This window comes from Rhineura floridana, chromosome 6, assembly GCF_030035675.1.
Source record: "Rhineura floridana isolate rRhiFlo1 chromosome 6, rRhiFlo1.hap2, whole genome shotgun sequence".
In the NCBI taxonomy this organism is placed as follows: domain Eukaryota; kingdom Metazoa; phylum Chordata; class Lepidosauria; order Squamata; family Rhineuridae; genus Rhineura; species Rhineura floridana.
In genome coordinates, this window is record NC_084485.1 from 37532995 (window position 1) to 37605083 (window position 72089).

Sequence of the window (72089 nt, forward strand, 5' to 3'; positions counted from 1 at the left end):
TGCCTGTCTGTACCCTTTCAGAAGAGACCAAACAATCCGATCCACTAGGCAGCTGAAATTGCTTACGTCCTTCAATTTGAGTGCAAGTCCCTTGGCCTGTCTCTAGCCCCCCCCCCAAATCTGGCAACACACGGAGAGGAGCGTTCAAAGGGTTAAACACAAACATATGCTAACTCTGCACATCTCCATCTATACTACTCCCCATGATTTCAGTGCAGTTTTACACCTAAGAGAGGTTGCCCTAGCTTGACTTCTAGGCTGCTTGGAGGGGGTGGTGGTGGCCAGATAAGGAGCTGCAAGTCTAATCAGGCTTGGGGAAAAAAGTCCTTGGCAAGCCAATCCACTGACTCTCAGACAGTGGAAGGGGGCTTACGGTGGTCGGGCAGAAATCCAGGCCAATCCTGTAAGCTTGACAAGGCTTACAGAAGGGCGGGGGAGGTGAGCGGCTATGTGCACATATACACATACAAACTGCCACTCGAGCTTCCCGAGGCGGACACCTTCATGCAGAATCAGCAACCCACCCACCCCCTCATCCGGGGCAAAAATAAGCTGTGAATGTGTTCATGAAGTAGAGCGTGACTGACGGAGCAACTCTGACCCTGAATAGTACCGGGGGTAATCCTTGGAAATAACTCCCCTGGAATTTAACAGAAATTCGCGGGGTTTGGGGAGCGGGGTGCTAGCCTGAGGACACTGACATTGCCCGAACAGATCTAAATTCGGAGTTCTGTATTTCCTGATCTAGCTCAGCTTCACCTGCCTCTGACAGATCTGTATCTCCCAGGCGACCTCTGTTCCCAGGGGTGACCTTCGCCTCTGTCAATCGCCGCCACAGCTGATTCGTGCTTTAACCACGTTCGATTCTTCTGTGGACTCGTTGAGTTTAGGCTGATGGTGGAAGTAGCTGGAAGACCACCCAGCAGCGACGGTTCCTGCCTCCCCTTCCTGACACAAACAGATGTGTTGCCACATCATCAGAAACAATGTCAACTTGCATTGACTACATACTTTTTTTAAAAAGAGAAAAATACTCGAGAATTTATTTTGAACTGATTTAGGTACCCTCGGGGTGATCAGAATGGGTCTTCCACTCCCCCTGCTCAGGTTCGTGTGTAAGTGTAGGAGGAAAGGGGGTGACATTGCACTAAGCCAGCCTGACTTCAGCATGCTAACTCAGAAAGTGAGCCGGGCTGAGTTGAATTGGGACTTGCTTCCTAATAAGTGTGCCGGGCTTGTAGCCTTAGGCATGTTGACCAGGAGAGTAAGCTCCATGGAACAGCGTGGGGCTTAACGCGCCAGTAAACTTGGCTGGGAGTGCGGCTCAATTAAAACCCCATTGATTCCAATGGAATATAGACCTCCAGGCAGATGTTTGCAGGATCCGGATGGCAAAACGCCGCCCTTTCAGGGCCTCTGATCTTAAGAGACTGGCAGGTTGCACAGGTACGAAATCCGAACAGTGAGTGTGTTGCTGTTTCTGTTTTTGTTTTTTAAACTCCTTTTAAGAGCACAGCGTGTATATGCTATACACCTTGCAATGCCCTTCCAGAAGAGAGGGAGGGGTCATTCCTACAAGGCATGAGAAAAGGGGTCGGTGGGAATTATTTAAATATGGGAGGACGCACTCAACCACATTACAATACGCGCGCGCACACAAACCCAAACGTTGCTTATGTATTGATCACCTTAACCAGACAGCGATGGATGCAAGCATTCCAGAGAGATCAAGTCCCTACTTGCCTGATAGAGAGGATGGGTGGGAGGAGAAGAGCCTCCTGTTAGCCGCCGCTAGCAGCACGGTGCAAGAGAGACCAGGACTTACAGAAGAGGGGGGTAGGGTTTCATTTCCCCTCGCTCGGGCTGTCGGAAGGCCTGGGAGGAATATCGTTCGTGGGAACTGCCATCGCATATTAATGTCTTCTCATGCATGCATTGAATAAATCACTGCAGCTAATTGAGCAACCATCCCCACCCCCTTGCAACAAAACAGGCCACAGAAAAGTACAAGGGAGCTTCTTTCTAGGCGCCCGGATTCCCATCAAATAACTGTGTCAGTGGGAAGGTTCAAGGGCAAAGGTCCGTTTCTGTAGGAAGCGTCTTTATACATTTTAATTTAGTTTACTTTAAAAATAAAAATCAACCACTGGCTAGGCTTGGGGAAATAAAAAGGCGACTGAGCAGATCTCCCCGAGAAATCTTTCCCGGAGCCACAGCACTCAAGAGCTGGACCCAATGCAGGCTAAGACCCGGTGGTGCCGTCGGAGCCAGACTTGAGGGCAAACGTCCAGGGCCCCACTCAGCAGGATGAGCAGGATGGCCCCCAATCCTAGCAGGGTTAGCTTCCCACATTGTGAAGTAAGTCAAGGAATCCTCATGATCACGCCATCAGAGAAGGAAGGGTGGCAGAAGATCATTACATTCAGCATCTGAAATTATGTAACTGTACCGCTGCTAAGAACATAGGAAGCCGCATTAGATATGAAGCCAGACCGCTGGCTCATCGATATCGAGTTTGTGATTACACTGACTGGCGGCTGCTCTCCTGGGTTTCAGGAAGGCGTCTTTTCCGGCCCACCCTGGAAACACCGAGGATCGAACCTGGGACCTTCCGCGTGCAAAGCACGCTCACCTACCTACCCCTGAGCTGCGGCCCTGCTAAGATGGCCTTGGCTTTTTGCAGGGAGACACAAGTTGGGCCTTTGGCAGTGGACGCAAGTTGTCTACTTGCTGAACAGCGACGAGAAAAGCCGGACCCAGGAGGAAGCAGCCTCATCTTGCAGCGTTGCGGTCATAGTGTAGGTCCTGGTAGTGCCGCCTCTGCAAAAGAGAGCGTTTCTTAGGCTCCATCCATTGAAGTTCCAAGGATGTCAGGACACATTGATGGGCATATAACAGTGCCGTGTGTGTGTGGGGGGGAGAGACGTGCAGGCACGCACACACACCGACTGCAATCCTCTGCAGCCTTGCTCGGGAATAAAGCTTACTTCTGAGTAAACATGCATAGTAATGCACTGACACACACATATTCTGGTACTGGGGGCCGTTTCAAAACATGCGCTCCAACAAGGCTGTTCCGAGCTCAGAGGGGAAATGAAACTTCACTGAAAACGACCGAGTTTCTTGGGGATTTTTCCACCTTAGCTGCTCTACAAATTCGATCACATTTGTTGCTTTAAAACCGCGTGTGTGTGTGTGGACACGTACGTACACACGCACACACAGAGCGTGATTGGGGAAATTACCCTAAAAAGAAATTTAATTTTTTTTAAATTAACATTTTATGCAGACGGCTTTAGCAGGACAGAAGTAGGAGGCCCAACACAGCCAAGGTGAAATGTGCATGCTTGTGTGTTTATGTTACTGGATAGAAAATACAAATGACTAGAAGTAATGGGGGGGGAGAGAGAGAGCGCTTGTAGGATGGATGCTTGACTACAGGAACTGGATGAAACAGGCAAAGATGCCTAAGTATAGGCTGCAAGTCCTGCCTTGGACTAATGGGACTTACACTAATGGCCCGTTGAATTCAATAGGACTTACTTACTTACTTAGGACTTACTTCTGAGTAGGCATGGTTAGGGTGGGGCTGTAAGTATGCATGCACGATTGCAGCCTAAGAATCATAGTGATACAGCTACAGCATGGAAAGAGACAGACAGATTCATATAAATATGAAGCTGACACAAGATAGGCAGACGCCACTGTGTGCGGATAGGCATAGAGGGTAACTCCGAATACAGACACGACTGGGGTGGGAAAGAGACATTTAAATAAAACTAGGATGGCTGGAAACCATCCAATCCAATCTGAGCGCTCTCTCTGTCTGCCTCTCCCCCTTTCTCCCCCACCCAGATTTTTCTTCTCGTGTTTTTTTTCCCTCTCCGAGGTGTCTACACAGAAGCAGATGAATTCACCACTGGAGCAAAGCGCCCGGTCGCCCCTTCTCACCCCCTTTAGAAAAAATGCATAGATTTCCTGCATCAGCCTAAATTCGGCCTGTTATCTCGCTGCCTGTCGCAAGCCGAGCGTCTCTAGCTGGCTTGTCTTTTTACTCAGCCTTCTCCCCAGTGTTCTCTCTCTTCAACGGCGAGATGGTTAGCTGGTACCTCTTCAGCAGGCAGGCCTAATGAAATCCCGGTTAATTTTCTTCGAGTATCTCTCGACACAGAAGGACTGTTGATCCAAGCATCGGATGGAAAGAGGACAGCGCAATGCAAGCTCCATCGCTCTCTCTCTCACACACATACACCCTGTTTTACGGTTAGGTTTGCTGGGTCCCGTTAGCAGTAGAACACGAACAGCACGATCCTTATACATGTTTACTCAGAAGTAAGTATGCATACTTCTCCGGAACATCCCTTCCCCCCCCCTCTGTGTGTGTGTGTGTGTGTGTGTGTGTGTGTGTGTGTGTGTGTGAGAGAGAGAGAGAGAGAGAGAGAGAGAGAGAGAGATTTATGTTCATCCACCCATCCAAGGGCTGTCCTTAAATCTGGGTTGGGACCAGTGTTTGATCTATCTCAATGTATACTTATTTATGATACGTTCCGGGCTCAGCTCAAGCTTTCAACACCCTCTGCTGAAACTCCACGTATGTGGTGGAAGCTATCGATGGTTACTCAGAACTGAGGGAAAGGCACTCTCTGCACATGCTCAAGAACACCCCGTTTTTCACTGCACTAAGACACGACCTGGTTTTCCTTCAGAATAGGCAATATCTGAAAAGAAGACTCTAGGAGTCTAGAGGTGCTGGTTCCCAGCAGCTTCTTAGCGTCAGCACCCCCGCCCCATATTTTAAAACAGCTCTCCTCTGAACTGCTGAACGAGAACTGTTGCTCCGACCCATCGGGTCTCTTCTTAAGCTCTTCTTAGCCTCTCATTCCCTGCACAGCTTGACCCGCACGCGCGCTCATTTCCCCTCTGTTATTGATTGACAACAAAAATCAGGAAGTGTTATGCAGAGAGGAAGAAAGTGAAGCAGATAGGGAAGTATTGGCGAGGGAAAGCAAGCTGCGAGGGGCGCAATGCGAAGCGGAGGGGGCGGAGAAGAGCTCAATCCCCCAACCTTTGATTCAGAACACAACTAGTGTTTATATCTCAAGAGTACTTTATTTCTGGTGATCTATTGACTGACTGCATTCACCCCCACCTTTTCTCCAAGGAGCTCAAGGCGGCATACGTGGTTCTCCCCCTCCTCATATAATCCCCACAACACCCCTGTGAGGTAGGTTACAGTGAGAGGCAGTGACTGGCCCAAGGTCACCCAGTGAGCTTCATGGCTCAGTGGGGATTGGAACCCTTGTCTCCCACGTCATAATCCAACACTCTAATAGCTACACCTGGGCACACAAAAATAACCCCACCAGTTGCTCTTAAATGCACTGCCCCCTTATAATCTTGACTATATCAAAGGGAGGGTCTATGACCTTTGCTATGAATCTAGTCCCACATACCCAGGGGTGTAGTCATTTGGGGTGTTGGGGGGTCTTAGACCCCTTACTTTTTTGGGAGCAGGGTCCCAGCAGGGTCCCTATGTCTCCAGCATCCTGTGAGGGAATCAGCATGAAAGGGGAGTGTGTTAGCCACTGAGAAGAGACTTCTAACATGCTTCCTTGCCCTTCCCTGCTGATTGGAGCCAATCAGAGTGAAAGGAGGTGAGTCAGCCACTGAGAAGACTCTTTTCGGGAGCACACACTCTCCAGGCTGATTGGCTCCTAGGGATGTCTGTTGTTGTGGGAGAAGGCATAAACAAGGGTCTCATTCTCAACCCAGCAGCAAAAAAAAGATGAGGGGAGAGCATGGCGGTGACTAACATGAAGGGACCCTGCACTTCTGAATTTGCCACTATACTACTGCACGCACCCCCAAACCTGAAAAAGAGCCTCTGATAGGGAGATATCAGATTGGGCCTAAGAGAATCAAGGAGTCCCACCACAATTTTCAGAAGTCCTTTATTTTTGAAGGATTGCTGTAGGAAGCTGCCTTCTACCAGTCAGACCACTGGTTCCATCAAGCTCAGTATTAGGGTTTCAGGCATGGCGTTCTCACAGAGCCCAACTAGAAGTGCCAGGGACTGAACCATATGAGAGGAGACGTTTTGGATCTCCCATAATGTGCCTTTAGTATTGACATTATGGTTTAGAAACCACAAAGTAAAGGTGGATCAAGGTCAAATCTGAGCTCTTGGCCCTAATCGCAGTGCCAGACATGCTCCAACGTTGCCATGTAACCGGACCATGTGCAAAGTTCCTTCCCTCCACCATTACGTGCATCCAGCTTATTCTGGGATTAATAGCAAGGATCAAGATTCCCCCAACAGAAAATGTAACTTCCAGATAGGGTTCAATCCATGAAAGATACACACACCACTTCTCGGTGTAGAAATTAAACACTGCTGCCCTGCTAGTAGGACTAACATGTGCACCACATTTTGCTGTTTCTGAAAAAAATGAAAATGGACTGCCTTCGAGTCGATCCCGACTTATGGCTACCCTATGAATAGAGTTTTCATGGTAAGCGGTATTCAGAGGGGGTTTACCATTGCCTCTTCAGCTGGCTAGGGCCTGCTCAGCTTGCCACAGCTGCACAAGCCAGCCCCTTCCTTGTCCGCAACTGCCAGCTGGGGGGCAACTGGGCTCCTTGGGACTATGCAGCTTGCCCACGGCTGCACAGGTGGCAGGGCACATGACCCCTGAGCCATTCACTGTAGGGGTGATCCTTAGCTGGTCCTTGATACCAAGGAGACAGGAGCGGGGATTTAAACTCACAGTCTCTGGACTCCCAGCCAGGCTCTCCTCCCCACTTTCTATAGGAGTCTTTTTGCAGCTGCGCAGTGGAATGAGTCATTATGGTTATTACTGACCTCTTTTTAATATAGCAGAAGCTGAGACTGAAGACAGGGATTTTCCCACTCTTTACCTGGCCTGGGGTGTGACGAGTAATGGCCGATTGAAAGGCTTGAGCTGTATAAGCCCCGTGCATCTCCACAAAGGCATTGCTGTGCTTAGGTAGACGTTAAACTCTTAAGAGCACGATCCTACTAAATATATTTATTTGGAAGTAAGTCCCAATGTTTTCTATTGCGCAACTTCCTGGCAAGTGTGCATTAGGCTTGCAGTCTTACAGCCCCAATCCTTTTGCCCTACGCATTTTAAGCACTTATTCCCCAGGAAGTGAGCCGGGCAGGGTGGCAAGCTTACACACGCTTTCTTACGAGCACGCCTGTGGGATATACCTTCGAGTAAGAGCACGTAAGATAGGACCGGGCCACGTATCTGGGATCTGGATCAGCCCCTGCTCTCGCTCGTCAGCCGCGGAGACGAAATACGGCCAAACTATTCTCTACATCTCAAACACGCTGGGAAAGAAGTCCAGCTGATCTCAGTGGCGTCTTGCTTCGGAGTGAACATGCATAGCTTCAGGCTGCAGAGGGGTCCTCAAAGGGACCGGATCCTGAAGTCAGGACAAGGGGTTTTGTTTTCCTGGGGTGAAGGAGACAGTTCCTGGCAGAAACACAACCTATCTTCCACTGACAAAAGCACCTCCTTATTTCTATTAAAAAAAAAAAAGCGGTTGATTCCTGCGCCGCCACCTCCGTTTTGCAACGAACGCGTGTCTTCCACTCAAACGTGACTTCCCCCAACAGCAGCCCAGTTTGTCCCCCACCCCTATTTTTTGGCGTGGTCGGAGATTCCCCCCCCAATCTTGATTGTCGCTAATATCCAATTTATCTGATTTTTTTCTTTTTCTTTTAAAATATTGCTATTGGTTTGAGAAGTGCATACACTTAAAAAAATAGGCGGGAGCGGAGGCAGGGGCGGGAGAAAACAGCTCCGGCTTTGTAACCTCCACAGTTGGCTTTTGCTGCCGCTGTTGGTGCAATGTAGCCGCAGCAGCAAAAAGCCCCCTTCAGTGCAAAGCATATTACTTTGTCTGATCTTTCAGTTTTGCAAGAGCTATTGCTAACAGCTGTAGGGAGATTTGCATTGCTCCAGGTTTGCTCTCCCCGCAGGGCAGAGAGGAAAACGACGAACAAGATTTTGCCACAGAATTAAACAAGTCAAGCAGGAAACGCAATTGGGGATCGGGAGGGGGACGATTAGCTTTGTGCCTGGAACCTTACTGGAATATTTTTTTAAAAGGCTTGGTTAAAAGTCAAATCTCCCTTGGATGATCGGGAATTTAGCACGTCAAAAACACACACGCATCCCTTATATATACACATTGACTTGGGACTGAGCTACACTGAAGTGAGAGTGACTTCCCTCCAAGTAAGCCTGGATAGGATCGGGCTGAAAGCTTATGCTTTCCTCCTTGGAAGGAAGCCCTTGAACCCTGTAGGGGTTGCTTCCAAACACATCTGGATAAAAACTGGCTTTAGGGCTGCAGTGCTGTCAACCCGTAGACCGAGCCTATGCATATTTATTTGCTCGCAAGGAAATGGAACATACTCCCTGGCAAATGTGTGTAGGATTGCAGCTTTACTTGGCGATAACACCACTGAATTCAGTGGGACATTACTTCCCAGTAAACATGCTTTAGAAATGCATGAATGTGTGTGTGTGGATATATGTATGTATGTAAATAAATTTAATGTAAATAAATCCAACTTCAGTCATATTCAGAGTAGACTCATTGAAATCAATGGACTAACCGTTAGTCATAATAGATCTACTGAAATCCAAGGATTTAACGTCAGTCATACTTCAGTCCATCTATTTCATACTTCAGTCCATCGATTTCAGTGGGCCTACTCTGAGTATGATTCAGTCGGATCTTACCCAATGTTTGTTTATTTTTTAAAATTCAGTTAAAATCTTTTTTGGGGGTGACCATAAAAACTCTGTAGGGACACTTTTTTTTTCTTAACCAGAGATGCCGCCTGAAAAACTTTTGCAATCCAGTAGATGAGTGTTACTATTAAGCCTTAAAGGGGCTAGGCTGGTAGCATATTTATTAGGATGAGCTGGGGACTGCAAAATAACCGTTCCCAGCTGTTTTAGGTTTTAATTTTTTTTAAAATATATTTTTTATCTTAACTTGGAGGAATGCCCATTGTGCTCGAGTAAGCTGTTTCGGCTGGGTGATTGATAGAGCAAGGTCACCGAGCTCTCCTGGGCGATTGGTATCAAGTTTCAGATAAAGCCGCCGGAAAGCTCCGTTCTCGTCTCCCCTCCTTCCTTGCTTCTCGCCCTGTTCCTTTTGGCCTGGCGGAAGAGCCTCCTCCCGATCTAGGAACCAAGGGCAAGGGGCATTTCACCCTTCCGGCGCACTTTATAGAGACCTTGCGTTTTCTGCTTAGCTGTGCGGCTCTGCGGAAAGGACGCTTTCGTTGGCTTGGCAAATCCGAGCGGAGCTGGGAAGCTCGAGACTGCTCTTCTACCTTTATAGCCAAGGGCTTCTGCTTCTCTCGCCACCCCTCTTCGTGCTTTGCAGACTGTCAACACTGTGGAGCAGCTGCAAACATTTCAAATATAGCATGTTTTAAACTTCCTGATCTATTTGGTGTATTTATGGGGCAACTTTCCCCCTTTAAACGGTGCGAGCCTATGGATATCTACTCAGAAGTAAGCCTGACTGCATTCAATAGGGCTTGCTTTCAGATGAGTGGTTTTAGAACTGCAGCCCATCTACAATAAATGAAAGAAGGTATTACCTCTTTTTTATCACGTTCTGCCCCCCACCACTTACATTACCCCCCCCCCCTTTAGAGTTGGGTGTAGCCTTAGGTTATCTGTGGGTATGTACAGGTGCATAATATCTGCACACATGTACACACACACTTCCTGGAAGTCTCACTAAACTCAATGGGACTCACTTCTGAATAGACATGCATAGGCTTGCACTACACATTTATCCCCCCCCCCGAGACCCAGTGTGGTGTAGTGGTTAAGGTGTTGGATTACAACCTGGGAGACCAGGGTTCAAATCCCCACATAGTCATGAAGCTCACTGGGTCACCTTGGGCCAGTCACTGCCTCTCAGACTCATGAAAACCCTATTCATAGGGTCGCCATAAGTCAGAATTGACTTGAAGGCAGTACATTTACATTTAAATATATACCTCCATAGATTTCACATCCCTCCCCCATTCCAATACATTCTGTAAAGTAGACTTGTAGAAGCCAACACAGCTTGTCTTTTATATAGAAGGGGGAGGGAAGACTTCTGTGTTTACTTTTCTTGCTCTTTAAAAAGGTATCTTAAATAAATGATACACTTTTCTGAACAAGGCACGAACTGCTACACAAACCTTCTGCACAGCTGTGCTCTTGGAAGGGAGGAAGCCTTTCATGCAGCATGCTTTCCCCTGCATGGTGGTTATTCAGACGTTGAAAGAAACCGATTTCAAAGGACAAAAAATAGCCAACCCATGCTTGATATACTAAATGATTTCTGGATATTCTGTGGTGTTTGCAATCCTGCCATGGCCATAATTAGAACAAGCACCTTGCAATTACAGAAGAAAAGTGATAACATAGAGACTTCCAGGCTTCCTTCTCCCACCCCTCTGCCCAAGTGGTTAGGAGATGCTTGCAGAGATAACAGCCCTCTGAATGTATTTTATTTCCTCTTTTAAAGTTTCATTCTTTCTCCAAACCCCCAATGCCAAATGCCATGTTTCCATGTGGCACGTGCGCTCCCTTAAAAGATTTGTTTAGCTGAGGAAACCGCTGCTAAGCGGTGAGAAAGGAATTAAATATATAGAATGATAAGCTGCTGCTAAGACATATGAGAACACTTAAATTAATAATAAGGACTTGTTCTGAGGCAAAATTCAATTTTGCTTCCTATTATGCAATCTTTGCATGTAAAGTTGCTTTAATGCAAAATAGCAGCTCATAAAAAATTCTGTTTTATTGGGATCAAAAATGTATGATATCCTGAGGCAGGAGGGGCAGGGCAAAAGGTGGGTAAGCAATGTCCTTTTGGCAAGCTTTGTGCTTTCTGAAAAGAAACATTTAAAACTTTTTAAAAATTATCCCTGAGATGAAGGTATGGTAGTGGGAAAGTTTCAGATGTCGTAAGTTGCTTCTATAAGAACACCCCTGAATGCTGCCAATCTGCTGACTGTATTCTTTGGGCAGCTTCCTGTTGCTTTCACTGCAAAGGTCAGAGACATCACAGGCCCCTGATGATATTGGCCAAACAAGAGGGAAGAGCTCTTGAGATCTCCAGTTTTATCTTTACAATTGTATACTCTCCCTGACACATTTATTAGTAAGTGTGAACATCTGCAGAGACATGCCATTGCAAAAGGTTAGGTCTAGACTTACTCATGCTTAGACTAGGCCTACTAAAATCAAAGTGACTTGTTAATCATGACTTTTGCCCCATTGATTTTAGTGGGTCTACTGCTCAAAGCACAGTTAACTCTGGCTCCACCCTAAGCTGTCTACAAATGCTAGGTGTATTGTACCAGATTTTTTTTTCAAAAAGAAAAACCAAAACCCTTCATGTATTTTTCAACGCTATCTCTATTGCTTTCTTAGAACCATGCTGTAAAGCCCTCTGCGAGAAAACCTCACAACACTTTCTCAACAGTCTCATCAGGGTAGGTGATGCAGGGTGATCAATGTGGAAAACTGAGAGTGGGCCCCAGGTTACCTATACGGTGGAGGAAAAGGACGTTGGGATGGCCTGAAATGACTCCCTTCCACACATCACATTTCAACTTCTTTCCTCCTCCTCTCTTTGTCTGTGTCCTTCTTGGCAACTCCTTTGATACCATTAAAAATAATAAAAAGTGGTTCTTGCTGGCTACATGATCCAGCCAATCAGACACCATGTAGCCAGTGTGATACTACAGAGCAGGGGTGGGGAACTATTTTCAGCCTGAGGGCTACACTCCATTCTGGGCAACTTCCAGGAGCCACATGCCAATGGTGTGGTGGTGGTGGGGAACAGAGACATAAGAGGGCAGAACAACAAATGTGAATGTTACCTTCCTTCCAGGCATGCAAGTAGGTGCACCTCCTTCCAGGTGTTCAAGGACCACATTCCAGCCAAGAAAAAACACACAAGGAAGGTGCAAAGCAGGACTGGTGTGGGATATGGCCTGGGGAGAGGATGTCATCTGGGGACAGACCTGAGTAGTGCAGCAGCAAATTCAGAAGTTCAGGGTCCCTTCATGACAGTCACAGCCACACACACCCTTTTATCTTTTGCTGTTGGGTTGAGAATGAAATCCTTGTTAATGCCTTTCTCCCACCACAACACATGTCCCTAGCAGCCAATCAGCATGAAAGGGGAGAGTGCTAGCTCCTGAAAAGACTTTCCTCTTTCAACAAGCCTTTTAGGTTGAGACCTATCCCAGTCTGCGTCTGTATTAGAATTGCTTAATATATTTTTAATAATGTTTTTAACCCTTTTTTAAAGTTGTTTTTTTAAAAAATGTTTTTAACCCTGTTTTGTTTTAATGTGTTTTAAGATCTGTTTTTATGATGTTTTAAAGTGCTTTTACCGCTTTGTTTGCCGCCCTGGGAGGAAGGGCAGGATACAAATTAAATGATAAATAAATAAAATAAATAAAAGAGAGGCTGCCTCACCTCCTTTCACTCTGATTGGCTCCAATCAGCAAAAAAGGATAAGGAAGCATGTTAGAAGACTCAGTGGCTAACAGACTCCCCTTTCATGCTGATTAACTCATAGGGTGCTGGAGTCAAAAAACGGGTCTAAGACCCCCTGAGACCCTGGATGACTACATCTGCAGAAAGAGAGACCTGGAGGGCTGCATTTGACCCCAAAGCCTGAGTTTCCCCATTCCTGTCATAGAGGCATGTAGTCATGATTTATTTAGATACTTGCCATTTAGGGTTTTATGTGCTAGTACTAACCCTTTGAATTGGGCCCAGTAGTTCACTGGCAGCCAAAGCAGCACATGGTCCCATCAGGCTGTTTCACTTTTTAGCCTAGCAACCACATTCTGTGCTAGCTGCAACCTCCAGCATGTCTTCAAGGGCAGCTGCACATACAGTGCATTAGAATAGTCCAGACAGAAAGTCACCACATCATGAAAAACTGAAGCCAGGCTATCCTAGTCCTAGAACAGCCATAGCTGGCAAATCAGCATCAGCTGGGCACAAGCATTCCTTGCCACAAAAGCCAATTGGGACTCTAGTCACAAGTTGGAATCCAAGAGTACTCCCAGACGCAGAGCCGCCCCTGGGCACTGGGAAGTGGGGCAGTTGCCCTGGGCCCCGCACTTTGGGGGCCCCCCCGCACTTGGCAATCTGCATATAAAAGCAGCTGCCACGTCCTCCTCATGGCCGCAGTAGCGAGCTGAGGGGAGCGTAGAAACGAGCCGGGAGGAAGAGGTGCAGCGGCGGCCTCCTGATGGCCGCGGTAGCAAGCCGGGAAGGAGAAAACCTTGCAGCGAGAAATGCTAAGCAAGTCTACAACAAAGGCTGCAAAAAAGGGAGCGGCAGCCAAAAAATACAAAGCCACTGCCACCAACAAAGGCTGCAAAAAAGGGAGCCGCAGCCGCAAGTTCCTAGCAGCCGAAATACAAAGCCGCCACTGCCTGAGGAAAGGATATATATAGAGAGAAAGAATGTGGGGGGGCCCCAACTTTGCTTTTGCCCCAGGCCCCACACATGCTAAGGGGCCCCCTGGCCAGATGACTTCCTTAAGGGGAGTATAAGTCCTCCAGGAATGGGTCATACTCCTAATTCCTGGACACATGAACCACAAAACATCACAACAACATGACATCACAAAACCCAATTTTGTGACATCACTAAATCAGTGCAGGGCTTCCTGTTCCCATTCTGAATGGAGAAATGTTTGTTGTGTGTTCCCCATGTCGCAGCCTCCCAACTATTACAGAAATGGGGAGCTTTATTTTTAAAAAAGGATGAAAATAAATGGTGAAACATTTTTCTGAAAGTGAAGTTTTTTTTATGAAATCTGCCCCCATTCAAGTTAAGCTATAAATAGGACCATGCAGGAACATCTCTCTCACAGGAGAGCTCTTTTCATTTCCTGCTTTACACATGGATGTAAGTAAATTCAGCATCAGACTTATCAATTCCAGTGGCAAACCTTAGAGAATAAAATGGCCAGAAAGAGGATCTCAGTATTTCCAGAATGCCAAATTTCCTACACTTCTATAACCTGGTTGCCATCCTGATATTGATAAGCTGTGAGGAAACTCAGTCCAATTTAGTCTTGTTTTGTTTGGGGGCAATCCATTTCTGAAGGAAAGAAAGGGCAGTTTTACTACTAATTAAAAAGAGATCAGAATCAGATTCCCTGGCAGTTAGAAGAACAGAAATTAGATAGGTAGCAAAACAGTTTGTGTTAAGTACTTCTCAGAAGCACACATCTACTGCTGTCGAATTTGCCAACCGTTTCAAGTACTGGAAACTTTGAAGCTATTTTCGCTCATATGGAACCTTGGACTTTGACATTCGGCAAAGCAGGGGTGGTCAATGTTCCAATAAGAGCTGTATAACAAAATCTGCAGTTGGTTGAGACTTGACAGCCCCAAGAGATGTAGCCACCACTATTTTCCCCTTTTGCAAGTATTTACATATATACAACAACAGGCAGCCTGGCAGTCACAGGAGGCTCTTGAACCACAGTTTAGTCTGCCTTTCTGCACAGGATGATGTCAGATTAGCAGACCAGTACAGGGACTGACCGCCTTGTCTAGTGTGTCAATGAACAAGGTGAATGTCCAATGGAGGGGTGGAGAATCTTTTTCAGCCTGAGGGCCTCATTCCCTTCTGGGCAACCTTCCAGGAGCCACATGCCAGTGGTAGGTGAGCCAGAGGCAAAAGTGGGCAGAGCAACAAATGCAAATTTGACCTTTGTACAGTAGGCTAGTTTCTATACATACTTACACATCCCTCTCTGTCCTCCATCCAGGCAATGCACAAGGACAAGGACACATTCCAACCAGGCAAAAACACTCAAAGTGAGTGCAGGCAGGGGTGGTGATGGGTGGGGTGTGGCCTGAAGAGAGGTGGTATGGCTGGTGATGGATGTGTGATGTGGGGAGAGTCCCGAGGGCCAGATAGCCTGGAAGGGCCCAGTTGGTGTAATGTGAGAGATGGAGAAGCCATGCCTCCGATCTACAATTTATTGTCATAATCTAAGAGGTCGATGGAAGGGTTGGTTGTCAATACCCTGTGGCAAGGAAACACAGTCTGTGTATGCTCAGAGATGGTCTCATTTTTATTGCTTCCCATGTTCCAACACTGAACCAGTGGGTATTGAAAATAAAATCTAATACTGAGCTCAGAAAGGTCACCTTCCACTCTGGACTCTAATAGTGAAGTCAGTGTCCATGTGCCAACAGAAATGGTGCCAACATAGACCAGTAAGAAATGAGAGGGACATGCCAGGATGCTTAGGGGAGCCATGGGGTTTACAAAAGTAGTGCACCCACTCCTGAAGAAGCCCACCATGGACGCAATGGTTTATAGTATGGACTCGTGCTGGGAGGAAGCACGGGATAAAAATCAAATAAATAAATAAACTACTGCCCAGTTGTAAATACCCCCTTCTTGGATAAGATGGTGGAGGGAGTAATGGCCAAGCTATTGCAGGTGTTCCTGGAGAACACAAATTATATGGATCCATTTCAATCTGGGTTCAGGCACAGGTTTGGGACTGAGTCAATCTTAGTTGCCCTGATGAATAATCTGTATTGAGAGCAGGACAGGGGGAGTGTGACTCAGCTTGCGCTTCTCAGTCTCTCCGTGATGTCTGATACCATTGATCATAGTATCCTCCTGGACTAGCTTGGTAGGATGGGTTCTGGGGGCACTGCCTACAGGGCTGTGTTTAGAGAGCAGCATTGGGGGACTGTGTTTCGTCTCTATGATCCTTGTGTTATGGTATACCACAAGGTACAATTTTGTCCCCAGTGCTGTTCAACATCTATATGAAGATACTGCGTGTGGGTATTAGGACAAAGTGCCATCAGTATGCTTATGACACACAGAGCTACTTCTCCATAACATCTGAGTCAGGAGAGGCTGTGCATAATCTGGACCTGTATGGGTGCAGTGGTGGACTGGATAAGAGTCAATAAACTGAGCATGAACACTGGGAAGACAGAGGCACTGTGTGTTGGTGGTTCCCACATCTGGGAGATTGGCCAGTTGCCTGTACTGGATGGGGCTGCTCTCCCTCCAAAAAAAAAAGTTTGGAGTCTGGGGGGTACCCCTGGATCTATCTTTGTTGCTGGAGGCTCAGGTAGCCTCAGTGGCCAGAAGTGTCTTTTATCAGCTACACCTGGTGTGCCAACTACAGCCATGCTTGGACAGGGATAGTCTGGTTGTGGTAATTCATGCATTGGCAACCTCAACTTTTGATTATTGCAATGTACAGTATGTGGGGCTACCTTTGGGCCTGGTCCAGAGGCTCCAGCTGGTGCAAAATCTTGTGACTAAATTGTTGAGGACAGACTATTGCCAGAACATAACTCCAGTGCTCAAAAGGTTGCACTGGCTGCCCATACGCTACTGGCCCAGGTTCAAGGTTCTTGTATTAATTTACAAGGCCATTAAGGTGGGTCCAGGTTACCTTAGGGACTGCCTGATCCCTTATATCCCTGACCAATTACTGAGGTCTTTGGGGGAGTCACTATTAATGGTCCCTCATGGCTCAGATACAAGGCTTGCATCCACCAGGAGCCATGCGTTCAGTACTGTGGACCCAATGTTATGGAACTCCCTTCCAGATAAAGTCAGACAAGGCCCCTCCTTGTTGAACTTCTGGTGCTTACTGAAGACTTTGGTTTTATAATTTTAACTCATTTTTCTTTTTATTGTATTGAGTTTTTTATACACTACTCAGGGACAATAGTAATTAAGCAGTGTATAAATTGTCAAAATTGCTCTGTCTAGGTATGGACAAAGCAATCAACACCAGCCCTTTACGTCTTTTACCGATCAGCTCAAACAAGTTGTTTCCCAAACCTTCTAGCAGGCTTCTTTCTTTATCCTTTAGAGCTCTGTTTAAAAAGAGCTTTACATCCTTTCTTGTTCCCGTGACAACCCCATGAGGTAGGTTGCCATTAGTTTTATTTTGCAAATGGGGAAACCTGCCAAAGGCCATCCAGTGAACCTGCTGTTGAGTTCTGGAGAGTGTTTTGGATGAACTCAGCCCCTTTAGACATCATGGGATTGCACTAATTTCCTATTCACATCATGAGGATACAAGGAATCTGGAGAAAAAGCTAAATGGATTGCAAACCCACTTGAAGAACAAGAGGGAAAATGGCTGAATCTTCAGCAGTGTGTTCCAAATTTTGGATCCTTCTCCCATCTTTGGGTTCTCCATTAAGTTACATGTACAAATTTATTCCAAGTGGAAGTTCATTTCAGACTGTGGATGGAGGTGCCTTTTGTCAATGTTCCCCATGCTGAAAATCAAATCTCTGCCAAAAGAAAAAGAAAAAGAAATGCAAAGTGCATCGGGGCAAAGACTGAGACCAGGCTGCTCCAGACAGTGCTAGTTTTTTTACTTGCACATATTTCTTTCTTTTTTCTTTTTACCCAGGGGAACATTGTGTCAAACTGTGATTTCCCCATCTTATGTTTGAAGTGGTACACCCAATTCTACCACCTCACTACTCCACCACCTCATTTGGCTACCTGTGAAGGCCAGGTCTTAGGCAAGTTCCTTTCTCTCAGACAGTGTCTCCCCCTCAATTCTGTAATATGGGGATAATGCAGGGCTGTTGGTCAGTACTGCTGAGCTGATGAATATGAAGTGCTTTCAACTCCTAAACACTATATAAATGCTACTATTAGCACAATACACAAGCTCCATTCCTCCATTCCACATATACCTTATTCACAATCTCTAACAAAGGTGAAACACAGGTAGGAACAGCCAGACTTAAGCCTGTCTTGAAGCCAAATGGTACATGACAGGAATCCTCTCTATCTGTCAAAAGCTGAGTGATTGATTACTGATAGTAATGGTGAATGGAAGGCACTTTGCAAGTGTTTCAGTGTGCTCTTGTCTTGATTATTTATGAATGTTTATGATGCAGGGATAAATCCTAACACAGAATATAGGTTCTGAAGTGAAGCCTTGTGATTCTTGACTAAAATTAAACCCAGGATAAGAGTTCAATTTGCATGCAGAAGGAGGCTGTGTGGTAATGTCACCCAGTTCCATAATTGATGAAGTAATCTGGATCAAATTTAAACATAGCAGACTTATCATCTTGTCTCTGGTACAGAATCTGAAAATGTGGTTTCTCATAAATTAATGCAACTGTACATATTTTGTCTCTTCTTTCATCTGTATCCAATTGTACTTTACAGTAAATATATCATAATTACCGGTGTCTGGTGTTTATATATGTAACAACTGATAGGAGACACTATTTTCTTTAATAGCCTGCATGGTAAACAAAGGGTTCTGTGCTGCAAATAAAAAATAAAATCAAAGATAAATGTGGTACTTGGAGGGTTAAGCAAGGTCTTAGAATCTGAGTAAATATTTATATGAAGTGCTCAAAGAAGAGAAGAGAAAAAAAACCCTCTCAATATAACTAAATATAAATTACAGCACTTTATATTAGCTGTCAGATTATTCTAGCCCTTGCATTCAAATACTTGTTCCACTGGTAATGCTACATGCAATATGCAGGTTTATGCCTTGTTGCATGCTTGACAAGTAATTAAACTAAATTGTTTGGAGGTTTGCATAGATTTATCCAGCCCACAGAATAGTCAAGCAACCTGTTAACATGACGGTGACTACAAGGGCATAGTTCTTCACTCCCACCACCATTTAAAAACAGGAATGAAAGCAAGCAACTAAACTACCTAAATGGTCATTCTGTACTGCACTGTTCGTTTGCCAATAGGCTATTTGCAACACTGCTATTTTCTTTGCTTTGTAAGGAAGGAACAGTGTATGGTAGAAATCACCTATACTTGTGGAAACAGTAAATAAAGCTGAAGCAAATTTGGCCAACCCAAATTCTTCTAAGATTTTTCTTGTGACTGCAGATATCAAATTTTCACTCAGAAAGTGGGACCTACCAAGAGAGAACCTTGAGGTTCTTCTGTGCTTGCTGATACCTCCATCTTGGGCATGGGTGATGACGTTTGGGCTCCATAAGGATCCACACTCAGATAATGACCTGGTTCGCACAACATGCTAAACCAAACCATGGCTTAGCCAGACTGTACAAATGTTTGGGCACTCAGAGAGGAGCTCACAGCAAATTTGCTCCTCCCTGGTCCTTTTTGCTGTGGTGCTACACTGAACTAAGTCATGGTTTGGCTTAACTTGTTCAAACTGGGACATGTGGCTAAGTTTTCTCTTCATTAAATAGTAGTTAAGGATGGGGGAGAAGTTTGATTAAATTTGCATTTATAGGTGAACCTACCTAATTTGCACTTTCCAAAACAACATGTGAAACAAAACACAGCCATTGTCTGATATTTACACTTCTTCACATTTGCAGTGCAGTTCTCCAGACACATTGTGTGTACAAAAATGCATATACGAGGGTAAATTGTGCATATCAATACATATACTAGCAAAAATAGCATGCAAAAACGCATTATAAAAGGGAAAAATGCTTTGCAAAAATCTGTATATTAGGCAAAATTACACACATTTCATATTAGGAAAAATGCACTAAAATGCTGCTGACTTTTCATGATGAGTTTTTTTTCTAAGAATTTGCAAACTGATGTGGAAATGTGGAGAACTTAATTTAGGATTGGAAAATATGAGGAATTTAGAGAAACTGAAATTGATGGGTTCCCTCATCCCTAATAATCACTATCTGTAGCCAAGAACAAACTCTCAATTTTATCAACAGAACAACTCCATCACGCAGGTTAAGCTTAGGGAGAGTAATTGGGCTTGTCACTGGGTGAGCTTGATGACTGAGCAAAGGCTTGAAGGATCGGGATCGTCTGAGTTTCAAAAGATGTAAAATCAGCTAGGCTCAGTACAAAAATAATGATACACACGCACACACACACAGAGCCACATACAGTAGGGGCCTCGCTTTTCAGCGGCCTGCTTTTTGGCATTCCACTAATACCGCGGCTTTCAATTAGAGAAAGGCCCCACTCATACTGCGCTTGTTCTGCTTTTATGGGATTTTTGGGGCGTCGGGAACCATTTTATTGATGGAGTTCCGCTTTACAGCGGGTTTCACTTTTAGGCGGGGGTCTGGAACGTAACCCATTGTATGAGTGGGGCCCTACTGTACAAGTTTTCCAAGGGAAGATTTTTTTCCTGTGGAAAAGTATTTCATGTTGCAATTCTGCTACCCGTCAATGAAGTTACATAAGTACTACACCAAGGGCTGACAGACTTCAGGTTTGTGGATCTACTTTTCATTTGCTTGTTGCTGAAATTATGAGATCCACCAACCAGAGCCAGGTGCAAAATAGTAGCCGGGGTTCAGCCTAGGAATTTGTTTTCATTACCAGAAATGAGCTCACAGTCTTGCCAACTCCTGCTTTTCCCCCAAGGAGGGCCAGAGCTTTCATGAGTCAGGCTGAGGCAATTGTCTCAGGCAGTGTGTGCACATGTGTGGGACAAACTGCCCACAGCCCCCCTCGCTTGCCTCACCCTCATAAGCCCTGCTGCCGCTGTCGGCCACTCACGCACCCGCTGGGGATCCTCCCCTGCCTTGTTTGCAGGAAAGGCCAAGTGGGCCCCGGCAAGATGGCTGAGAAAATTGTCTCTGTTAGTGTGGTTTGCTGCAGCAGTGAGAAATGGTCTTTAAACTTAAACTGGAAAAGCTTCCCCCTGACAATTCTGGAATGTAGTAAAACGGTTGAAAAAGACAAAAGCCTTTTTCAGAAGGAAGTTGGCAACTCTAAGTGGAGCCTAATTCAAAATGTGAAGAAGGGCCATTAGTCTACAATTTGGGGCAAATCCATATATAATGTTCCAGCATATTACCATTTTACTCACAAACACAAGAGACGGGCTTATTCTGAGTCAGACCACTGGCCCATCTCACTCAGTATTGTTTACACTGACTGGAGGCAGCTCTCCAGAGTTTCAGGCAGGAGTCTTTGCCAGGTTTGCCTAGAGATGCCAGGGACTGAACCTGGCACTGTTTGCATGCAAGACATGTGCTCTGCCACTGAGATTGATATAGCTTCATTCACCTAGTCCAGATGTCATATTAACAGAGAGCTGTGAAATGTCCAGCCAGCCTTTCAAAATCATGTAGGAGGCAGTGAAGACTAACCATCTAGCCAACATGATGGGGTTAATTAAGTTGCCATCAATATCTGCCTCTGCTTTGCCCCACCCAGGCCCGTACACAGGCACCACATGGCAGAGCTGAAAGAGCCTTTTAGCCAAAAAAATCGTAGACCCCGAGAAAAGGGCATGTTTGTTTCTCTCCTGAAATAACAACTCAACAGCTTCATTACAGAAGCAGCCTGAGTTTTGTTGAGCTGCCGCGGTTAATGAAATGGCTGTACCTTTTGCAAATAAAGTGATGCTCAGTATTGGGATGGGTTGATAAAGATGATGCTTCTCTGTTAATTAACTGCTGGGCCTGATGAATTAATGGGCTTCCTCATCGTCTCAGTTGATGCCTTTAATTGCTCTCCCTCCCCCCCGCCCGTAAGGTTTCGTTTCTCCCATATTGAATTTGCTTTCCCCTCTGGGTTCCTCATGCAAGAAATTCTTATGTTCTTTGAAAGCAGTTTTATAGTGCTAAGTTGTCCTTTATGTGGACAGTTTAAAGGCATAGGATAGCAAGGAGCTCACTTTCCCTTTTTAGCTCATAGGCCAAGGTCTCTCTGCATCCCCATCCTCTGGTATGTCTGCAAAGTGAAGCTAATTTTAAGTTTATATTGCAGAGCAGGGATGGGGAACTTCAGGCACGGGGGCTAAATGCAGCCCTCCAGGCCCCTCTGTTGGGCCCTCAGGACTCTCTGGAGGCTATGCTTCCTTCTCAGCCACACCCTCTCTGCCCAGGCCACATCCCTCAGAGGCTTTACTTTTTGTCTCACTGGAATGCCTCCCTGAATTCTGAGAATGCGTCTTGCTTTGCTGAATGGCGGACAGAGAAGGGCATGTAAGCCTTTGGCCTACTGTACAAAATTTTACATCTGTTGCTCTTCCCATTTTTGCCTCTGGTCCTGCCTACTACTGCCATGTGGCCCCTGGAAGGTTGCCCAGAAGAGAATGTAGTCCTCAGGCTAAAAAGGATCCTCACCTTTGCCTTGAAAATGGAAATGGACTGCCTTCAAGTCGATCCCTACTTATGGCTACCCTATGAGTAGGGTTTTCATGGTAAGCGGTATTCAAAGAGGGTTCACCATTGCCTCCCTCTGAGGCTAGTCCTCCGCAGCTGACTAGGGCCTGCTCAGCTTGCCACAGCTGCACAAGCCAGCCCCTTCCTTGTCTGCAACTGCCAGCTGGGAGGCAACTGGGCTCCTTGGGACTATGCAGCTTGCCCACGGCTGCACAGGTGGCAGGGCACATAACCCCTGAGCCACTCACTGTGGGGGTGATCTTTAGCTGGCCCCTGAATCCCAGGAGACATGAGTGGGGATTTGAACTCACGGTCTCTGGACTCCCAGCCAGGCTCTCCTCCCCACTGTGCCATACCAGCTGTAGACCTTTGCCTTAGGGCCTTGGAAAGAGGTAGTGGTCAGTAGACATGGTCGAGAATATTCACTAAATTGGATTTATTACTGGATTTTGACATAGTCCAACAATCCACATTGTTTTCGGACCAGCACTGATTTCTTGTGGTGAGTTGCGGTTGTCATTATATTATTGTCTTCTTAATCAGCTTTCCTCTAAGCTGATGCATTCTTGGAACAAGTGACTACAGCATAAGCATTTTCATTTTCGTTAGCAATTACGTTATTTTTTCCCTGGGAAAAAACCTGCAAATTGGCAATTGTGCAAACAATTGGGAACAAAAAAAAATATGGATTGGTACTGAAAGCCAGACTGTTGGAATTCAAACAGACAGGAACCAGCTACCGAACCCCATCCCTAGTGGTGATGGAGGCAGGAGGTGCTCACCAGGCTTAAGTGGGAAAAGATGCTCCATCAGGATCTGGGGAGCACTTGCTGCCTCTGCCTTCCTTACCCAACCCTAAAGTAAGTTTGGGGGCCTTTGGGCAGGAGGAGGTGGTGGAGAGTTTGCACTACACATGAGCCCCAAAGCTCAAGCCTTTGTAGGTGCTTGATTGGAAATTATAGTTAACTCTGATAACTCTGACAACTCTGACAACGGGTCAACCTGTTTTGCAGAAAACAATGGGATGCTCATGCAATAACTCTCCTCTTTACCCAGTGTGGCCATACAGATGCAACATACAAGACGGTTCCTCCTTTCTGAACTGATGTTTAGAAGAGGAGATTTTGGCAACTCCCCCCTTTTTTTCTTTTTGCAGCACTGTGATATTTATCTCTTTATTTCCAGAATTTACAGCCAATTTCTATTTTTTTAAAACACATTTACAAAGTTGCTAACAATAACACTTTCAGATATGACAGGCAAACACCAAACCAAATGGCACCAGACCAGAAGAAGAAAAGAAGAGCATCAACAATGCAACCAATAAGCTCCCCAGATAAAATGGCAAATAAAAAATAAAATAAAATCAATACGTCTTCTCAGGAGATCAAAAAACAAGCACTGCTCACTAAAAAGCCCTGGCAAATACAAAAGTCTTAATGTGCTGCTTAAAACGTAACAGGATAGATGCCAGAGAGACCTCTCTGAGGGTGGCATTCCATACACAAGGTGCCAGTATTGAAAAGGGCCTCTCCCCAATCACCAGTTCCCACACCTCTGAAGGGCACCTGGAGCAAGACCTCTGATGAAGATCTTAACTCTCTGTCAGGGGCAGGGCGGGTCACTCACATAAGGAAAGGGAGTCCTTATGCTGTGCCCACTGAAATTCCCTCTTCTACACAACTATCAAAGGTGTTAGGAGCTTTGCCACCCAATCAATTTATACACTCCAGTTCTAAAATGATAGGTGCACGTCCATATGGTTCAAATTAGAGAAGCAGATGCATTCTTTTGATGCTTTCATTCCTCCCACTCAGTAGTGTAGTGGCAAATTCAGAAGTGCAGGGTCCCTTCATGAATCAATAGTCATGCCATGCCCCCTCACAGCCACACTCCCTCGCTCACTTGCTCTCTGTTGTCATTTTCACACTCCTCAGTCCTTCCCCCATGCACCTTCTCCCACAACAGACATCCCTAAGAGCCAATCAGTATGAAAGGGAAGTGTGTTAGCTACTGAGGACAGTCTTCTCAGTGGCTAACTCACCTCCTTTCACTCTGATTGGTTCTAATCAGCAGGAAATGATAAGGAAGTATGCTACAAGATTCTTCTCACTGGCTCACACCCTCCCCTTTCATGCAGATTAGCTCATAGGATGCTGGAGACATAGGGACCTGGCTGGGATGCTGCTCCCAGAAAAAGTAAGGGATCAAAGTCCTCTCCCCAAGACCCTGGACGACTACATCCCTACTCCTAGTACATTACGGTTGCCAGGCTCCAAGTTGGAAACAGCATCTTTACCTTTAATAGCTCATAGTGTGGCTACTATCCAGCCTGCACCATTCCTCTTCAGCTCCCCTTGCTCAGCTTCTCTCTGCATCTGCTGACAACAGATGGGATTTCAATTTGGCCAACTCACAAACCTCCAAGCATCTTGGTTGTGTGCTCATACTCACAGCAGGAAGGTTGGGGTGGTGGCACGGAAAGAAAAATTGGGGCCTTGGTGGTCAAAGTGGCAAATTCAGGGAGGGCAGGGTGATCCACAGTTGGCAGGGTATGGCCAGACTCAGTGGTGGGCCCTCCTGAAGCACGGGGGTCCTGGGGAATGCCCAAGCATGCTGCATTGTTAACACCTGGCCTGATTGTCCAGCCGCAGCAGCAGCAGGTTGTTGTTATTCACACAAAAGAGATTTACACAAAAACACATATAATACAATTCATTAAAACACCCCCACAAAGCAATCCCCCCAAACAGCAGCAGAAAGCACAACTAACTGTAGTCCACTCAAAGCCTGGAAAAACCTTACATCTTTACCTGACACCAAAAATATGTCCGTGAAGGTGCCAGGCAGGACTCACTGGGGAGAGTGCTCCAGAAGCAGAGAGCCATCCCCCAAATCTCCTTCAAAGGAGGGACCTGGAGAAGGACCTCAGATGAAGAGAGAAGGGCAGGCAAAAGAATGTAGAAATGAGGAGACTGCGTAGTGGTGGCAACCACTCAATGTGTATGCATTGTTAAAGATAAAATGTGCAGGCTAGTAATCATACAGTACACACAAGCAAAATATCTATATCTGTCTATGTAAGATATGTGGGCATAACATGGGCCATCTAGCCTAATGGTTCCAGTTACAATCTGATCATACAACCTGAAACTGGCTGTAATCCTTTGAAATTAGCCTCAGAATCAAATCTTGTACCTCCCCTACGTTGATTAAAAACTGAATGGCAGCAGTGACAGTTGCAAAAGAGTAGAAAACAGCTCTGAAATACCATACCGGCCTATTTGGAGAGCTAATGGACAAAGGAAAGTATTGGAAACCATTCTGAAATCTAAAACTTCTATAATAAATTGCATTTGATTTAGCAGGAGCTTCACCATTGTTATATTTTCTTTCCACATTTAATTTAAAGTGGCAATTCACTTTCCTCAGCTTTTTTTTTTTGTAGCTGTGTAGATTAAATCAAAAATAGAAAAATGCATGGAATAGATCTGTGGATGTTCAGGGATGGAGGACAACTTAATGAAGCAGAAACTGAAATACCATAAGTATCCAATAGCTTTAATTTATACAAATATTATCTTTTACAACTTTCATAATATGATGCAGTGGAATTTGGGGGCGGAAGTATAGAGAGATCCAGCTTTTCAATATTATTTTATCCAGTTTAATGTTGGGGTTTGAATCCAGCCCAATTCAAATCCAAAGGGCTACAAAGAACTGTGCTCTGATTGTTTAGCACACATGAAAATCACACTCGTTCTATGCATTACTCAGAATGAGAAGGTCAAATTCTGGACTGTAGTACTTCAGACTGTTTGCTTGCCCACATAAAAAGCTCTTTGGAAGTAGTGAACCAGGATGTCAGAAGAAAAGAGGGTGATGCCATTCTTCCCCAACCTGGTGCCCTCCAGATGCTTTGGATGATAATTCCCATCATCCCTAATCATTGGCTATGCTGGCTTGGGATCATGAGAGTTGTAGTCCACAACATCTGGAGCCCACCAGGTTGGGGAAGGCTAAGCTATACTCCTTCTTTCTGATATGTTAAATGGAAATTCCATATTCCCCTGAGTAGCATGAGGTAGACCCAGGAATACTAGATGGTTAAACAGTATGTTTATGGACCGGCACATGGGTGGTGGATACAGATTCAGTTGTCCTGGCTCAAGGACTGAGGAAGTTGAGTAACTCAGCAGCTATATCCACAACTGAGCAGTCCTATTCAGGATCCACTCTGCTCACCCCCTATGGGGAGGGAGCTAGAAAAGGTGCCCTAAACATAGTCTGCTTCATCTCTCCCTGACTGGATTACCATGTCCAGTGGGGTCACCACTTACTGGTCGCAAAAAGCAATTGAATTTTGGACATGGAATATACGGACATTGCTGGACAACGCAGATAGTGCTGGACAATGCAAGACTGGCATCATTGCGAGGGAGTTGAGATGTTTTAATATTGACATAGCAGCACTCCAAGAAGCTCAAAGAGCAGGAGAAGGACAGCTGAAGGAAGAAAAAGGAAGTGACACCTTCTTCTGGAAAGGACTGCCTGACCAAGAACGACAAATACATGGAGTAGGCTTTGCTAGTAAAAATAATCTTGTGAAGCTCTTGTCAGAAGTTCCTATTGGCATTAATGAACGGCTCTCAACTCTCTGGTTAAAACTTGCCAAAACCCAGCAGACAACTATTGTAAGTACTTATGTGCCAATATTAGATGCTGATGAAAACATCAAGGAAAAAATTTATACCGAGCTGGACACCATCTTATCAGAGATACCTAAGGAGGATAAAATATCTTCCTGGGCGATTTCAATGCAAGAGCTGAGCGTGATTTCGATTTATGGCCAGAAACCATTGGGAAAGGAGTTGGCAATAGCAACCTGAATGGAATTCTACTTCTGACTAAATGTGCAGAGCATAATCTTGTTATTGCAAACAGACTCTTTCGCCAGAAAAATAAATTTAAAACATCATGGAAGCACCCTTGGTCAAAACACATGCATCTCCTGGATTACATCATTGTCTGTGCTAGAGATCATCGTGATGTACTCCTCACTAGGGCCATGATGAGTGCTGATGACTGCTGGACAGATCATCCATTAATTTGACCCACTATGGCCATTAATATTGTTCCTCAACATACGCTCCACGGAAGAAAAACAAGGCATAAAATGAACATCCACGCCCTTCAAGATCCTATTAAGCGAGCTTGTTTTCAAACAACGCTTGAGAAATATCTACCTATGGAACTCCCTGAAAACATTGAGGAACACTGGATTAAACTGAAGACTTCCATTATTGCAGTATATGAACAAACTATTGGATACCAAACTAAGAAACATCAGGATTGGTTGGATGAAAATGATACTAACATTGAATGTATCATTGACAAAAAAAAGGAAAGCCTTCTGGATATGGCAGAATGACACTGATTGTGCTGCTAAGAAGAAAATCTATTCCAGTACAAAGGCTGACGTCCAACAAAGAACTAGAGAACTTAAAAATGCTGGGTGGATAATAAAAGCTCAAGAAATCCAGCATTTTGCAGATACTTATGATATATGGAGCTTTTTTAATGCCACAAAGGCCATCTATGGACCAACAAATTATGGTACAAACCCCTTACATTCAATGGATGATACCAAACTTCTTAAGGATAAAGAGTCTACTGCACTGAGTTGGAAAGAGCAGCACCACAACCTCCTTAATTGTAACTCTATTGTGGCTGGTGAGGTCTTCTCGCAAATTCCGCAACAACAAACTAGAGACAACCTTGCAGTATCCCCTAATTTGGATGAAGTCAGTAAAGCCATTAATCAAATGAAGAATAGCAAAGCTAGTGGACCTGATGGGATTCCTGCTTTAAGGAAGGTGGGCCTGAACTTACACAACTTCATAAGCTCATTAAAAAGATCTGGATGAGGGAGGAGATCCCGGAAGACTTTAGGGATGCCATAATTATCACTCTTTTAAAGAAGGGTGATGGAAGAGATTGTGGGAACTCTGTTCCAGGCATCTCTGTTCTTGTTACCGCAGGTAAAATCCTTGCAAGGATCCTCGCAAATCGCCTCCTACCTATCTCAGAAGATATCCTCCACGAATCCCAAAATGGTTTCTGCCCTTCCAGGGAGACAGTGGACACAATCGTCACTGCACAACAGCTTCTGGCGTTTATTGATCTGACTAAGGCCTTTGATACTGTGAATCAAACCGCTCTCTGGACCATCCTTCTGAAAAATGGATGCCCTGATAAATTTGTGAATATTGTGCGACTCCTTCATGACAACATGACTGTGACAATTTTTTGATAATAATGGCTTTCAGAGCGATCCATTCAAAGTTGGATCAGGCATAAAAAAGGGATGCATCATGCTCCGACCTTATTTGCTATTTTCATTGCCATGATTCTACACCTTACTGAGGGGAATCTTCCTAGTGGTGTGGAAATCATATATTGAACAGATGGAAAGCTTTTTAATCTCAGTAGGGTAAAAACAAAAAGTAAGGTAATAACCTCTGCTGTAGAACTTTGATATGCCAATGATAATGTAGTCTCCGCACATTCAGAGAAAGATCTTCAAACTATCATAAATATCTTTGCAGAAGCATATGGAAAGGTTGGGCTCTCACTTAATATAAAAACCCCCAAAGTGTTTCAGCAGGTGTGAACTAGTCCCTCTGTAGCACCATCAATCCAGCTTAATGGTGCGATGCTGGAGAATGTTGATCACGTTTCCTATCTTGGCAGCCATCTCTCTGTAAAAGTTGACATCGATGCTGAAATGCAACATTGTCTGAGCTCTGCGAGTGCCGCATTCTCCCGAATGAAGCATAGAGTGTTCGAGGATTGGGATATTCACAGGGAGACCAAAATGCTTATTTACAAAGCCATTGTGATACCAACCTTACTGTATGCCTGTGAAACATGGACCATTTATAAATGCCACTCCCAACTTCTTGAAAGATTCCACCAACGCTGCCTCTGGAAAATTCTGCAAATTTACAGAAGATAGATGGACTAGTGTTAGCATTTTGGAAGAAGGAAAGACCACCAGTGTTGAAATAATGATCCTGCAGCATCAACTTCGCTGGACTGGCCATGTTGTTTGAATGCCTGATCACCGTCTTCCAAAGCAGCTACTTTACTCCCAACTTAAGGATGGAAAATGGAATATCAGTGGACAGTAAAAGAGGTTTAAAGATAATCTAAAAAAATGTAACATGAGCATCGAGAACTGGGAAGTTTTGGCCCATGAGCTTCCCAATTGGAGGTCAGCTATTATCAAAGCTGCTATGGACTTTGAAGAAGCACGAGTACAGGGCAAAAGGCACAAACGAGCTAAGCGGAAGGCACATCAAGCAAATCCTCATCGTGACTGTCTTCCATCTGGAAACCTATGTCCTCATTGTGGGAGGCTGTGTGAATCTAGGATTGGCCTCCACAGTCACTTATGGACCCACTGTTAAAGACCTTATCTTGGAAGACAATTTTACTCAGTCATGAGTGATCGCCCATGAAAAAATGATGATGATGTTACCTCCTGCCCCCCGTCTCCATAATTTCCTTTGTTGTCTACTGTTTGCCCTCCTATATCTGGTCAATGCCATCCTCCACTTCTGTACACACTCTGCATCTGATCAGGTCCTACTTTGGTGATGGTGGCTTCAGTATGGAGAACTGGTGTTGGTTGGTTTCCTGGGGCACTTTGCTATCTTCTCCAAGATAGCACTGCTCCAGGACAAACGCTTGTAATACATTTGCGCTTCATACTCTTGACCACACAGAGCCCCCTTGAAGGCATCCCCGTCCACTGATGCAGTTGATGGAGGAGAAGTGAAACCAAGGTGGCCACTTACACTTTGCCAAAAAAACTTTGCATCAGCAAAAAGAGGACAAAAGAGGGTACAGATTTGCATACCAGTTGCATACAATAATTTTATACAGAGATGCAAATTTAGAAATAATGAGTATAATTTAAATAGAAAATACAACACATCTCACCATAGTGGGGAAGACTGTGATGAGGTAATCTGAATGCCTACTCACTCTGCTGTCCAGGTGGTATATGTTGATGGGCAACTTCAAGGCCCCTGATCTCATAGTTTTTTTAAAAAAATCTTTCAACCTGAGTTGGGCTGGATTGTCCTTCAGACAAAGGAATGTTCTTTATAAAGTAGGCCACATGACCACCTAATGTAGCACTGACCAATGTGGGGTGAGAGCTGTGGAAAAACAGAGATAGGACCATAGAACATTATATTTCAGACAAACTTTGCCCAACATTTGCCACCCCTACATTTTGTTTCCTGAGATGGTAGTCTCACTTCCTTCTCACGATGTCTCCTGTAATATTTGGGTGGGAAGCCTTTAGCACAGAGTCTGCACACCTTGTGGTCCACCAAGCCAAATGCTATGGAAGGAATTTCACAATGGACTTAATAGAGTCATAGAGATGGAAGGGACTTCTAAGGTTATCTAGTCACATCCCCTGTTGATTCAGGAAACCCAGTGCTACAGCATCTCTGACTGGCTGTCTAGCCTCTGCTTAAAAACCTCTAATGATGGAAGAAAAGTTCACCACCTTCCGAGACAGTCTGTTCCACTGTCCTACCAACAGCTCTTACCATTGGGAAGTTCTTCCTAATGTTCATTTGAAATCCCGTTCTAGTAATTTGAGCCCATTGGTTCAGGTCCTTCCCTGTGGAACAACACAAAACACATTTGCTTTACATCATCTATCTATGCGAAAACAGCCCTTCCAATATTTGACCATAGTTGTCACATTGCCTCTTCATTTCCTCTCCTCCAGGCTACACATACTCAACTCCTTCAACTGTTCCTCATAGGACTTGATAAGCCCATTCTTGCTGCCTGTCTGGGCCTAGAAAAACAAGGAGACTATCAAAGTCCCAGCAAGCTCTACTGCAGGCCTGCTGGCTGTGGTTACATTAGCAGGTTGCAAATAGTGCAGGCCTGGTTATGGAAATATATGTTTTTGGCATGGGCAAAACATCCCAACTCAAAGTATGATCTTGCTCCCTCCTCCAGGAGTCTTTTGGTCTCCTAAGCAAGGAGTGGGTTCAAATCCTACTCCTGACAGCCTGGTGTGTGTTTGTTGGTTTAACGTTTCTTGAAATGGAGGATAGCTATCAGCAGTGATAGCTGAATGGAAAGCAGCATTCCTCTGAATGTCAGCTGTAGTAGTGGATGGTGTGGTGTGGCAGTGGCGTTCACTTGACCTCCCAATAGCAGAGTCTCTGCTGCTTACCAGGAGGGAGAAGAGGAGGCACAAGGAGGTCAATGCAGTGCAAACGCATAGGTACAGCCAATCTGACACTCCTGCCAGTGTGTTTGCATGGCACAAACCTCCCTACTACTTTGCCCCTCCCCCTCTTGGTAAGCTTGACTCAGCTGTTGGGAGATCAGGTGCATGCCACTTTCCCCTCACACCATCCACTAGTGGTTATGTGTGTGTGTTGGGGGGAGGGGAGGGAGCAAGCAGCAGCTGAGGGCTTTTGACTCCATGCCCTCATGTGGGCTTCCTAGAAGCACCTGGTTAGCCACTGGGGGAAACAGGATGCTGAACTAGATAGATCCTTCTCTTATGCTCTTATTTTAGAATAGCAGAAAGCATTTGAAGATAGCTGCATCGTGCTATGTAGATGCTGCCTGGAGCATATTCACACTACAACAGCAGTGCTGTAAGAAAATATGTGGATGCTATTGAACTACCTGTAACTTTGGTTCCATTCCATTGACATTGCTTTGAGCATTACATATGTGGGTTTTAGAAGACTGTAGCATCTGTATTATATTTTGTCCACAACTCCTGAATTTCTTCTCCAGATCTTTGTTTTACACAGTACATTAGGCTTTCTGGGGAAATGAGATGCCAGAAGTCTTCCTTGTTCTGAATAAAAGCATAGTCTGTTAGCAAAAAGGAGATGACTTTTCTTTATACTTCATCCATTTTCATGATTTGTTATAGGTCTGGAATCATTTGTTCCTTCATAGGCTGCCAAATGTTTGGTCTGATTTTAACCCTCATCCTCCAGATATACATATATAATCCAAATCTCATTCTACAGAAAGCTTTCTCTATCAAGATCTGTTCAGTGGTTAGCTTCCGTCATACAATTAGAACTGTGTGACAGAATGGGAAGGAGCATGCTAACTCCACCTTCTGTGTTGTGTCACAGGGCCTGTTCCTACTGCCCTCTATGCATTGCAGGGCAAATGTCTGCAGAGGGGGGCCCAGTCTCATTGCATGGGCGCCCTGCATGATTTAGACCCCTGATCATGCAGTGTTCTAAACTGCGTAGGGGCCTTGCATGAGCATAGCAGGCCCTCTGCTGCAGATGTTTGTGCTCCAATGAATGGAGGGTAGTGGGGTTTGCATGCTCACCTCTTTTCTCCCTCTCGTCATGTGTGGGGCTTAAGAATGGCCTCTTCCCTGCAGTCCTTTAGTCGACAGGTAAAAACTTTCTTATTTCAGCAAGCCTTTGATTCCGAAGGCGGCTAAGGATAGGCCCAAAAGGAGGTTATATTGTTCTTGCTTGTTTATTTTTTAATTATTCTGATTTTATGAGTATAGTTTTTAATTATCAGAAACAGTTTAATGCTATTTTAAATTAGAGTTCATTTTTTAATTATATCTGTCTATATTTATTTATTTATGTATTATATGCTTTTAACTTTGGTAGGTTTTAATTGTATCTGTTTTTTATCTGGAAGCCGCCGTGAGTTCCAATTTGGAAAAACGGCAGGGTATAAATAAAGTTAATAATAATAATAATAATGCCTGAAAACTTCAGCCTCTGGGTGAGCATTTGATTGACATCAGAGTTAAAGATTGTCAACTGGTAAAACCTGGGGGAAGGGAAAAATATGTTCAGAGACCAGAAGAACCGCCTTGCTGGATCACACCAAGGGTCCATGCAGTCCAGCATTCTGGTGCCAGTGGCCAGCCAAATACTTCTGGAAAGCACATAAGCAAGGCATGAAGGCAACAGACTCCAATTGTCCCTAGCATACTACCTGGATGCTACATAGGGAGAGATGTGGCTATAGGGCCCACTTTGTATCTTTTAAAAGCTGGCGCTTTGTTTGCTTGTTTTCCTTCACCCTCCCAATCTTGTTTTCCTTTATTGTGTTTTCAAGGTTGTAAGGCTGCAGACAGGGACAGTCTTGTTATTAGTTTCATATCAGCTGCTTTAAGAACTTAAGACAAGGTGTAGCATTTCTTTATGGGAAGAGCTGTAGCCCAGTGGTAGAGCATCTGTGCTGCATGCAAGTGATCCCAGGTTCAATCTCCGGCATCTCCAGACAGGGCTGGAAGAATCTCCTTGTTTGAAACTCTGGAGAGCTGCCTATCAGCGTAGCCGATACTGAACTAGATGAACCGATGGTCTGAGTCAGTATAAGGCAGCTTCTCATGCTTTGGTGGCCTTAATGACTTAAGAAGAACAAGGTAGAAATGCTCAAAATAAAAATAAACAATGCTAGATAGTAGGGATGGAAAGATCTGCCAGTTTTGGTTCTCCTGACTTCTCATTTTTCCTGATCTTAAAATCAGTTCTCCACATTTCTGCAGCAATTTGTAATCTTTTTTTAAATAAACTCGTCATGAAGGTTCTCCAGCATTTTAGTGCACATTTGTCCTAATAAACACAGTTTTGCAAGCAATTTCCCCAATATAATGCATTTGTATGTTATTTTCACTCATATATTCATTTTAATGCACAGTTTCCCTCTATATAAGCATTTTTGTAAAATGTTTGGTTGGCAAACTTCATCACAAAATTCAAAAAAGTGCAAATTCTGGAAGACGGCTGGGTTTTGGTGCTTATATTGTTTCAGGAAGTGCAAATTTGATAGATTCAGCTTGAAATGTGAATTGAATCAAATTTCGCACCCATCCCTACTGGATACTGCCTTTGAATATAGATGTTAACTCATCACACAGCCCTTTGCCATTGAAAGCTTCACAATCCCTCCTCCAGGCCCCTGCTGCAGGCATCAAGTTATGTTTTCTTAAAAAAAAGAAGAAAAAAGAAAATCCAAATTGTCATCTATCAGCAAAAGAAACAACCGAGGGTCGGAAGGCGGGGAGGGGGTGTGGCAGTTATCTACCGGGAGTCTCTGGTCTTCACCAGGTCTCCGCTCCCAAGGAGCAAGTTTGTTGACTGCATGTACTGGAGGTTGGGCCCGAAGGGCTGTTTAGGGATCCTGATTGTGTACCGCCCGCCCCGCTGCACGGCAGACTCCCTGACCGAGGTGCTTGAGGTGGTCTCGGATGTATGAACGCTGTCCCCAGAATTGTTAGTATTGGGAGACTTCAACGTGCATGCCGAGACCACTCTCATTGGAGCCCCTCGGGATTTCCTAGAAACCATGGCTTCTTGGGAACTGTGGCTTAGTAATACTGAGCCCACACATGTAGCCGGTCATGCTCTCGACCTTGTATTTGTCCTGGGAGTGGAGGGGAGTGGTCTGAAGTTGGGGGCTATTTCTTCGACCCCCATGTCATGGTCAGACCACTATCTGGTGAACTTTGTTCTCTCAATGCCACACACCCTCCGCAGGGGTAAAGGACCCATTAAAATGGTCCGCCCCAGGCGCCTGATGGATCCTGATGGATTCCTGACTGCCCTTGAGGAATGGGAACCTGCTGAAGGTCACCCGGTCAAAACACTGGTGATGGAATGGAATGAGGGAATCACCAGTGCATTAGACCGGGTGGCTCCGAAACGTCCTCTCCCCCTGAATAGAACTCAGACAGCACCGTGGTACACACCCCGGTTGCGTAGTCTGAGACAGGAGGTGAGACGACTAGAACGCCGGTGGCGGAAATCCCGTTCTGAAGATGTCCGAACACAGGTTAGAGCAGCAATAGCTGCCTACCAGGTGGCAATAAAGGCAACAAAGAAGGATTTCTTTGCTGCCTCTATTGCATCCGCAGAGTGCTGTCCCAGGAAGCTGTTCCAGGTGGTCCGAAGCCTGGTCGGTCCAGTCGCTCAGGAACCCCTGGAACATTCTAAGACTTCCTGTGACAAATTGGCAAAGCACTTTGCGGATAAAGTCGAACATCTAAAGAACTCGATTCCGTATGCCGTGGATGCAGTAGATAATCCTGAGTTGGCCAGCTGCAATCCGGTTTCATGGGATCGGTTTCGGCCTCTTCCTTCTGAGGATGTGGACAAGGTACTTTCAACTGTAAAGTCTACCACCTGTCTGATTGATCCTGGCCCATCATGGTTCCTTGTGAACTGTAAAGAAAGATTGGGCGAAGGGATTAGGGCGGTGGTAAATGCATCCTTGAAGGAGGGTGTAATGCCACCGGCCCTCAAGGAGGCAATTGTAAGACCTATCTTGAAAAAGTCCTCCTTGGATCCCCAAGTTCTGAACAACTTTCGCCCTATTTCGAATTTACCATTCTTGGGCAAGATCATTGAGCGAGTGGTAGCAAATCAGCTGTCAGCACACTTGGAGGAAACGGATTATTTGGATCCATACTAATCGGGTTTCAGGACTGGACATGGTACTGAAACAGCCTTGGTCGCTTTGGTTGATGATATGAGGAGGGCTATGGATAGGGGAGAATTCACCTTCCTTGTCCTCCTGGATCTCTCAGCGGCTTTTGATACCGTTGACCACGGTATCCTGTTAGATCGCCTGGGAGGGTTGGGAATAGGAGGCACTGTTTTACAGTGGTTCTGTTCCTTTCTCTCTGACAGGCATCAACAGGTAGCATTGGGGGATGAGATTTCAGACCCTTGGCCTCTCACTTGTGGAGTGCCACAGGGTTCTATTCTCTCTCCCATACTATTTAACATCTATTTAAAACCGCTGGGTAGTATCATCAGGAGATTTGGGCTGTGGTGTCACCAATATGCTGATGACACGCAGCTCTATCTCTCGTTTAAATCTTCACCGGAGTTGGCTGTGGAGACCTTGTCCAAGTGCCTGGAATCCGTGAGTGGATGGATGGGAAGAAACAGGCTGAAGCTCAATTCTGATAAAACCGAGGTACTGCTTGTGGGTGACAGGGGAAAGTTGGGTATTGTTGACCTGGAACTCAATGGGGTAAGATTGCCCCTGAAGGATCAGGTCTGCAGCCTCCTGTCCTCCATGGAGGCTCAGATTTCGGCAGTGAGCCGGGCAGCTTGGTATCAGCTCACCTGATACGGAGGCTGCAACCCTACCTCCCTGCTCATCAGCTCCCACTGGTAGTGCATGCCCTGGTCACCTCTCGACTGGACTACTGCAATGCGCTCTACGTGGGACTACCCTTGAAAACGACCCGGAAACTACAGCTGGTACAAAATGCGGCGGCCCGTCTGCTTACAAATAGCCGCCGCCGTGATCACATTACGCCGCTGTTAGTTCATCTACACTGGCTTCCAGTTGCTTTCCGGGCCCAATTCAAGGTGTTGGTATTAACCTTTAAAGCCCTATATGGTCTCGGCCCAGTTTACCTGAAGGAGCACCTCCAGTACCACCAACTTAGCCGCCTGACTAGATCAGCCACGCAGGGCCTTCTCTCAGTACCACCAACGAAAACAGCTAGGTTGGTGGGAACTAGGGAGAGGGCATTTTCAGTGGCGGCCCCCACTCTCTGGAACTCCCTCCCGTTCAATCTTCGACATGCCCCTTCCCTGGATGCATTTCGCCGAGCATTAAAAACCTGGCTCTTTGGACAGGCCTTCGGGACCTCCGGGGTGGGCTAAGCTTCTTATCACTATTACTGAATGCCCGTTGTTTACATACTGTTTTATGCTGTAATTTAATCCTTTATTGTCGACTGTATTGTATTGCTATGTATTTTAAATTGTATTTTAAATTGTATTTTACTGGAATTTAATTGTGTACGTCGCCTAGAGTGGCTTTGGCCAGATAGGCGACACAAAAATTAAATTATTTTTTTATTATTATTATTTAAACCTAGTATTGCACCTAAATAACTGACAACTTGAGAGTTACCAAACAATTTCATTCCTATAAAATGCATGGCTTTTCCAATAATAAGTGCAACATGCAAGGTTTTATAGTGAGATTCCTCTTTATGACAACAGTGATGGTTTCCTAATTTTTGTAAGCAGCTGCTGAATTTCCTCTGACTCCAAGCTTGCCGTCCTTCAAACTATTGCTAATCCAGTCACTTATTTCATGAATAAACGAGTTATGAATATGCATATCAACCAGAGTGGAGCAGAGGCTGTGCTGTCACCTTACATCCAGAAGGTCATGAACATAAATCTTCCCTGATGCTAATATTCCATCCACCTCGGCTACATATTGAGCTCCTTTCCAGCTTCCAAGAGCAGTGAGAAAGAGAGAGAGAGAGAGATCATAATTGGGTAGAAGCTTTCACGTCCTCATTCCCAGGTGGTTCTTTTTGAATGAAGTATGGAAGAAAGGGAGAGGCTAAAGTTAAAGAATGGGGCTAGAAAGAAATTAATATGCCAGACAATCACTGGTAGCTCATCAGTCACTTATGTGAATGGAAATGTGATGTCTTTTCCAGGAGGCTGACAAACCAGAGGCCTGGAGAGGGTAATTTGCTGTTTCATATATGACCAGTTAGACTTGTCTTGCAATAAGTCGTCTCTTACTCCCCCCTCCCCCCACTTCTATGCTCTGCACCCGGAGAATACATGCAACAAACTGGCAATTAACTGAGATTATTGGATTGGGTTTACCAGCTATTTGTCTTCCCTTTAAATGGCTGGCTAAGTACAGCAGGATATCCACTTGGAAAGGTCAGTAAGGCTTGAGTTACAACGCAACTTGTCCCAATGGTGCTTTTCTCATTCACTCCTTAGTTTTCACGCTCTTCCTCTCTTTTCTCTTGGCAAATTTAAATCAATAGGATTCTCCCCCCCCCTCGGACCTAGGCTAGAACAGGCTGGAACACAGATCTCTTCATTTGTTTACTTTTCAGCTTCCTCTCTGGAACAATCCTGGACCCACCCTTTCATCTAGGAGTCTAAAATTTATCTATCTATCTATCTATCTATCTATCTATCTATCTATCTATCTATCTATCTATCTATCTATCTATCTATCTATCTATCTATCTATCTATCTATCTATCTATCTATCTATCTATCTATCTATCTATCTAATCTAATCTAATCTATTTATCTATCGTCATCATCTCATATTAGCTAAATCAAGAGGAACTCTTGGAGGCCTTACAGGTGTCGAGCATTTGAAAAGTATGACTCTTCACCCTCCCCCTTCAGTCTTTTTAAGCCCAAGGAGTGTCAAGAATTACAGCTAACACTTAATTTTTTTCCAGGCTGGAGTCTTTTGGAGAAGAATATCCTCTGCAGTTACTTTTCTTATAAAAATGCACATTTGCTTTAAGCATCTGTACAGATGTTTCCACTGAGCTTCAGAAGCAGATCTTGCCTAAATATTAACTTTAGCACAAGGAAAGGAAATGCAGTATCCTTCTATCAAAGTTCATCTTTCAGTGCAATAGGATTTGTTATAGGAAGGACCATAGGCATCTGTGGGAAACCGGATGCTGAAATAGATGTTTTTGTTTGCTCTAATAAGGCTTTTCATATTTAATTTAATTTAATTTTCAGTTTGTACACCACCTTTTTATATTATTGTACTCAAGGTCTTCAATAATACAGAAATGTCAAAATATACAATAACAAATCCACATCCTATAACAATTCAAATATAACAATAAACAAAATTAAAGAATCCATTTCCTATTTAATACTACTAGCAACCTAGTACCCAGCATTGCTTGGGAATAGCAAGTAACCAAAAAATCAGTGCAGGTTTGAAAGGTTCAGCCTGCCATATTGTTTCCAAATGTATCCAAACAAAACGTGCTTCTGGATCTGAGAAACCATGATGCAAACTTTTGTTATGATATCTCAAGAGGTGCCCAAATGCACAGTGAACAAACAAACAACTTTGTAAAATATATAGTATATGGGATAATATTGACAAGAACATAAAGAGAGTCCGTCTGGATCAGTCCAAAGGCCCATCTAGTCCAGCATCCTGTTCTCACTATGACAAACCAGATGTTTATGGGAAACTCCAGAGAAAGACGTGAGCACGTAGCCTTGTCCCCTCTTGTGCTCCCCAGCAACTAGCATTCAGAGGCATACTGAATCCATCCGAAAGCAGAGGTAGAACATAGCCATCATGGCTAGTAGCCATTGATAGCTTTATCCTCCATTAATTTGTCTAATCCTGTTTTCAAGCCATCACTACATCTTGTTACAAATGAAAATAAAACAGAATCACCCCATCAGTTACAATCAGACATTAAATTATCATGGAGGATACGGCTATCAATGGCTACTAGCCATGATGGTTATGCTCTGCCTCCATGGTCAGAATCAGTATACTTCCAAATATCTGTTGCTGAAAACCACAGGAGGGGAGAGTGCTTTTGCGTTCAGGTAGGTCTCGCTAGTGTGCTTCCTATAGGCATTTGGTTGGCCACTGTGAGAACATGGGCCTGATCCAGCAGGCTCTTCTAACATTATTAATGTTCTTAATTATGAACAACCACAATAATATCAGCAAAACCCACATAGAATGTTACAGACTAACCAGAAAGAGCAACTAGGTTACTTTCTCTCCTGCTCCGCTGCTTCTGTTTCCATGTTACCCAAACTTGTATTGTCTTGAGGACACAGCATTGTTTGCTCCATGGAGTCAGGCTCAAAATATTTTCTTATGCTCTTATTAGTGGTGGCTGATGCCCCTTGGGACTGGTAGGGCAGAAGGCTGGTACCCAACAGTAGGTGGAGCCAGAGCCAACAATAGGCAGAGTCAACCCCTGATTGGTTGTAAGTAAGAAGCAGGGCATGCTCCAGGCATGCGGGGGGCTTTGGGCATCAGCTTGCCCTGGGCCCCGGTGGGTGGGTGGGTGTGCACACGCATGCCCCCCTGCATCCCCGCATGGCCCCCCTACCTCTCTACAGTAGTCTTTACCATTGCCCTTAATTAAGATGGCGGCTGCAGTTTCCCTAAGGGGAATGAAGCCTCCGCCGCCATCTTTGTTGATGACACACGTGCATGCTGCGTGCACACGCACATATCTTTGCCATCAATTAAGATGGCGGCAGCAGCTTCAGTACCTTAGGGAAACTGCGGCCGCCATCTTAATTAAGGGCAATGGTAAAGACTACTGTAGACAGGTAGGGGGGCCACGGATCATGGAAGGGGAGCGGAGGGCCCCTCAGGGGCTCCTGTAGCTCTGGGGCCCTCGGGCCAGTGCCCAACCTGGCTGCCCTTTAAAACCGGCCCTGGTAAGGAGGCAGGCAGGTGGTGGTTGGCTAAGAGCAGACTCAGGTTGGTGGGGCAGTGCCCCATTCACCCTAATGGATGATCCTCCACTGGTTCTTATGATTAATAGAAATCCAAAAAAGAACAACACAAAATGGAATAGTAACTTAGTAATAATGTAGAATGCTAGTTCCACTCAGAGTAAACCCATTGAAGTTAATAGACATGACTTAGGGTCATTAATTTCAGTGGGTCTCCTCTGAGTAGGACTTACATGAATAGAACCCTAAGTCACACCTTAAAATGAGCCACTGAACTACATAAATTTAACTGCATAACTTTTCAGTGGTGGAGCTGTACAGGAGAGTTTTTGCAGATAATCATAAAGTTTTTATTTATTAAAAAAAGTTTTTATTTTCAATAAAGCAGAAAGAACACTGCTTACCATTTTAAACATCCTAAGTGGTGGGCAGCTCATAACCATCTGGTAACAACTGATTTGATGGAGCAGAGGGAGTGATGATGGGTTGGAAGATCAATTGGAGCAGCCATCAGCAATTGTTAGGGTGACCAATTACAACATGGCAAATAAGGAGGACAAAAGAAGGCACCAATTTGCATAACAGTTGCATACATGCCATCCTAGGCTGAAATCAGTTGTCCTGTATGCATGCTCATTCAGTCTGATGGGCAACCTTGGTCCCTGCAGCATGATGGAGCCAACCTCTCAACATGGGTGTTGCTGCAATTTACTCGGACAGCAGTGGACTGGGGCAGGTCATCAGCAAGGCCAGGGTTGTGTGGATGCACCACCAGGAGCACTGCCAGTGTGTATCCACACTGCTTTGAATTCACCCCCCTCTTCCACCCCAATGCCATTCAAGTAAGCTGCAGCAATGCAGTGTGGGGAGGACAGTCCTCCCGCCCGGCTCCACCACACCACCTGATACTGTATAGAAGACTGCCTCTGATAACCCTTCCTAACAGAGGACAGTCCTTTGTCAATTAATGTTTTTAATTGCTGTAAACTGCCAAGAGAGCTTTGGCTATGGGGCGGTATATAAATGAAATAAATAAATAAATGATACATGGCAATCCTAGCACCCATGGGACCTTAGAAGCTGCCTGAGGATGTTGGGCCTGTTGGGGAAAGTTCCTCTTTTTCAAAGTGTCTGATTTGCGTCACTTCCCACACTTCCATCAAAGCTGTCATCCATGGGTACTCAAATTACAGACATTTTAGTGACACATGGCGGGTGCAGCCTTGCTCCTGGAGCCACTGCTTTTCTTCCGCCTTGCGGCCCAAAGTACTTTGATCAGCTCTTTGCCGTATCCCACTGTTCTCCATTTGGTTGCTGCCCTTTTCTGTCCCTACTTTTCCTTCTTGCAAGAGACCTTGGCTGCTGCACTGCAAAGTGCCTGCTGCTCACAGACTCTGCCCCAGGTGGCTTCTCATTTGAGGCAGTTTGCTGAAGAGCAACAGGCATCTGTTGCTATGCGGCAATCAAGTGAGAGGAAAAATGCAACATCCTTTCAGGAAGGCCTTGCAAGGCAGTGGCAAAGGGATGAGAACCTCAGCATGGTGTAGATGTGCCGAGTGGCCAGCAAGCTAGCAGTATTCAGGATGTCACACCTCAAGCTTTCACTCCACCCAAGGGTGCCGTTGTCTAGGGTTGCGGGGCATCATAGACCTGTTACCTTTTTTGGGAGCAGGGTCGTAGTCAGGTCTCTGTGTATGAGCCAATCAGCATGAAGAGGAAATGTGTTAGCCACTGAAAAGACTCCTTGTCCTCCTGTGCTGACTGGAGCTACTAACATAAGTCTCCCCTTTCATGCTGACTGGCTCCTAGGACAGTCTGTTGTATTGGAGGACTCTTGAGACAACAGGGAGAGCAGAGGAGATGAGGGAAAGTGGGAAAGAGGTTATGGCTGCGAAGCGGTGTGGCGTGACTATCATGAAAGGACCGTGCACTTCTGAATTTACCACTACACTACTGACTCCATCTCTTAATGTGATCAGGTAAGGACATTGTAAGACTAAAACAACATGCACATATTCATATTCATAGTTCTATGGCACAGCACCCAACTCACTCATTCTGTCAACACAAGGATTTCTGTTTGCTCAATGGGACTTCCCCTCTCCTCCCCCTGCATGCCCCCTAAATCTGTTCTAGAGTTTTCCCCAACCTTCCAGAGCAGAGTTGGGTAGAGTGCGGGGTGTATGTGTGGGAGGAGAGGGGAGGAAGTCTCATGGCAAAAGCAGAAATCCTTTCATTAATGGGATGTGTTAGCCGCATACCATGCATAGCTAATAAATATTTTTCTGATTGATTATAGGGGAAAATCAAGGGCAAGGAACTGGGTGAAGGGTTGTCACCAAGGGACAGCTGGAGGTTTAGGGAGGCAATCAGAAAGGGATACTCCATTAGAAGGAGATAGGGACAAAAGATATAAGGTGAAGGTGAGGTAGACAGAAATACAAGCGAGATGACCCATCTAGGTGAGATGAGTATGTCAACAAGAAGCACCTGGTCCTACACATGTAAGAACCTTTGTATGTGTTGTTTAATTCTCTGTGTATTATTTCTTATCCTTTATTTCAGGTGTGGGGGACCTCTGGCCTGAAGGCCAGTCCTGGCCCACCAGGGGTCCAGTTTGGCCCGGAAGACCATTTTACCCAAACCATGTCACCTGTCAATCAGATGGTGTCACAAGGGGTGTCAGGTGATGGACATGAGGGCCGGGCTCAATTCTGCATTGGCTGTGGGTGTCTGCTTCCAATGGTGAATAAAGTTTATTCTGCCATTTCTGTTATAACTGTAGCTTAATAAAACTTTTTAAAAAATCACTTGAACTTTTCTGATCTATCACTACTTGTTTCAGATGGTGAGGAATTGATAAATTTTACCTTTGCACAGTGGGTTCATTTCTACACACAACACACACACACACACACACACACAGAGACAGACAGACAGACTAGGGATGGAAAGATCTGTCAATTTCAGGTCTCTCAGTTTCTCATTTTTCCATATATTGCGCTTATTAGTGAAAATATACAAAAATGTATTATATTAGAAGAAATTGCTTGCAAAAATGTGAGGAGAAATTTTTTAAAAAAAAATCACAAAGGGATATGGAAATGTGATGAACAGGCCTTAAAAATGGAAAAATAAGAAAGTAAGAGAAACCATAATCGACAGATTTGTCTGTCCCTACAGAAGTTGTGTATGCATGTCAAAGGAGGTAGCCCCGTTCTTTGAATAGCAGGACTCAGCTGTATAGGAGGTAGGATAGTGGCCTACTCTAATAGTAGAAAACATTGGGTGTGCAAGGCACAGTCTCAGAATCTGTGGCACATCTTGTTTCACAGCCCAATAGAAGATTATCAGTTCAGGACCTACCTTGGGTATTGAAATGTGCAATTTGAAATTGCTCTTAGAAAGAGCTGGTGAGCTAGGCTTGCAATACAGGAAATAAGCATGGGCAGGTGAAGATAGCCTGCTTGCTCCCCCACCTCCATCACTGCCTTATAAAGCCTTTGTCAAATATTTTCTCATACCCATTGCTCAGAAAAAAATGGTAACCCAATCCACTTTTGGCTTATATTACATATTATAGCTGACACACCATAGTAATTCACAGCCAAAGCTACTGTCGTTTTTCAAGAGTGTGAATAGCAAAGTCTCAGATCTGAAAGCTACTGGCTATATTAGAGAATTAGCTGCTAGATTGTCTTTTAGCTGCCAAGCAATTATGGTATAGGCAGCTTGACAATGTGTTTAGGCCCAAGAACTGAACTGATTCAAAATTATATACTAACAAGCTAAGGAGGCCCCTTCATGTTAAATGCACTCATACGGTTTTTCTTTCATGTCTACTTCCTACTATGAAATAGAGTTTAAATCACACATGCATGGTTGATTAACATCTCTGCAATGCAATCTTTCATCCAGCAAAGGGGGCACAGGTTAGTTTACTGTGGGGGGGTGTTATGGATATGGAAAGTAGCTGAGGGCGAAAGTAACTGTGATGGTAGCAGACTTCTGTGCAGAATTTGGTCTAGCTATAGAACGGGATGGTCGGGTTAAAGCACAGAAGGGAGAGTGCGAGATGTTGTGCCACAAATCACATTTTAAATATGTTTTTCTCACGGGGAGTCTCTGAAACCAGAAGCAACCTTTCCTAGAAGAAAAAAAACCCCAACACACACAAAGTATACATTTAAACAGGGTTGGGGAACCTCAAGCCTGTGGGCCAAATGCGGTCCCCAAGTCTCTCTATCTGGCCCTTGGGACTCTTCTCAGGTGATTGCCCTCACCAGACTCCTCAGGTGTTTTTGCCTGACTGTTAGAACGTGTTCTTGAACTATCATAATGCCTCTTGCTTGCCAGGATGAAGCAGGAGGGTGTGTGTGTGTACTACTGTACAAAGTAAAACCCATATTTGTTGCTCCACCCACTTTTGTTTTGAGTCCACTCACAACTGGCATGTGGCCCCTGGACGGTTGACACTGAGGGAATGCGGCCCTCATGCTGAAAAAGATTCCCCACTTCTCACACTGCCACTATTTTGCCTCTTGGCCTCAGATTTTGTAGAAATGGACCAATTGGGGCTCCTCACATGTAAACAACAGCCCTATTCAAATGATCCCATCCGAACATTCAGTGAAACATGGAGCAAGAGGGCAACCACACCTGCAGGCCTCACCCTAATGCTGGTGCCTGGTGCACTTCTCTGGCACTGCCCCTGACCCTTGTATGTTCACCTGAAAGTAGAGGCATCAAGGGAGTGGACAGAGGGGTGTGCTGACAACAGGGAAGAGCTGGACTGGCTGGTGGGTCATCATTATGGATGGAAGGAACTGTCAGTCTTGGTTCTCTCACTTTCTCATTTTTCCAGTCTTAAATTTGGTTGTCCACATTTCTGCACCAATTCGTGATTTTTTTTAAAAAAAATCTTCATGAACATTCATCAGTGTTTTAGTGTGCTTTCCCCCCCAATTAAACACATTTTTGTAGGCAGTTTTGACTAAGGTACACATTTTTGTAAGCAATTTATTCTAATATAACGCACTTTGTATGCTATTTTCACTTATATATTCAGTTGTATGCACACATCCCTCTCATATATGCATTTTTGTAAACATTGATTGGAGAACCATATTGCAAATTTGGACGTGTGAATTTCAAAGGATGATTATATTTTGGTTCTCATCTTGTTTTGAAAAGTGCAAATGTGATAAATTCGGGTTTAAATGTAAACTGATATGAATTTCTCCTCAATCCCTCATCATTACCTTTGTGCTGGCCTCCAGGCATGCTTACTTGGATGGGGCAGAGAAGGGCAGCAGAGAGGGTGGGGCAGTTCAGATGCACCGTCAGGAGCACTGGATTGGCTCTGCCAGTACACTCATACCGTCCCAACCCCGCCACCATCCTGCCATTCCCCAATAAGCAGCAGCAACACTGGCATGCCCACACTGCTCTGATCTCACTGCCTCTTTGCCCCCCCACCCTGCCCTGTCCTGGTAAGTGGTAGTGACACCATGGTCAGGAAATGGGCTTTGCGGCACTGTCCCATCCTGCTGGCTGCTCCTGCGGCAGGGCCAGGGCACAAAGCTATGCTTCTTTCTTTGTACATTTGCTGAACATACAGAGAAACATATGAACAGTACCAATGAGACACAGTGTTCTATGCAGACTACAAAATATGACAAAAAGGCTTGCAGTCTACATTAGATGGACAAGACAGGGCAAGGGCAGGGACTGACGTGTAGCAGTAAGGTAAAATTAGGATAGTTTACGAAAGGTTTGCAAACACAAAAAGGATCTAGATGTTGTTGAACAAGTCTTGTGGTCATGTAATCAGACCTTCTCCAATATGAGCTCCTTCTGTTTTGAGAAAAATAATTTAACAGTCTTGTGGCACCTTAAGACTAATAAATTTATTATTGCATAAGCTTTCGTGAACTCAGGCCCACTTCTTCAGATGCATGAAGTGAAATCTTACTTGGCAGATATATAAAGGAGAACATTACAAGGTAGGAGCTGAATGGCAATGAGATGCGATTATCATTTCATAATTAGAGCATAAATATATAAGTAGAGCATAAATATATGTTAAATAGGCACACCTTTAACCTCTTACAGTAGCAGATTGGTGATAATTGCTGAGATGCTTGTATTAACTCCTGTAGTGAGGCAGAGAAACATTTACATGAAACAGTCATAGATAGCACAGATATCCTGGCATTGGTAAGCTAATTAACACATGCAGTGTGATTAAAAACTATGCAGCTGTTTAAAATATTCTTGATTAGCCAGTCCCTTTAATGATTATTTTGTATTGTTTTTAATGGGGGGTTTATGCTTTATCATTGTACACTGCCCTGATGTTTTATATGGCGGTATGCAAATTCTTTTATAAACATAAATAAAAAATCCTTTGTCTTGAATTAACCCACAAGTGATGGCATTGGATGTCTTGATAAGGTCTTGTGTTTTGAGGTTCACTGATACGACCTTTGTGAGGCTGCCAACACTGTCAGAGATAAGACTGGTTGCTATAAGTAACATAAATCTTTTTGCTAGTGGCACTTTATAGTGTAGCACTCCCTTGCATCTGAAATAGGGCAGTTCTGCTTGTTTGGCCCTTTTAGGGGAGCTGTAAAGACTTTGCATTTGGGGCAAGCTTTTGACCTGTAAGTGAATTGGAAATGACATATGTTTAAAATTTATCATTATATTGTATTAAATTGATGTATTGATATTATAATACTTAATTTCTTGTGTTTTGCTCTCTGCATAAGCAATTACTTTACTTTTTCTTAACAGTCTGAGAACTAAAAAGTTGAAAAGTAGTCTATAATTTTGAAATAAATAAGTAAAAATGTAAGATTCCCTAATGCAGGGTTCTTCACTATTGGGTCCCCAATGCTGTTGGACTACAGTTCCCATCATCCCCAGACAGTTTACCCAACAGTCACAGGGATTACGGGAGTTGTAGTTCACAGATATCTGGGGACTGAAGGTTGAAGAACAGTACTCTAACATCTATAGAGAAATATTGTAGGGAAAAATCAATTAAACAATTCACATTATACTGTGTTTGTTTTGATGTTTTCTTAGTCTTAGTATATTTTATAGTTCAACATGGCAGCTTTAGCTTTGAAATTCTGATTATTATTTTTTGCAGAGGATCATTTGATGAATTTAAATTTAACTGTGAAATGAACATGAACTGAACTAGTTAATTCAGCAAAGGGACAAATGTGAACTGGAATTAACTTCCCTTTGGACATATAGTTCCTACTGGGCTCCTACTGGGAAAAAGGATGGGATATAAATCTAATAAATATTAAATAATAATAGTTCCTTTTTAACATGAACTTTCCAAGCTTTGGACTAATATATAGCCATCACGACTTAATATCCACTGATAGCCTTATCCAGGGCTGACACCAAAGGGCAGCCAAGTTGGGCCCTGGCTGAGGGCCCCTGTGGCCCAGAGGGGCCCCTGAAGGGGTCCTCATTAGGGTGGGAGAGTAGTGCTCCCCTTCTGCGATCGGTGGCAGGGACTGCCGCAGATCACAGGGAGGAAGCTTCCAGGCTGCCTGCCCGTTTGCTCGCTCCACCTACCTCTCTCCTGTCTTTGCTGCTGTGCGTGCAGGACTGCCGTCAACCAAGTTGGCAGTGTAGGCTTTTTAAGGGGCTGATGCCCTACCACCATCTTGGTTTATGACAGGCATGTGCATGCACATAGCATACTGCACATGCGTGCCATCAACCAAGATGGCAGCTGGGGCAACAGCCCCTTAGAAAAGCCTCCGCTGCCATCTTGGTTGATGGCAGCCCTGCACGTACAGCAGCAAAGACAGGACAGGGGTAGGCGGAACATGCAGGCACCATGCACCTGGGGCAGGCTGGTGCCTAAGGACCCAGTCATTCCTGGCACTGGCTCTGGTCTTATCCTGCATATGAGTCAGAATTTAATGATGCAGCCATCAAGTGATGAATGCCCATATATTATTTGTTTATTTATTGATTAGATTTCTATACCACCCTTCCAACCAGTAGGAGCCCAGGGCAGCTAACAAAAGCATAAAAACACCCTAAAACATCATAAAAACAGACTTTAAAATATATTACAACAAAACATCCTTAAAAACATAGTAAAACAAAATATCTATGTACAAACTATCCCATATTATTAACATTCAGGAGGAATTTAAAAACATGATTGTTCCTGGCAACAATGGAATTATTAGCTGTGAAGATATGTGACTTTTTAGAAATGTTTTAGATGTTTAAAATGTTTTTATTTATTTTATTTCTTAATTGTATTATTTTGCTGTTTGCAGCCCTGCAGTCCTTTAGAAGGAAGGGTGGGACAGAAATATAATTGATGATGATAAAACCCGGGGGGGTGGAACCTTTTTCAGTCTGTGTGCTGCAGCATGCTAGTGGTGGTTGGGGCCAGAAGCAGAAGTGGGTGCAGCAATGAATGTGACTCTTACCTTTGCACAGTAGGTTACATTCCAGCCATGCAAAAGCCAGAGGTTTCTGTATGCACACTTTCACACACAGCTCTCCATCCAGGCAAGTAAGAAGCATTATCACAGATTCAGGCAGAAAAAATCACTTGAGGAGGGCATGGAGCAGTGCCAATGAGAGATGTGGCCTGGGAAGGTGAGGTGTGGCCTAGGTATTGGGGGTGGCCTAGGCAGAGTCTTGAGCGAGGGCTAGATATAGGGTTGCCAGGTCAGAAGCATCCCAAACCCTGCGATTGCAGAGGCAAGCCCTAGTGATGTCATGGAGCGGGCCATAGTGATGTCATTAAGCACCAATCACAGTTGTTTGGAGCATACAATTCAAACAAACATTTCTCTGATTGGAAATTAAGATAGAAATCTTAGCTAAAGGAGGGTGTTCCCAGGTCCAGCTGAAGTGATGGGATCATTCCTTCTCATCTGCTTAGGGAGCCTGAGTAGGAAACATTTAATCCAGCCTACTTGCTTCTGGGAAGAAGGGTTTAAGTGCCCTCAGGCCAGGCCAGTCACCAGAAGGCCACTGTAGGAAGAAAGGAGCCTAGTGTTGTGGAGATGTTAGATGCGAGCATTCGGGAGTAAAGATGGATGCCCCTGAAGGCTGCAATTCTAAACACACGTACTAAGGGACTAAGCCCCCATAGAACTCAATAGGACTTATTTCTGAGTAGATATGGTTTGTATTGTGCTGTTGGTAAAGCGTGACTAGGGATCCTCTGCAAAAATATCCATATCCAAGCAGGATTGGCAACCCCCTGCCTGGAATGCCCCGCACCTGCCTTGTAACATGGCTGCTCCAAACTTCTTTACAGACTTGACCCCTCATTTCAGAAAGAGGTTTGAGAAATGAATAAGAGGTAAGAAGATTCTCTACCCTTTTCTGCCTAATCTGTGGGCTGCTATAAACTCACTTTGACAGCCAACCCAATTCCAGTGAGTAATAATTGACAGTGAGAAAACGAACATGGTTTGGTCTACCTTCAAAAGCAGTAGACTGGGAACAACAGCAATTGAAGCCATACTTCCCAGTATGTGAATTCTCTTTTACCACTATTGGGCAAGAAACAACCTGTCACACAACCAACAAGGTGCATCATCAGTGGGTTTAAGGGGGTTGAGCGCATTGAACCACTGTTGTTGCTTCTATGGATATAAGGGAGTGAGGTTAAAGGTAAATGAAATGGAAACAGAAAAAGAAAAGACAGTGCTGATTTCCTAAATTCAATACCATACCAATCACAAGAAGATTCCTGTAAAGCAGAAAATTCAGCATCCTACAACCAGTTAATAAAGTATAATAATGGACCCAAAACTGTGACACCTAAGTAAGCCCTGCCTAATTGCTTTTAAAAATAGGATTGGAGGGGGAGAGAAAGATTTGCAACACAACCACAATCCTTTGCTATGTTCACTCAAAAGTCCCATTAATTTTTCAGCAGAATCCTAAGCATATGTACACAAAAGTAAGTCCTACTGAATTCAATTGCGTTTACTCCCAATATGTGGGATTAGCATTGAAGCTTTACTCCCAGAAAAGCAAAGTTTTCAAAACAGGCTGTGAATTAGATGAATGAACTATCCTATTCAACAGCCTAGGAAAATTTAAATTTGTTTGACTCTTCATAATTAGAAAAGCATAACACATTATAATGGCATTTAGTTCTGCACACAAGAGAGAAAGAGACTTTTGCTATTGCTGAAAGCTATACACTTACTCAGTTTATGAGATTTTCAGACAAGCAGGAAAAAACAACAGTTTTCTGGTCTTGCAGTGGGTTCTAGCTATTGCCTTGAGGTCAACAAATCCCTTGTCAATCACAACCCTGACTTCACTTATTGGTCTGAAAGGGTGGGGTTAGAGCAGCCAGCTACAAGCTCATTTAACAGAAGTTGCAGGGAGAGCTGACATTCTGGTGTATATCTCTTGAACCAGACCACCTAAGAACTTATTTTTTTTAATGAAAGTTGAGAGTCCAGAGACTGGGGTGACCCACCAGGAGACCCAGAGAGGACCCCCAAAATCCAGAGTCTCTAGGCAAAAACCAGAGACCTGGCAACCGTAGGAAGCCTTGAGGGTGAAATTCAAGCTCTGGGCCTGAGCTTCCCCATCCTTGCCATAGAATCATGATTCTTATAAGCTTTGTAGTAATACTAGACTTTTGTACAGAATTTTGAGAGTTTGTTAATTTTTCTGTGTAGCTATTGTGTTTGTTTGTGTGTGTGCATGTGTTTGGCTCTTAATTCTTGAGTTCAAAAGAACTTCATGTTATTTCCCCTCCGTTGGCTAATGCCCAAAAATTGTTCTATTAGTACCTGAAAACTTGGCCAGACCCAAAAGGGAAACATGGAGTGAGCTAGCTGCAGGTTTCCCTTTCTCCTAGATGTAATCATTGTTCCAGATGGCATCTCCATCAACGTTCCTTGGGGGACAAAGAAACCATTTTATTCATTATTAAGTTAAATGTAAAGGTTTTATATATATAAATTGTTAAAAGCTCAAACCACTCTGAGGGTCCTACCAGGGTGGTACATTAAAATACACATTTGCCACCAAAAATGCACTCATGTATCTCATTTCTTCTTCTCATGCTGTGATGTCTAATCAGAGAAATAGGTGATATGGAATCATCATGAAGTGTGTGTTTTCTGTCTTCGCTAGTGGCGGCCAGTCAATAATGCAGAACAGGGGTGGAAAAATGCATAATGTGGAGACATCTCACGGGCTTCATTAACTAGGCATTACTCTGAGAGGAGAGGAAATAAGACACAAGGGTGCCATTTTTGGCAGCAGAATCACATCTAAGGTAACATCTGGCTTGAGCTTACCTCTGAATCTCTATGGAAATATGTTTTGAGGATAATAGGGATGAGGTGAATATTGGATGAACTGGATGGAGAAATGAAAAAATGCAACCTCCCCTCCCCCTGGAATAGATCAGTCCCAGTTTAAGATGGGTACAGCGTCCTTTCAAGTGGGGCCAAATTCAAACTGGGACTTGCACCCCACTTCCATTGCCGCCACACTCTTCCTGTTAGTCCCTTAAATTGAAAAAGCCTTACTATGAGGGATTGTGATGGGATGGCAAGCAGTGGAGACTCCCTTGAGAGCTTCTGCTATGGGACGGTATATAAATACAATAAATAAATAAAATAAATCCATGTGTCTTCCCTCAGATACGTATGATGTGCACGGGGGCATTTCCTTATTGGGATCATGGGTCTTCACACAGTTAAACTATGGGTTTTGCTACCACAGGATGTAATCATCTCCACCAGTTTGAACAGCTTTAAAAGATGGTTTGACAAATTCCTATCAGGCAGGAGTGAACCTCTGGTCTGCAGACCAAATTAGGCATGGCATGGGCCCAGTTTGACCCACAAGGCCATTTCCTCCAAATCATGCCCACCTGCCCCACAACTTACATAATATGTGACATCATATGTGATGTCAGGTGTGGGGCAGACAGAAACATGGCTGCCTTGGAAAGTGGGGCTTGCCATCAGTACTGATCAGCTGGTCACCAATGACAGCAAACCTGTTGGTATCAGCTGTGCTACAGAGTTCCTGATGGGGAACTCAATAGTACAGTTGATCCCTGCGTAAAGCAGGCTTGCTGTAAGTGCCAACACAATGATCAGGGCTTGCTCTAAGTGCAACTGTTCCTTTGCATTGCTGGCTTGAATTCAGGCTAGTAGTGCGAAGGATCAGCCATGCCCAGAAAAGGGGAGTCACCTGACATCAGTGTGATATCATGTGACTGATAGGCCAGTGGTTCCTCCCTCGCCAGACACAATATCCACAGGGATTGGGGGAACTCAGGATCCAACCCACCAGCTGCAAAGGTTCTGCATCCGTGATGTAAGGTAAGACTATCAATAGGTACAAATCATAATGGTTGTGTACTGCCTTCAATATCAAAGGCAGTATACCTCTGAATCAGAGCTTGGAAAAGTTACTTTTTTGAACTACAACTCCCATCAGCCCAATCCAGTGGCCGTGCTGGCTGGGGCTGATGGGAGTTGTAGTTCAAAAAAGTAACTTTTCCAAGCTCTGCCATCTGAATGTCTGTTACTGAAGATCATGAGTAGAAGAGTGCTATCATGTTCTTCTCATAGGCATCAGTTTCTCATAGGCATCAGGTTGGCTTTTGATCTGATCCAGCATGGTCCATCTTATGTCATAAAATCATAGAATCGTAGAGTTGAAAGAGGCCTATAAGGCCATCGGCTCTAACTCCCTGCTCAGTGCAGAAATCCAACTTAAAGCATACCCGACAGGTGTCTGTCCAGCTACCTCTTGAAGGCCTCCAGTGTTGCAGAGACCACTACCTCTCTAGGTAATTGGTTCTATTGCTGTACTGCTCGAACACTTAGGAAGCTTTTCCTGATGTTCGGTCAAATGCTGGCTTCCTGTAACTTGAGCCCATTATTCCGTGTCCTGCACTCTGGGATGATCGAGAAGAGATCCTGGCCCTCCTCTGTGTGGCAACCTTTCATGTACTTGAAGAGTGCTATCATATCTCCCCTCAGTCTTCTCTTCTCCAGGCTAAACATACCCAGTTCTTTCAGTCTCTCCTCACAGGGCTTTGTTTCCAGTCCCCTGATCATCCTCATGGCCTTCCTCTGAACCGGTTGCAGGCATCAGTGCTGGTACAGCTTGGGCTTCTGCTGGCCCTGGCTAGGAGCCAATCAGCATTCTCTGGGGGCTGGGGATGTGAGTGATGGTGGACCAGACAGAAGACTGCACTTCACTGATCTGTGTCCCGGCTTTAAAGGAGAACCCAGCTGCAGCAGCACCTGCAGTTTCTCTACTGCCACTGACTGACTCCCCCTCCTTCCCTTAATAATATCTTGCTGTGGACAATTGTTGGCCACTGTTTAACAGTGTCAGGAAAGAATTTTACCCACAACCAAATTGGCCTTGGTTTGTGGGTTTTTTGTCTTTTTCATGGCAAGGTAGTACATCTCCAATTTGTTATGCATATATCTGTCAGAACTTGGTAGGGGAGGTCATTGGGCAGGATCCGTAGACTAAGTGGGGATCCCCATAAGGGGTCATAAGCTGGCATGGTAAAGCTCTAGGCCCTAGCTCAAGTGGCCAGATTCTACAGGTTGCCATGGGACCCACCAGCCTGGCCAACACCGAGGTGGGGACCTCCCACTGCAGCTCCTACCAGCAATCCAGCAAGTGGGCTAAGTGGAGGATCAGGCCAGCAATTGGGCTGCCTGATGGATGGACCTTTGCCCTATACCACACCAAACCCCAATGTACTGTAACTGATAAAGCGGTAGCCAATTTTCCACCCACATACTGTCTCCTGTGGTTCTTGGCTCTGTCACCCTGCCTCTCTGTGCCAACACACAAACAGCACTCTTCAGTAAAAAGCAATTCCTCCCTGAGCAAACATTCATAGAATTTGACTATGTTGCTTGTTGGTGCTGAAGTTGCTTGTTTGTTCTGTCTTATAAAATGGAAACATCAATGTCCTCATGTTACAAATATCCAGTGCCTTTTTTCTGATGGTATTCACCGGTATGAAATTCCGGCATCTCTTTTTTTTGCTCCCCATGGCAGCTGTTTTGTGCTGGCACCCACAGCACTTCTATCAAGATATGAGTGCCAGCACCTCATTTTTTAACCAAACCAAACCAAAACAACCCACCTCATGGCAAATACCACTTTCTCCTTTGTGGTTACCGTCCATTTATCTCAGATATACTGTTTTCTAATCTAGGCAAGCTGCATTTGTTCCAGCTAAACTTACAATAGAACACAGGCTATATTCCCCTAAACTGCAGAGGTTCATCAACTGAGGGTTTTCAGGATGTATGGCTTGTACCATATTAACTGGAAATACTGAAGTCTAAAATGCGTTTATAGTGTAAGTTGCATCGAGTCTGTTTTAGCAATAGTTATCTAATCAATTGAAACAACAACTACGACAATGACATCTGGGAACTAGCAAGGCAATGACCTCTGCGTTCCGTCTTCTACACACTGCCTACCAGAAGAGGTTTGCCAGGAGGGAAGAGCCAATCCTGTGCTCCTGCTGGAGTGTTTGCACTTTGATGACTCCCCCCCACATTAAGCCACAGCAACCCACTTACAGAGAAGCTAGCATAGCAGCTCTGCCACACCCAGCAAGCCACTTCTGCCACTTACAGCATGTATGGTATGGTGGATTTGGTAGGTATGGTGGACAACATGTATGGTGGATTTGGTCTGTACAAATGCTGATGGCACCAAGAATGGTAGGGCATAAGTTGGGACAAAGCTCAGGGTTTGAGAATATTGGAGGTAGCAGTAGCAGTGACAGCAAAAGTGCCTCTTGTGCTCAGATCCTGCTTACAGGCTTCTCATAGGCATCTGGTTGTGAACAGGATGCTAGACTAGATAGGCCACAGGCTTGGTCCAGCAGACATTTATGTTCTTATCATGCATCATCCCTGACCATTGTCCATGCTGGCTAGAGCTGATAGGAGTTGGATTCCAACCAACATCTAGAGGACAACAGATGAGACAGCTCATGACCTTTTGGTACTCATGTTGGTCTCTTCCTAAATGCCTGTGTGGTGTAGCGGTATAGCATAGATGTAGGGAACTTCAGGCCTAGGGGCCAAATGTGGCCCTCTAGGCCTCTCTGCCTGGCCCTCCGGACTTTTCCCAGGTCACACTCTCTTCCCTTCCTCCACCTCCTCACCAGCCCTGCTCCACACCCTCCTCAAGTGCTTTTGTCTGACTGGGTTGTGTCTTTGAACTGTGTTAAGGTCTCTTTTGGTTTCATGGAGAGAAGGCATGCATGTGAGTGTAGACGCCTCTTGTTTTTCTGTGGCTGGAATTTAGCCTGCTGGACAAAGGTAAGGATCGCACCCATTCCCTGTCCACTTTTGCCTCTGGCCCTATTCACAACTGGCATGTGGCCCCCAGATGATTTCCCATGAGGAAATATGTTCCTTGGTCTGAAAAAGGTTCCCTGTCTCTGAGTGTCAGACTAGGACTGAACTGACCCAGATTCAAATCATGAAGCTGACAGGGTAATCTTAGGCCAGTCACAGTCTCTCAGCCTAACCTACTTCACAGGATTATTGTGATGATAAGATGTGTGCAGCAAGCAATGATATAAATATAAATAAATCAAATCTGACCAGTCCTTAGTATTGCAGCCTGAGTGAACAACTATGCAATTATTTCACAAAAATATCATCTGAAAAGACTTTCTCTGATATGTACATAACATGTCTTGATGAGAGTGTTTTAGTAGTCACAAGCACCTACTTTACTAGCAATAAAACTTCACAACCTTTTCTTAGGATATTTTTCTTATGCTGTCAAAAAATGGAATAGCATTCTGACTTTTCACATCTTCAGCTGTCTGTTATATTCTGCAACACAGTGTGAGTCTCTGCTTCACATGCTAATGGACACAGCGATTAAACAGAAGCTTTCAGTTTAGAGAAGTGTGATTTTGCTGTGTAATGTTGACCTGATCTGTAACTCAGTTAAATGGAAGAAACAGGAATAAATCTAACTCTTTGATTTCCCCCCATATAAGTTCCACTTATTGGATGGAACTTACTTCTTAGCACTTGAGCATAACTCAGTTGTGGAGGGGGGATCCCCAAAAACATTTTTCCAACTTGCATTGATTTTGCTTTATAGAGTTTAGGAATTTTTTGTTTCCCGGGAGTGGAAAAAATCTAGAAAGACTAGTCTGGAACTAGAAAGCAAAATGGTTTCTGTTATCATTTCAAGGAATACAGTGAATTCAAGAACTGGTTCTGTAACCTTCCAATGGGTGTGAAATATCACCTACCATAAACAGCTTTTTGACAAAGATACTATTACAAAACTGGGGGAAAAATACACAGTTTTAAATACACGTAAAGAGTGTACTGAAAATGCATGAGCATATCGACACTTTCACTGATGCAGAAGCACATTGTGCAATGTGCATGCTGGCATTCTGAGTCATTGTTGGTGCTAAATAGGTGATAAAGAGCAGTGGTTGTTGCTGCATGGATCCATTTCAATCTGGTTTCAGGCCTGGCTATGGGACAGAGACAGCTTTGGTCGCCTTGGTGGATGACCTATGCAGAGAACTGGACAGGGGGAGTGTGTCTCTATTGGTTCTACTGGACCTCTCAGCAGCTTTCGATACAATCAATCATGGTATCCTTCTGGGCCGCCTTGCTGAGATGGGACTTGGGGGTACTGTGTTACAGTGGCTCCAGTCCTTCCTGGAAGACCGAACCCAGAAGGTGGTACTGGGGGACTCCTGCTCGACCCCCTGGCCATTGACCTATGGGGTCCCTCAGGGTTCAGTTTTGTCCCCCATGTTATTTAACATCTACATGAAACCGCTGGGAGAGGTTGTCCGGGGTTTTGGAGTTCGGTGCCATCAGTATGCCAATGACACTCAGCTCTATTTCTCTTTTCCACCTGAAGCCAAGGAAGCTGTACAGGTCCTAAACCAGTGTCTGGCATCAGTGATGGACTGGATGAGGGCAAACAAGTTGAGATTAAATCCTGATACAACAGAGGTACTCCTGGTCAGTCGGAGGGCAGATCAGGGAATAGGGATTCAACCGGTGCTGGATGGGGTCGCACTCCCCCTGAAGTCTCAGGTTCGCAGTTTGGGTGTACTCCTGGACTCAGCTTTGAATTTGGAAGCCCAGATTGCTGCTGTATCCAGGAGCGCATTTGCCCAATTAAAACTGGTGCTCCAGCTGCACCCGTTCCTGGAGCTGCTTGATCTGACTAGGGTGATGCATGCCTTGGTTACATCCCGCTTAGACTACTGTAACACGCTCTACATGGGGCTGCCTTTGAAGACTGTTCGGAAACTTAAATTGGTACAAAGAGCTGCAGCCAGAGTGCTAACCGGGGCTGGTTACAGGGACCATACAACCCCCCTGTTACAACAGCTCCACTGGCTGCCAATTTGTTTCCGGTCACAATTCAAAGTGCTGGTTTTGACCTACAAAGCCCTATACGGCTCAGGTCCAGGTTATTTGACAGATCGTATCTCCCTACATGAATCTCTCCGGGATTTGAGATCTTCAGGTGAGGCCCTTCTTGTGCTCCCCACACCTTCGCAAGTACATACGACGCGGACACAAGATAGGGCCTTTTCGGTGGCCGCCCCTAGGTTATGGAATTCCCTTCCGAGTGAGGTGCGATTAGCTCCCTCCTTGCCGTCTTTCCGGCGACAAGTAAAGACTGTTTTATTTCGATGGGCATTTGGGATAGAGAACGACCAGGATTAAGTGTCATAGGATTGGTGACTATATTATATGATTTTATTACTTTAAATTGTCTGCTGTTTTTAACGTATGCTTTATGGTTTTAATTTTTCTCATAATTTAATTCTTTTTTAATTGTATACTTCTGTATGTTTTAATGGTGTTGTTTTTACTTGTAAGCCGCTCTGAGTCCTATTGTAAAAAGGGTGCGGTAGAAATAAAGTTTATTATTATTATTATTATTACATGGAACTACAGTATCTGTTAACAGAAGAATTTGGATCAGATACCAGCCCTATTTCTAGCCCAGTTCAGATGTTGACTTTCCTGAATGGGTGTTCAGACTTATATAAGATAACTGTTCTGTATAAAGTTTTCAGGAATTATCACAGAACATTTTCTAAGGAAAGTATGGGGAATGAAAACTGATTAATACTACAGTTTATTGTTGAAGCCTACGGCCATACTACCCTGAACATGTCTGGTCTCATTTGATCTTGGAAACTAAGCAGGGTTAGGCCTGGTTAGTACTTGGATGGGAGACCACCTGGGAATACTGGGTGCCGTAGGCTTAGAGGAAGGCAATGGTAAACCACCTCTGAATACCTCTTAGCATGAAAACCCTATGAATATAACAACAAAAAAGCTTCATATGTCATAATTGACTTGAAGGCATATAACAACAACAACAACATATTGTTGGAATGATAATTTAAAGGAATCTTAATGTTTTTGTTAAGGACCTAAGAAGAGCTGCCTGCTGGATCAGGCCAATGGCTCATCTAGCCCAGCATTCTGTTCTCACAGTGGTCAACCAGATGTCTATGGGAAGTCTGAAAGCAGGACCTGAACACAAAAGCACTCTCCCTTTCTGCCATTTCTACCAATTGGTATTCAGAAGCTTATTGTCCAACTGTGGAGGCAGAGCATAGCCAACATGGCTAGTAGCCATTACTAATCCTCCGTGACATGAAAGACATGAAACTTCAGTTGATGTTTTTGCTGCTGCTGCTGATTTATAAACCACACATTATTAAAAATATCATGGCAGTGCACACAAAAAGAAATGGAAACAAAATGCAAAGTTAAAATAATAATAAAGTTCCAGGGCATGTGGAACCTACAAGAGGGCCACACTTGATGATCTCAGGGTCTGAGTAGAATGAGATGGAAAAAGGCTGGTCTTTCTGGTCATTGGGTCCTAGGCTGTTTAAGGCTTTATACACCAGCAGTAAAACCTTAAACTTGGCCTGGTAGCTAATTGGCAGCCAATGCAGATCTCTTATCAGTGGTGTTACATGCTGGCAGTAAGGCACTCATAATAGCAGCCTAGGAGCGACACTCTGCACCACTTGCAGCTTCCAGACCAACCTTAAGGACAGCCCCACACACAGCGTGTTGCAATAATTCTATACTGCAAACGTACTGGAGTCTAATAAGGTTGTGGCACGGCATAGAAAACCTATGGATATAAATATTTGCTGGAGATGTAGTATTATTCAGCCAGCGTGGATTTTTCACATTCCGCAATGTTAAATTGAAAATACCCCCCATGCCATTCTGATGCTTCCCATAAGCTCATTTCAAAACAAAACCTTACAGAACTTATAGTCCTGAACTCAGAAACGCTTGCTTAACAACCCTCTAAATTTTCATGGCGATACACAAAACAGTCAGAGAGAATAGAGAGTTCAAAGTCTAAAAAGAGAGGGAAAAACCCCAGAGCCCTTTTGGACTTTTTTCTGTCAGAGTTCTCATAATCTGTTGAAATTCATTAACATTTCCTTTAAGAAACTTCACTAAAATTGCAAAGTAAATCAGACATATTTAAAGTGACTATCTGAACTATATCAACTGTCTTAATAATGTTGCTTCCTCCTTGCTAAAACAAGATCAGCATAGCACGTCTTCTTTCTATAATTTGGGCTGATTGCAGGTGTTGCCACCACTCACCATATGCTCAGAGGCACATGCTACCAAATTCTTCCAAGCTACACAGCAAGTGGATTGGACTGTGAAAGACCAACCCAAATTGTGTTTGCATTTTGACAAATTTGTAGGGCAGTCCAATATCTCAGAGAGGAGATCAGGTCTCCTGCTCCCCTGGTGCATTTGCTATAGCTGCCCAATTTCCCTGCTTTTTAAAGTTTGATAGAAATATCTGTGGGCTATAGGTACATTCTTAAACTGCAAGGTTTTTTGCCTATTAGTGAATTATCTAATCTAATCTAATCAAGCATTATTGATACTTTATGTTACAGGGCTGCTGTATGATTTCCCACTTTTCAGGAAAGAGGTTTTCAGCAAATAATATAGTGTTAAATGTTAGATGTTCATTTTCATTAAGGAAGCACTTTTTCTGGAATATTTCCAGCAACTTGATTTAGAGCAAGAACTTTGGCTCAAGTGGGATTTTTTAGAAGCTAAATAGAGCTAGAGCTAGACAGATAAATACAAGTGGGACATGGAACAAAATGTTGCAGTGCAAACTGCTATCCTCCACAATGGTACTCTAATCCATCTCTTTCTCTGTTCTTTTCTAGCCACTCTGTTCTATCAGCCATCCCACCCATTTTGCTCACTGGGATGTATTTCAGGTCCCTGCCATTAGGGTTTTTTTTCTTGATGATTTGTACTCCTGCAAACCTTAGGATGTCTCCAAGTCTGCTAGTCCCCACCCCCTTCTTTGTTGGTAGTGCAGACTTCTGAACTTCAGATACAGAGGTAATGATTAAAAGCACTGTAGTTTTATTTTTATACACCAGGTGTGGGGGACTTTTGGCCCTGCAGATGTTGCTGAAGTAAAACTCCCATCAGCCCTAGCAAGCATGGCCAATGATCACAGAGGATTGGAGTTGTGTTCAGCAACATCTGGAGGGCCAAAGGTTCCCCATACCTGGTATAACAGACACAGAGAGGGAGCAAGGAATCAGGAATCTGCTGTTAGATTATTTTTTAAAAAAAGAGGAGCAGAATCTAAACACAGGATTGATGTTGTTGCACAGTTGCCAAGTCCAAACTTTACTAGGACTTCTGTACTTTTAAGACAGGGATGGGGAACCTGTGGCCCTTAGACTTCAACTTCTATTAAACCCAGCCAGCATAGCCAATGGTCAGGGATAATAGGAGTTGTAGTTCAGTATGAGCCAGAGGGCCTCAGGTTTCACATTCCTGCTTTAAGATCTGTAGAACAGATGCTGCATTTATTTATGAGAAGGGCTGTAGTTCAGGGGTGGAGCATCTGTCTTGCATGCAGAAGGTCCCAGGTTCTGTCCCTGGCATCTCCAGGTAGAGGTGAGAGAGACTTCTGCCTGAAACCCCGGAGAGCTGCTGCCAATCAGTGTAGCTAATACTGAGCTAGATGGACCAATTGGTCTGACTCAGTATAAGGCAGCTTCCCATGTTCCTATGTTTATCACCATTGCTACAGCCTGGAGAAGCTGCGCCCTTCCTTTCTATGCATCTGTTAAGCCATGGTACAGAAGCTGTTCAGAATTGGTACCTAACAGGCTCAGCTGTTGCTTGCACAAATGATGGCTGAATAAGGCTGCCACTTTTCAAAGAAGAGCTAGAAGTCATTTGAGCAGCTGTGGATTATGTTGTGCTTCTGTTAATAATATGACTTATGCAGCCATTTGGAAATCATTTAAATATTTTTAAAGAGCTGTAGTACAAGTCTGATGTATGTGCACACACACGCACACACACTTCATTGAGATACTCATCTGTTTTTACATGGAGGGCTTTGCAAAAGAGTGGAGGGATTTTTTTTTAATAGCTATGACTTTGATACTGGTGGGGGAGGAACTGCCAGTGCAGGAATTGAAGAAGAAACGGCAAAACTGCACCTGTTCTGTTTAATAAAAAGATGTATCTGTTCTGTTCTGGGTTTTTTTGAGGTAAAAACTAGTCCGCAGGACCAACTAAATAGTTAGGACAGGAGTAGTTATTTTATCAGGGTATTAGACTGCTGAAGGAGTTCCTGTGATGAACTTGGCTTGGGTACTTCTAAGGAAGAGTTTCTGGTCTTAAATTGTGTTTGGCTTTAATAAACTCAACTGGTTTCTGTGTACCTTTGAGGTTTCCTCTTGTCTTCATTCCTTCCTGTTGTACATCAGCGATTCCCTCAGTTGCTTGTTCCAGTAAAGCTCTGTATTCATTGGTCAATTCTGGGCAGCTAGTTGGTATTCCAATGTTGCATTACCAGTCATGTGTTTCAGCAGTGGCATGATAAAAAATGATGAGTTAGCAAATGTTCACTTGTGGCTAGACCATCTTTCTCTGCAACAATACAGTGTGGTCTCATGCTGGGAAAATGTGATATCCCCTCAGTAGAAGAACTAACTTGAGCAAAGATATCTAAATCCCTTCCCCAACATGGAACTCACAAATGCATATGTGCATGCGCACACAGTGTGGAGGAAATTCCTGGAGTCCAGCAGCGCTGGTGTACTTGTGCGGGCCTCAATGATCACCCAGAGCACAGGAGGAGCTGAAACTTGCTGCTTCTACTCCAGTGTCAGAGAGTGTTCCTTGTTCAATGCATCCAAGCATTTAAATAATATGAAATGAAGAGTTGGACTGTAGCCACAATGTGCTGGTATAGTTAGTAATTATCTGGCTGACAATTATTTGGTTTTATAATGCAGAGAAAAGAGGAAATGTTACAATCACTTAAAAAAAATCCCCTTTATAACTACCAAACATCCTGTTTTGGAAATGCTGTAATAGTTACTGAAACAGTTGAAAATAAAGATGAAATTTAAACTGGAAAAGCTTTGGGAAAAACCCTGATGAAACTATGATGAAAGGCCATTCTTAGGAAGCTGAAGCCTGGTTGCAACTGTATGCAATAATAAAAAATAACAATATAATGATAACTGATAACGCACATGTTGAAATGCCAGGGTGCTTAATTTGGACAGCTAGCAAGTGTGCAGACAGACTTGTTACAAAATAGCTGCACTAATTACAGCTAACTAATTTCAGATGGTTCAAAGATGGTTTGGAAACTTCAGTTAGTGCAGAATTTGGTGGCCAGATTCCTGACCTGGGTAAGTTGGTCGGTACATATTACACCGGCTGCACTGGCTACCAATTAGTTTCCAGGCTCAATTCAAAGTCCTGATTTTGACTTACAAAGCCATAAGTGGCTCAGGACCTCAATATCTCAAGGAACACCTCTCCCCATATCAGCTGACCAGGACTCTGTGCTCGTCATAAGAGGCCCTTCTTTGTGTGCTTCCTCCATGGGGGGTTCAGTGGTGCCCCCCCAACTGTGGAATGCTCTCCCAAGGGATGCACAACTGGTGCCTTCTTTATCCATCTTTAGGCACCAGGCAAAGAACTTACTTTTCACTCAGGCCTTTGGCTCCTGAAGAGTGCTGTCTTAGTTTCTTTTGTTTGGGTTTTACGTTTTTATATTATATGTTTTTAAATTTGTGTTATATTGTACATTTTGAAATCTGCTCTATATTGTATGTTTTAAAGTTGCCTAGAGATCGCTGGCTATGAGGTAACCAACAAATCAAATACATAAATAAATAAATATCATACAAAAATCATTATACGATGAGAAATTGCTTGCAAAAATGTGTATGTTAGTCAAAACTGCCCACAAAAAGTTTTTATGAGGAGAAATTTGAACTAAAATGCTAGAGAATTTTCATGTGGATTAAAAAAAATATTCACAAATTCCTGCAGAATGTGGAGAACTGAATTTAAATTTGGAAAAATGAGAAACCGGGAGAACTGCAATTGAGAGATCTTTCCATCCCTACTCTGCACCCTTATATCCTACCCCAATCACTGAGAATATCCAGAGGAGCGCTGTTAGTTCTCCCCCATGTTACTGAGGCCTCATTGGCCTCAAGTAGAAGTTGGGAATTTAGTGTTGTCGGTCCCGTGCTGCAGAATACTTTTCTAGCCGACAGTTGACAGGCATCCTCACATTTGACTTTCAGGCCTCTCTTGGAGACCTTTTTATACTAACAAGCCTATGCAGTTGTCTAAACTTTTCTCGAGTAGCCAGTCGTTTTACCAATTGTTCTGTATGGCTTTTAATGTTGTTTAAAATATTTGTATATTGCTGTGCACTGCCCTTATGTTTTGTGAGGGCGGTATATGAATGCTTTTATAAATAAATAAATAAATGGGAAGGTCTGAAGGGAATATAGAGGGTTGTGTGGGGAGGATTCTAAGCTGAATGTGCTGAGAAATTTTCTCCAGAAATTTGTGTACATTTCAGAGAGTGCGGGGGCGAGGGCCAATTCATGCAGAAATATTGTGGGCAGGGTGACACATGTGGCTCCATGCCCCTCACACTGTTCATGCCCTCACACATTATTTTGAATTCTTGAGTGTGGATCCTTTTGTAGCCAAACTGACACCACCCACACATAACAGGGGCATATCAGTAGTGGTGGGAGAACTTAAAGGTTTGCAGAAATACAAAAATAAAATAAAATAAAATAAAATAAAAGCTAAACTTTCCAACAGCCAATAAGGACCGAGCATTCTTGGTGGCCATGGAATGCTGAGCTGGGGGAAAACTGGAGCTGGAATGTACTGGAGCATCTTGAAAGAGGGCATGGCTAGTTGGAATCCTGAACAGGAGCAATCCATGCTGAAACATTTTGTTGCAGGTCCCACTTAATGATTTATAAATGTTTATTTAAATACTTGGGGATACTTGGTCATGTCCATTAGCTTCAGTGAGTCTGCTCTGAATAAAACTAGTATTGAGTCTTAGAAGCATTTAACATCCAAGAGATTTGCCAAGCAAGCCTTTGGAAATCTAATACTTCATTCCTTCTTCGGTGGTGGTGGTGTGTGTTGTTTTTCTGACACAAAAACACAGGAGGTAGGGCAAACTAATATCACAGCAAGTCAGCTTCCTTTGTCAGAAACGACTTGATGCAGGATTGCTACAAGTATTATTATATTCTTAATGTTCTCTCAATGCCTTTGGATCAGAAATGCATTTAAAAGGACTAGAAGGATTAGGAGGACCAGAAATGTAGCATCAACATAAGAATCAGTGCTGACATAAACATTTATTTAATAGTAATTAAAAATACATTAAAAACTTACGGAGGAAAAATTGGGAATGCTTACAGAGCAGTGGTTTTCAGTAAATATTATGCAAAATATGCAAATAACTGCAAATGTACTTAATTGGCAAAATGCAGCATTACAGAATCTGGCTGTTCATAACACAGAATTTAGGTTCCCATGATGCAGATTTGTGTTTTTTTCCACACTGGAGAAATTAGACAGCTGTGAAAAGTCTGAAACTTTTGTTCTGTTGACACTGTTGCCCACAACCCTCTTCCTTCATACTTCCTTGTTATCTGTTTGGTCCATTCATTCTTCCTTATACTTCCTTCTTCCTTTTGAATGATATCCAGTTGTGCCCCACTGTTGACGATAGGCTCTTTGAACCAGCACAGGATTCCATGACCCAAAAGAAGGGACAGATGGCTGTTGCCTGTTCCCCCTTTCTCCTGTTGTCCCCCTTCTAGCCCAGTCGTGGAGATTTGGTAGGAGGATGCAGGGAACTGCAGAAGGAAAGGTGAATCAGTAAAAATAGCCTCCCCCTCTTTCCATTCACCAAAGCCTCCCGTGGATCAAAGGGCCTTTCATCAGTGGATGGACAAAATTGGACACAGTCCTATGTCTTTTTATTTATAATAACAACTCCTACCTCTGCTGTGGGCTGTGCTTCCATCTCATCCACTTTTTTTTTTTTAAAGTCAGTAGCAGTAGCTCACTGAAATAGTAAAAATCCCCAAAGACCAGATTCAAGAGTTAGGTGTTGATTCATTTCCTAAAAACTGAAGGCTTACATTTATTTATTTATTATTTGATTTATAGCCTGCCCTTCCTCCCAGCAGGAGCCCAGGGTGGCAAACAAAAGCACTAAAAACACTTTAAACATCATAAAAACAGACTTTAAAATACCTTAAAACAAAACATCTTTAAAAACATTTTTTTAAAAGCTTGCAATACTTTTTTAAAAAAAGGTTAAAAACATTGGTTTTTTTTTAAAAAAAGTTTAGAAACATATTAAAAAGCAATTCCAACACAGAAGCAGACTGGGATAAGGTCTCCACTTAAAAGGTTTGTGAAAGAGGAAGGTCTTCAATAGGCACCGAAAAGATAACAGAGATGGCGCCTGTCTAATATTTAAGGGGAGGGAATTCCACATTGCTAGCTGTACATAAGTATCAGCAGTGCTATACTAAAATCTGTCCTCCAGTTTCTCAAAATATTTATTCCCCTGCTGTAAAAGAGGGTTCCATTTTTCGGCCTCATTCTCAGAGCACTTTAGAATTTCTTTAGAATGTCAGCGAGTGCAGCATCATGAGCTTATCTTATCACTGAGAGGTGGCCAAGGGTGGTAGTGGCGTGTTTTTTTCTTTCAAGTAAACATGTCCGCAGCACTCTGTAGTCTCCCTGGCTGCCTGCACTGCCTGCTCTGAGAAAGCCCGGTGGGAGGAATTCCACAGTCTCTCTCCCTCAGCTTTAACTGAAGCCTGGACATTGGAAAGGCAGCAGAATGCAAATAACTGGTGAGATGATTTGGAGAATAAAAGATGGGACGCTCACAAACACCCCTCAAGCACCTCAAAAGTAAGGTAAGAACAGCAAAAAACCTAGATCTCCTTCATGATAATTTCACTGCAATGTCTCTCCCCTTTGATAATATTGAATGTTGTTTCTGATCTCATTAATTAATGGAGAATGGCTGAAAAAAAGTGGGAGAATTTTTCTGCGCCGTACTATTTTTTTTTGGGGGGGGGACTTGTGCATTGCCAAAAAAAATGCATAACCAAAAAAGAGAATAAAAGAAGACAGTAGTTTGCGTTGGATATGCTAATTTTATATTTAAAAGCACATTTAGAAATGATTGCTATAATTTAAATAGAAACACAATAGATCTCACCATAGTGGGGAAGACTGTGACTAGGTGAGTTGGCTGGCACAGTCTGCTGTCCAGGCACTAACTGCTGATGGGTAATTTCAAGCCCCCTTCCCCTTTTTGGGGCTATTTAGCTTTAAGCTGGACTTGGACTGGACACCCTTCGAAGATAATTTCAAATAGAGGGCTGTCCTCTGTAAAGCATGACATAGAGCCACCCTCATTAACTGTACATATGCCCATAATTCCCCTAAGCAGCAAAGTTACAGTATAATGGGTTGCTAATTTCTGTATGGCTTTATTGCTTAATCAATGCATTTAAATCTATCATTGCCATCTGGCTAGAAGAAAATGGCTTGAGCCTCCTTCTTAGGAATGCAGGAAGCAGTCTTATGTAATGCAGTATTGCCTACTCTGATAGCAGAGGGTTTTTTCTCATTGTTTGACACTTTATCTTTTTAAAAACTGGAGATGCTGAGAATCGAACTTGGGGACCTTTTGCATGGAACAGGTTTGCTGTAGTACTCACCTCTAGGGTCTCCTTTCCCATTCTGTCAACTGAGATTTCATATGCAGAAATCAACAAAGCTTTTCATGACATGGGCCTAAACACGATCACATGCTCATTGCTACGGATCAAAGTGCTCAGCTGAAGTTAAGGGCTCAGCTATAGGGGTCAATTCAAAAGTGGGTAACCCTGTTTATTTGACTCATGCTTTAACAGTTCAATATCCTGATATATATTAATTGATGTATTTCAGTTTGTACTTTTTAAAATCATGCTTTTAAATAATGGCAGTGCACCACTTTGGGGGCATTTTAAGCAATAGACTGAATATTGGAGTGTAAATGAATCTTATTTTATTTGTCTGTTTGTTTGAGGCCCAACCCTAAATCATCAGTGGTTGCTTTGGGCACAATCCATTGGAAAGCTTTTCTGAGCATCCTCACTCTAATGGAGCTTGCATAGTTAAACGATGGAATTTGCTTCCACAGGATAAAGTAACTGCCAATAATTTGGATTGCTTTAAAAGAGGATTAGACCAAATCATAGAGCATAAGTCTGTCAATGGCTACTAGCCATGATAGCTGTGTTGTTCCTCCAGTATTGGAGGCAGTATGCTCCGAATACCAGTTGCTGGGAATCACAAGTGGGGAAAGTGTTCTTGCGCTCAGGTCCTGCTTGTGGGCTTCTCATGGGCATCTGGTTGGCCACTGTGAGCACAGGATGCTGGACTAGATGGGCCTTTGGTCTGATCCAGCAAGACTCTTCTTATGTTGCACAGAAAAACTTAAAAGGTGGATTTAAGTCCATTTGAGACTCTCACCACTGTCTGTTTCATGAACAGCCTATCAGGGAATTGAGCAGGAGATGGGAGGAGAGGGGAAACTTCTTGGGGTGCAAGATTTTTTATAAAGTACACTATTTTCCCTTGTGCAGGAATCAGTGTGTGTTAACAAAGTAGACCTGTATAAGCAAGTCAGCCTGTGGCAAAGGAGTAATCCATTATACGTTGGGTGGTTTCTGTGGTGCAATAGACTGTTAAGCAAGGCTTTCCCTCTGGCAGTCCATGCTAAAATCTAGGTCACATTGTAAGTAAAACAAGTTTGTGAACCTCAGACAATAGAGGCCATGTTGCAAATTGCCTTTGTGATGTGCAAGTTGGAAGAATATTTTTTTAAAAAAGTGACGCGACAAGGCGACATGGAGCGTCTCTGTCTTTGTTGCATTGAATAGATTGGAGGCAGGGTATGATGTAACTCTAACACAAGTAGGTGATGTAAATTATAGTGGATATCTGATCTTTCCCCACATGTGCAGCCTTTTCAAGCCTTCTTCAATGTAAATGTGTGCCTATTATTATTTAGCACAGCTGCTAACTTCTTTTAACATGAGAGAGTTTCATATTGGGCATTGGGCGCTGAAAACCAAAGAACCAATTCTGTCTTTTGATTGTCTCTACAGATAGAGTGTGCCAAGTTTACTACAGTTTTTACTTTAGGGCTGGTACACACTTGGACTTGTATCTGTCCATCTCTCATCACTTAATTACTCATTGCTTGACAATTTCTCAGTCAAATGTCTAAACTCCCTCCATTGGCAAGTACTGTGTTTAGGTCATGACTAAGCTGTGATGGCTCATTCATACGTGCAAGTCATCACTAGATGCTACTTGTCAATGAGCAGACATTTGTGAACTGGCACTTAGCCTCACACCAACCCTGGGAAATAGTTATGCGTATTTTAGATCAGGGCTACAGTTTGAAAGCACATGATGCAGTTAAGTAGGTCTGGGTTGGGTCAATGTCTGGACAGCATTGAGAAATTCTTTCAATTGGCAGATACATCTGTCAACAGCTATGAGTTCTGATGGCTATATGGATCTGCTGTATTCAAAAGTTGTACACTGCTAAATAAATATTTTATTAGATAGCTAATACACTGAAAACCACAACCCTGATATGAGATAGGTGGCCTTTGACCTGGAAGACTTGTCTGATGTTCTCCATGTGCATGCAGTTACTGTATATCCTGGGAGAAGCCACCCTATGGCTGCCCAAGTTCCACATCTAGAAATGTAAACAGCAGTGATCTGCTTCATAGAGTTGGTGTTTAACTGCAAAGAAAATTATGTTTGCAAAGTGTTTACAAAGGTCTGTGTGTGTGGGGAGTGGTAGTAGCATATGAAAAAGGGAAGCTGGAAATATGATGCTAAATTAATTTGATTTAGAAGTAAATCCGCTGAGTTAAATAAACTTGATTCCAAGAAAGTATATTTAAGACCAGAACCTCAAAGATTGGAACTTATCTCACAACCACCAGTGAAACTATGGATACACAGGACTGTGAATCTGGATCTTGCAGTGGCACCAAGCCCAGCACAGTGTCTGCTGTGCAATGCATAGGCTATCAGAATGGTTTAACTATGTGCAACTGGCAGCGTTAGTATCCGTTGCAATTCTGCAAGCCTCCTTGAATCTCCATTCACTTTGAGTTGAGAGTGCATTTTTCCTGGAATGTATATCATCTCCTGACTCCTGAAAATTATAAGTTAATTTCAACCAAGAGACATCTGCTATGCAAATCATCCAATCTACTGCCGTTCTGACATGCCTGACCTACAACACACCCATCCTGCTAGCACCTGTTTGGCAGTATCTATACATTTGGTGTGCACATAAAGAAAACATTATATTTAGGCACTTTCTGGTAAAGGGAGAGTTCATTGAGAAAGCCACACTCCTATGTTGTATTTTCTCCCAAACACATTTTTAAAAGCCTCCTATTTGTACTTATGTTCTGTATCTAGATTGGGGTGGGGAGCACATAGCCCCCCAGATGCAGTACAGGGATAGTCACATGTTGCATTCAACAAGTGTGCAATCTGTGTATCTGTCTACACAGACTGTACACTCATACAGTTATTCATATGTAACATTCAACAAGTGTGCAGTCTTGTACACCTGTGTATAAAATAGCTGAACCGCACAAATCAAGAAGTGTACAGTCTTTCACTCAAACACTTGTACATGTGTAGAGATTACTTGTATCTGTGTTCATTGTCATGTGTGAATAAACCTTACTATTCCATCATCCCTGACCACTGGCCGTGCAGGCTGGGATTGATGGGAGAGTCCTACATATGAAGGGCAAAAGCCCTGTTCACAGTTGCAGCAGTATGGGACTCTGATCAGAGGTCACATCATCAGTATCAGCCATACTCCTGACTCAGAAGAAGAGCCCCATGCCACAAATTGAAAGACCACTAATTCGGCTATCTCATATAAGTTTTAACATGGTAAGCAGATACCCCTAACTGCCCATCCTGAATAGGTCTTCCTCCTTCCAGCCTCTTTGCAAGCCACTTCCTTTTGGCATCTTCACATACCAGGAGGAAAAGAAAACCATTCGAAAGATTTGTTATAGCATTAACTGAGATTGTGGACAGGACACAGCACCCCATTCCTCCCTTCCCCAAGTTCAGTGTAACTCATGCAAATGGTTTTGGTTGCAAACAAATCCACATTGACCAAGAAGGAGCACACTGTGACTTCCCAACAGCTGAGCTGCCGCTTACTGGGAAGAAGAGGGGGAGGGTCAAGGTGGTGGGAGATTGGTGCAGTGTAAATGGTCTGGAGGAGCGATGGATTGACATTTACTGCGTGGCGACCTCTGCACCGTCCGCACCATCTCACACTTCTCCCTCACGGTAAGCAACAGCAACTCAGCTGTTGGGAGGTCAGATGAGCATTACTGTCCTACTGCACCATCCGCTACTGCTTAAAGTTATTTATTCTTTGTGTCTTATGCTTGGGTTCAAACAATGAATGCCCCTGACAACATGGAGGAATTAAAGCACTCCTTTTTCTCTTTAGCACTGGATAGAGCTACATGTTGTGGAACAAATGTGAATGCAGGGATGGAGTATTTTCAAGTTAGAATGAGTAGATGAGAGGTAGGGATGGGGGAGAAATTCAGCTCAGTGTGCATTAAAATATGAATGCACTTAATTTGCACTTCCCAAAACAATCCACAACCTGAAACACAGCTGTCCTTCAACATTTATCGTCAACCCAAAACTGCCTATGAGGATATCCATATTAGGCGGAAATGTGCATAAAAATGCATATTTTTGTGAAAATAATATACAGTAATGCATTCTCCTAATTGCATTAAAATGTGTATATTAGGAGAAATCTGCACTTTAAAAATTCTTTTAAAAATGCGCAAAGTTGTGGAACCTTTTGTGGAAACTGGACATGTTTAGCCTTGAGAAGAGAAGACTGAGGGGAGATTTGATAACGCTCTTCAAGTACTTGAAAGGTTGTCACACAGAGGAGGGCCAGGATCTCTTCTCAATCATCCCAGAGTG

General features: G+C 43.9%; 1 long non-coding RNA gene and 1 other non-coding gene across 2 annotated transcripts; both read left to right on the plus strand.

Annotated features, from left to right (window-relative positions):
* Positions 1-4112: 4112 nt before the first annotated feature.
* LOC133386609 (uncharacterized) lies at positions 4113-43221 on the plus strand. The gene is made up of 3 exons (XR_009763208.1): positions 4113-4332; positions 11493-11554; positions 43105-43221. It is a non-coding gene; the product is annotated as an uncharacterized LOC133386609 (long non-coding RNA).
* A 15524-nt stretch (positions 43222-58745) lies between these two features.
* LOC133388175 (5S ribosomal RNA) lies at positions 58746-58864 on the plus strand. The gene has a single exon (XR_009763668.1). It is a non-coding gene; the product is annotated as a 5S ribosomal RNA (ribosomal RNA).
* The last annotated feature ends 13225 nt before the right edge of the window (positions 58865-72089 follow it).